General features: G+C 43.8%; 3 protein-coding genes and 1 pseudogene across 9 annotated transcripts; 1 reads left to right on the forward strand and 3 right to left on the reverse strand.

Moving 5' to 3' along the window:
- Positions 1-25,347: 25,347 nt before the first annotated feature.
- Positions 25,348-28,993, reverse strand: LOC127340518 (uncharacterized). Its single transcript, XM_051366262.2, has 3 exons — positions 28,915-28,993; positions 26,958-27,140; positions 25,348-26,006 (listed from the first exon to the last, which is right to left on the reverse strand). Exons 1-3 carry the CDS (start codon positions 28,991-28,993, stop codon positions 25,348-25,350), a joined length of 921 nt encoding a protein of 306 aa, XP_051222222.1.
- Positions 28,994-29,689: 696 nt separating this feature from the next.
- LOC127327883 (uncharacterized) lies at positions 29,690-33,039 on the forward strand. Of its 7 annotated transcripts, none has more exons than XR_007868823.2 (13): positions 29,690-29,947; positions 30,216-30,284; positions 30,388-30,657; positions 30,752-30,850; positions 30,943-31,151; positions 31,242-31,312; positions 31,398-31,524; positions 31,612-31,763; positions 31,848-32,136; positions 32,211-32,356; positions 32,436-32,504; positions 32,600-32,675; positions 32,811-33,039. XR_007868823.2 is itself a non-coding variant. In XM_071825041.1 (7 exons), the coding sequence occupies exons 1-6, from the start codon at positions 29,824-29,826 to the stop codon at positions 32,631-32,633; spliced, it is 546 nt and encodes a 181-aa protein (XP_071681142.1). In that variant the 5' UTR covers positions 29,692-29,823; the 3' UTR covers positions 32,634-32,675; positions 32,811-33,039. The 7 variants fall into 7 exon arrangements, 1 of the variants encoding a protein (XP_071681142.1); XR_007868821.2 differs by having other exon boundaries at positions 29,691-29,947; positions 30,446-30,657; positions 31,231-31,312; XR_011750804.1 differs by having other exon boundaries at positions 31,231-31,524.
- Positions 33,040-38,767: 5,728 nt separating this feature from the next.
- On the reverse strand, positions 38,768-42,083 carry LOC139835003 (uncharacterized; annotated as a pseudogene).
- Positions 42,084-47,779: 5,696 nt separating this feature from the next.
- Positions 47,780-58,256, reverse strand: LOC127327884 (DNA damage-binding protein 1). Its single transcript, XM_051354688.2, has 19 exons — positions 58,038-58,256; positions 56,960-57,008; positions 56,763-56,822; positions 56,579-56,670; positions 55,960-56,011; positions 55,565-55,627; positions 55,379-55,428; positions 54,707-54,782; positions 53,685-53,897; positions 53,473-53,579; positions 53,277-53,385; positions 52,665-52,865; positions 52,343-52,558; positions 51,593-51,703; positions 50,652-50,927; positions 50,301-50,575; positions 49,060-49,411; positions 48,624-48,908; positions 47,780-48,504 (listed from the first exon to the last, which is right to left on the reverse strand). Exons 1-19 carry the CDS (start codon positions 58,139-58,141, stop codon positions 47,923-47,925), a joined length of 3,273 nt encoding a protein of 1,090 aa, XP_051210648.1. The 5' UTR covers positions 58,142-58,256; the 3' UTR covers positions 47,780-47,922.
- Between the last annotated feature and the right edge of the window lie 13,833 nt (positions 58,257-72,089).

The following is a 72,089-nucleotide window of genomic DNA, read 5'->3' on the forward strand; positions in this document are numbered from 1 at the left end:
GTCATTGCTTGTAACTCCAAGAGGGAGTACTTATGCTCGATAGTGGGTTCATGCCTCCATTAAATCTGGGGGAGTGACAGCAACCTCTAAGGTTGTGGATGTGCTGTTGTCACTAGGGATAAAACATCAATTCTATATCTAAGGATGTATTTTTTATTACATCACGCACCATAATTAATGCAATTGTCTGTTGTTTGCAACTTAATACTGGAGGGGGTTCGGATGATAACCTGAAGGTGGACTTTTTAGGCATACATGCATGCTGGATAGCGGTCTATGTACTTTGTCGTAATGCCCAATTAAATCTCACACTACTCATCATAACATGTATGTGCATTGTTATGCTCTTTTTTTTGTCAATTGACCAACTGTAATTTGTTCACCCAATATGCTATTTCTTATGGGAGAGACACCACTAGTGAACTGTGGACCCGGTCCATTCTTTTACATCGAATACAATCTACTGCAATACTCGTTTTACTGTTTTCTGCAAACAATCATCTTTCACACTATACATCTAATCCTTTGTTACAGCAAGCCAGTGAGATTGACAACCTCACTGTTACGTTGGGGCAAAGTAATTTGGTTGTGTTGTGCAGGTTCCACGTTGGCGCCGGAATCCCTGGTGTTGCGCCGCACTACACTCCGCCGCCATCAACTTTCAACGTGCTTCTTGGCTCCTACTAGTTCGATAACCTTGGTTTCTTACTGAGGAAAAACTTGCTTCTATACGCATCACACCTTCCTCTTGGGGTTCCCAACGGACGTGTGTATACACGCTATCAAGCTCTTTTTCTGGCGCCGTTGCCGGGGAGATCAAGACACGCTGCAAGGGGAGTCTCCACCTCCAATCTCTTTACTTTGTTTTTGTCTTGCTTTACTTTTGTTTACTTCTTTGTTTGCTGCACTAAAACAAAACACAAAAAAATTAGTTGCTAGTTTTACTTTACTTACTGTCTTGTTGCAATCTCCATATTAAAAACACACAAAAAAAATTAGTTACTTGCATTTACTTTATCTAGTTTACTTTATTTACTATTGCTAAAATGAGTAATCCTGAAGTTGAAGTTCGTTCGTTTAAACAACAAGGGGGAGAATGTTTAAAAGATGCTTGGTATAGAATTAGTGATGCTCATAATAGGTGCACTAAGAAACACTCCACTATCATTCTACTCAGGAATTTTTATGTTGGCATCTCTAGCTGGAATAGGTATGTTCTTGATTGTCTCGCGGGAGGTAATTTCCTAGGCACTCCTGCTTTAGAAGCTAGTTGCATTATTGAGAGTCTATTTGGAAAACCACCCGTTAATGAAGTTAAAATTGAAATCTCTCTTGAAGATGTCATGAAAAAGATGGAGATCATAGAGCAAAATCTTCCGAGCATTGAGACTAAATTGGGAATACTATTTAATAGCACCGATAAACTTGATGAATCTCTAGGAGGAATTAATGAGAGAATTTCTGTCTTAGAAACTTGTGCTACTCATTATAATCAAACCCATAGGATTATTGAACTTGAAGAAGCTATGGGAATTTTGGGTTCCACATTTTCTTCTCTTAATTATAGGGAGAAAGCTTATGTGGGTAAGGAGCAAAAGTTCATGTATGTCTCTAAGGTGCCTAAACCAAAAAAACTATTATAGGCCTAAAATTGGCAAAGCCCTTAATACCACTATAGATAAAGAAGCATCTAATGCTTCATCTCTTGATAACACTTGATACACACTTTCTGCGCCTAGCTGAAAGGCGTTAAAGAAAAGCGCTTATGGGAGACAACCCATTATTTTACTACAGTACTTTTGTTTTATATTTGAGTCTTGGAAGTTGTTACTACTGTAGCAACCTCTCCTTATCTTAGTTTTATTACATTGGTGTGTGATACGTCTCCGACGTATCGATAATTTCTTATGTTCCATGCCACATTATTGATGATATCTACATGTTTTATGCACACTTTATGTCATATTCGTGCATTTTCTGGAACTAACCTATTAACAAGATGCCGAAGTGCCAGTTCCTGTTTTCTTCTGTTTTTGGTTTCAGAAATCCTAGTAAAGAAATATTCTCGGAATTGGACGAAATCAACGCCCAGGTTCCTATTTTGCCCGGAAGCATCCAGAACACACGAGAACCGCCAGAGAGGGGGCACTGGGCCCCCAGACCATAGGCCGGCGCGGCCCAGGCCCTGGCCGCGCCGCCCTATAGTGTCGTCGCCCCTTCGACCTTCTGACGCCGCCTCTCCGCCTATTTAAAGCCTCCGTCACGAAAACCCTATCATGTTCGACGAAACCAGAGAAAACCTTCCAGAGCCGCCGCCATCGCGAAGCCAAGATCTGGGGGACAGGAGTCTCTGTTCCGGCACGCCGCCGGGACGGGGAAGTGCCCCCGGAAGGCTTCTCCATCGACACCACCGCCATCTTCATCAACGCTGCTGTCTCCCATGAGGAGGGAGTAGTTCTCCATCGAGGCTCGGGGCTGTACCGGTAGCTATGTGGTTCATCTCTCTCCTATGTGCTTCAATACAATAATCTCATGAGCTGCCTTACATGATTGAGATTCATATGATGATGCTTGTAATCTAGATGTCATTATGCTAGTCAAGTGAATTTTACTTATGTGATCTCCGGAGACTCCTTGTCCCACGTGTGTAAAGGTGACAGTGTGTGCACCGTGTGGGTCTCTTAGGCTATATTTCACAGAATACTTATTCACTGTTATGGATGGCATAGTGAAGTGCTTATTTATATCTCTTTATGATTGCAATATGTTTTGTATCACAATTTATCTATGTGCTACTCTAGTGATGTTATTAAAGTAGTTTTATTCCTCCTGCACGGTGTAATGGTAACAGTGTGTGCATCCGTGTTAGTACTTGGCGTAGGCTATGATTTTGATCTCTTGTAGATTATGAAGTTAACTATTGCTATGATAGTATTGATGTGATCTATACCTCCTTTCTTAGCATGAAGGTGACAGTGTGCATGCTACGTTAGTACTTGGTTTAGTTGTGTTGATCTATCTTACACTCTAAGGTTATTTAAATATGAACATTGTATTGTGGAGCTTGTTAACTCCGGCATTGAGGGTTCGTGTAATCCTACGCAATGTGTTCATCATCCAACAAGAGAGTGTAGAGTATGCATTTATCTATTCTGTTATGTGATCAAAGTTGAGAGTGTCCACTAGTGAAAGTATGATCCCTAGGCCTTGTTCCTAAATACTGCTATCGCTGCTTGTTTACTGTTTTACTGCGTTACTACTGCTGCGTTACTACTGCTTGTTTACTGTCCTGGGCAAAGCACTTTTCTGGTGCCGTTGCTACTTATTCATACCACCTGTATTTCACTATCTCTTCGCCGAACTAGTGCACCTATTAGGTGTATTGGGGACACAAGAAACTTCTTGCTTTGTGGTTGCAGGGTTGCATGAGAGGGATATCTTTGACCTCTTCCTCCCTGAGTTCGATAAACCTTGGGTGATCCACTTAAGGGAAAACTTGCTGCTGTTCTACAAACCTCTGCTCTTGGAGGCCCAACACTGTCTACAGGAAAAGGAGGGGGCGTAGACATCAAGTTATTTTCTGGCGCCGTTGCCGGGGAGGAAAGGTAAAAGGTACTCACACTCCGGATCTCGGCTACTAAGCTATTTTCGCCGTTGTAAGTACTCGAAGCTATTTCCTTTAGATCCTGCAATTGCATCTTTTTGTTTCTTGTTTACACTAGTTTGGCATAATGGACAAGAATGAGCTTCTTATTCTATTTTCTGATTTAAAACATGGATTGTTTGATGCGAAAATTAAAAAACCTATGGAATCTTATTTGCATGCTGGTAGTAATATTAGTATGAACGCTTTGAACACCATTGTTGATAATAATATAGAAGTTCTAAGCTTGGGGAAGCTGGTTTTCATGATCTTTTTAGTCCCCCAAGCATTGAGGAGAAAATTTTCTTTGATGATACTTTGCCTCCCATATATGATGATTATAATGATAGTGGTCTTTTGGTGCCACCTACTATGGAGAGTAAATTTTGTTGTGATTATACTATGCCTCCAACACTTGATGAGAATAATAATGATAGCTACTTTGTTGAATTTGCTCCCACTACATCTAATAAAATTGATTATGCTTATGTGGAGAGTAATAATTTTATGCATGAGACTCATGATAAGAATGCTTTATGTGATGGTTATATTGTTGAGTTTTCTCATGACACTACTGAAAGTTATTATGAGAGAGGAAAATATGGTGGTAGAAATTTTCATGTTACTAAAACGCCTCTCTATATGCTTAAAATCTTGAAGTTGAGCTTGTATAGTTTTTCTATGCTTGTTGCATTATGCTTCTTGAACTTGTTTATTTACAAGATTACTTTTCATAGGAAGCATGTTAGACTTAAATTTGTTTTGAACTTGCCTCTTGATGCTCTCTTTTGCTTCAAATATTATTTCTTGCGAGTGCATCATTAAAACTGCTGAGCCCATCTTAATGGCTATAAAGAAAGAACTTCTTGGGAGATAACCCATGTGTTATTTTGCTACAGTACTTTGTTTTTATTTTGTGTCTTGGAAGTTGTTTACTACTGTAGCAACCTCTCCTTATCTTAGTTTTGTGTATTGTTGTGCCAAGTAAAGTCTTTGATAGTAAGGTTCATACTAGATTTGGATTACTGCGCAGAAACAGATTTCTTGCTGTCACGAATCTGGGCCTAATTATCTGTAGGTAACTCAGAAAATTATGCCAATTTACGTGAGTGATCCTCAGATATGTACGCAACTTTCATTCAATTTGGGCATTTTCATCTGAGCAAGTCTGGTGCCTCAATAAAATTCGTCTTTACGGACTGTTCTGTTTTGACAGATTCTGCCTTTTATTTCGCATTGCTTCTTTCGCTGTGTTGGGTGGATTTCTTTGTTACATTAACTTCCAGTAGCTTTGGGCAATGTCCAGAAGTCTTAAGAATGATTGTGTCACCTCTGAACATGTGAAATTTTGATTATGCACTAACCCTCTAATGAGTTTGTTTCGAGTTTGGTATGGAGGAAGTTTTCAAGGGTCAAGAGAGGAGGATGATATACTATGATCAAGAAGAGTGAAAAGTCTAAGCTTGGGGATGCCCCGGTGGTTCATCCCTGCATATTTCAAGAAGACTCAAGCATCTAAGCTTGGGGATGCCCAAGGCATCCCCTTCTTCATCGACAACATTATCAGGTTCCTCCCCTGAAACTATATTTTTATTCCATCACAGCTTATGTGCTTTTCTTGGAGTGTCGGTTTGTTTTTGTTTTTGTTTTGTTTGAATAAAATGGATCCTAGCATTCTTTGTGTGGGAGAGAGACACGCTCCGCTGTTGCATATGGACAAGTATGTCCTTAGGATTTACTCATAGTATTCATGGCGAAGTTTCTTCTTCGTTAAATTGTTATATGGTTGTAATTGGAAAATGATACATGTAGTAATTGCTAAAATGTCTTGAATAATTTGATACTTGGCAATTGTTGTGCTCATGTTTAAGCTCTTGCATCATATGCTCTTCACCCATTAATGAAGAAACACCTAGAGCTTGCTAATTTGGTTTGCATATTTGGTCTCTCTAAAGTCTAGATAATATCTAGTATTGAGTTTTGAACAACAAGGAAGACGGTGTAGAGTCTTATAATGTTTACAATATGTCTTTTATGTGAGTTTTGCTACACCGTTCATCCTTGTGTTTGTTTCAAATAACCTTGCTAGCCTAAACCTTGTATCGAGAGGGATTACTTCTCATGCATCCAAAATCGTTGAGCCAACCACTATGCCATTTGTGTCCACCATATCTACCTACTACATGGTATTTCTCCGCCATTCCAAAGTAAATTGCTTGAGTGCTACCTTTAAAATTTCCATCATTCACCTTTGCAATATATAGCTCATGGGACAAATAGCTTAAAAACTATTGTGGTATTGAATATGTACTTATGCATTTTATCTCTTATTAAGTTGCTTGTTGTGCGATAACCATGTTCCTGGGGACGCCATCAACTACTCTTTGTTGAATATCATGTGAGTTGCTATGCATGTCCGTCTTGTCTGAAGTAAGAGAGATCTACCACCTTAATGGATGGAGCATGCATATTGTTAGAGAAGAACATTGGGCCGCTAACTAAAGCCATGATTCATGGTGGAAGTTTCAGTTTTGGACATATATCCTCAATCTCATATGAGAATAATAATTGCTGCCACATGCTTATGCATTAAAGAGGAGTCCATTATCTGTTGTCCATGTTGTCCCGGTATGGATGTCTAAGTTGAGAATAATCAATAGCGAGAAATCCGATGCGAGCTTTCTCCTTAGACCTTTGTACAGGCGGCATAGAGGTACCCCTTTGTGACACTTGGTTAAAACATGTGCATTGCGATGATCCCGGTAGTCCAAGCTAATTAGGACAAGGTGCGGGAACTATTAGTATACTATGCATGAGGCTTGCAACTTGTAAGATATAATTTACATGATACATATGCTTTATTACTACCGTTGACAAAATTGTTTCTTGTTTTCAAAATCAAAGCTCTAGCACAAATATAGCAATCGATGCTTTCCTCTTTGAAGGACCATTCTTTTACTTTTATGTTGAGTCAGTTCACCTATTTCTCTCCATCCCAAGAAGCAAACACTTGTGTGAACTGTGCATTGATTTCTACATACTTGCATATTGCACTTATTATATTACTCTATGTTGACGATTATCCATGAGATATACATGTTATAAGTTGAAAGCAACCGCTGAAACTTAATCTTCCTTTGTGTTGCTTCAATACCTTTACTTTGATTTATTGCTTTATGAGTTAACTCTTATGCAAGACTTATTGATGCTTGTCTTGAAGTGCTATTCATGAAAATTCTTTGTTTTATGATTCACTTGTTTACTCATGTCATTACCATTGTTTTGATCGTTGCATTCATTACATATGTTTACAATATGATCAAGTTTATGATGGCATGTCACTCCAGAAATTATCTTTGTTTATCGTTTACCTGCTCGGGATGAGCAGGAACTAAGCTTGGGGATGCTGATACGTCTCCGATGTATCGATAATTTCTTATGTTCCATGCCACATTATTGATGATATCTACATGTTTTATGCACACTTTATGTCATATTCGTGCATTTTCTGGAACTAACCTATTAACAAGATGCCGAAGTGCCAGTTCCTGTTTTCTGCTGTTTTTGGTTTCAGAAATCCTAGTAAAGAAATATTCTCGGAATTGGACGAAATCAACGCCCAGGTTCCTATTTTGCCCGGAAGCATCCAGAACACACGAGAACCGCCAGAGAGGGGGCACTGGGCCCCCAGACCATAGGCCGGCGCGGCCCAGGCCCTGGTCGCGCCGCCCTATAGTGTCGTCGCCCCTTCGACCTTCTGACGCCGCCTCTCCGCCTATTTAAAGCCTCCGTCGCGAAAACCCTATCACGTTCGACGAAACCAGAGAAAACCTTCCAGAGCCGCCGCCATCGCGAAGCCAAGATCTGGGGGACAGGAGTCTCTGTTCCGGCACGCCGCCGGGACGGGGAAGTGCCCCCGGAAGGCTTCTCCATCGACACCACCGCCATCTTCATCAACGCTGCTGTCTCCCATGAGGAGGGAGTAGTTCTCCATCGAGGCTCGGGGCTGTACCGGTAGCTATGTGGTTCATCTCTCTCCTATGTGCTTCAATACAATAATCTCATGAGCTGCCTTACATGATTGAGATTCATATGATGATGCTTGTAATCTAGATGTCATTATGCTAGTCAAGTGAATTTTACTTATGTGATCTCCGGAGACTCCTTGTCCCACGTGTGTAAAGGTGACAGTGTGTGCACCGTGTGGGTCTCTTAGGCTATATTTCACAGAATACTTATTCACTGTTATGGATGGCATAGTGAAGTGCTTATTTATATCTCTTTATGATTGCAATATGTTTTGTATCACAATTTATCTATGTGCTACTCTAGTGATGTTATTAAAGTAGTTTTATTCCTCCTGCACGGTGTAATGGTGACAGTGTGTGCATCCGTGTTAGTACTTGGCGTAGGCTATGATTATGATCTCTTGTAGATTATGAAGTTAACTATTGCTATGATAGTATTGATGTGATCTATGCCTCCTTTCTTAGCATGAAGGTGACAGTGTGCATGCTACGTTAGTACTTGGTTTAGTTGTGTTGATCTATCTTACACTCTAAGGTTATAAATATGAACATTGAATTGTGGAGCTTGTTAACTCCGGCATTGAGGGTTCGTGTAATCCTACGCAATGTGTTCATCATCCAACAAGAGAGTGTAGAGTATGCATTTATCTATTCTGTTATGTGATCAAAGTTGAGAGTGTCCACTAGTGAAAGTATGATCCCTAGGCCTTGTTCCTAAATACTGCTATCGCTGCTTGTTTACTGTTTTACTGCGTTACTACTGCTTGTTTACTGTCCTGGGCAAAGCACTTTCTGGTGCCGTTGCTACTTATTCATACCACCTGTATTTCACTATCTCTTCGCCGAACTAGTGCACCTATTAGGTGTGTTGGGGACACAAGAGACTTCTTGCTTTGTGGTTGCAGGGTTGCATGAGAGGGATATCTTTGACCTCTTCCTCCCTGAGTTCGATAAACCTTGGGTGATCCACTTAAGGGAAAACTTGCTGCTGTTCTACAAACCTCTGCTCTTGGAGGCCCAACACTGTCTACAGGAAAAGGAGGGGGCGTAGACATCAGTGTGCCAAGTAAAGTCTCTAATCGAAAGTTGATACTATATTTGGATTACTGCGCAGTAACAGATTTCTTGCTGTCACGAATTTGAACAGTAGTCTCTGTAGGTAACTCAGAAAATTATGCCAATTTACGAGCGTGATCCTCAGATATGTACGCAACTTTCATTAATTTTGAGGTTTCTCATTTGAGCAAGTCTGGTGCCCCAGAAAAATACGTCTTTACGGACTGTTCTGTTTTGACAGATTCTGCCTTTTATTTCGCATTACCTGTTTTGCTATATTTGATGGATTTCTTTGTTCCATTAACTTTCAGTAGCTTTGTGCAATGTCCAGAAGTGTTAAGAATGATTGTGTCACCTCTTAACATGTGAAATTTTTGGTTATGCACTAACCCTCTAATGAGTTTGTTTCGAGTTTGGTGTGAAGGAAGTTTTCAAGGATCAAGAGAGGAGGATGATACAATATGATCAAGGAGAGTGAAAGCTCTAAGCTTGGGGATGCCCCGGTGATTCATCCCTGCATATTTCAAGAAGACTCAAGCGTCTAAGCTTGGGGATACCCAAGGCATCCCCTTCTTCATCGACAACATTATCAGGTTCCTCTAGTGAAACTATATTTTTATTCCATCACATCTTATGTGCTTTACTTGGAGCGTCTTTATGTTCTTGTTTTTGTTTTTTTTTGAATAAAGTTGGATCCTAGCATTCATTGTGTGGGAGAGAGACACGCTCCGCTGTTGCATATGGGCACATATGTCCTTAGGCTTTACTCATAATATTCATGGCGAAGGTTGAACTGCTTCGTTAAATTGTTATATGGTTGGAAACGGGAAATGATACATGTGGTAATTGGTACAATATCTTGAATAATGTGATACTTGGCAATTGTTGTGCTCATGTTTAAGCTCTTGCATCATATACCTTGCACCTATTAATGAAGAAATACATAGAGCTTGCTAAAATTTGGTTTGCATAATTGGTCTCTCTAAGGTCTAGATATTTTCTAGTAAAAGTCGAACAACAAGGAAGACGGTATAGAGTCTTATAATGCTTACAGTATGTCTTTTCTGTGAGTTTTGCTGTACCGGTTCATACTTGTGTTTGCTTTAAACAACCTTGCTAGCCTAAACCTTGTATCGAGAGGGAATACTTCTCATGCATCCAAAATCCTTGAGCGAAACACTATGCCACTTGTGTCCACCATACCTACCTACTACATGGTATTTCTCCGCCATTCCAAAGTAAATTGCTTGAGTGCTACCTTTAAAATTTCCATTCTTTATCTTTGCAATATATAGCTCATGGGACAAATAGCTTAAAAACTATTGTGGTATTGAATATGTACTTATGCATATTATCTCTTATAAGTTGCTTGTTGTGCGATAACCATGCTTCTGGGGACGCCATCAACTATCACTTTGTTGAATATCATGTGAGTTGCTTGATACGTCTCCGACGTATCGATAATTTCTTATGTTCCATGCCACATTATTGATGTTATCTACATGTTTTATGCACACTTTATGTCATATTCGTGCATTTTCTGGAACTAACCTATTAACAAGATGCCGAAGTGCCAGATCCTGTTTTCTGCTGTTTTTGGTTTCAGAAATCCTAGTAATGAAATATTCTCGGAATCGGACGAAATCAACGCCCAGGTTCCTATTTTTCCCGGAACCATCCAGAACACTCGAGAGCCGCCAGAGGGGAGCCCTGGGGGCCCCACACCACACCCTGGCGCGGCCAGAGGGGGGGCCGCGCCGCCCTATGGTGTGGGTCCCCCAGAAGCCCTCCTGCGCCGCCTCTTCGCCTATATAAAGCCTCCGTCGCGAAAACCCTGATGCGTTCGACGAAAACCACAGAAACCTTCCAGAGCCGCCGCCATCGCGAAGCCAAGATCTGGGGGACAGGAGTCTCTGTTCCGGCACGCTGCCGGAGCGGGGAAGTGCCCCCGGAAGGCTCCTCCATCGACACCGCTGCCATCTCCACCGCCATCTTCATCACCACTGCTGCTCCCATGAGGAGGGAGTAGTTCTCCATCGAGGCTCGGGGCTGTACCGGTAGCTATGTGGTTAATCTCTCTCCATGTACTTCAATACAATGATCTCATGAGCTGCTTTACATGATTGAGATTCATATGAGTTTTGTATCACAATTCATCTATGTGCTACTCTAGTGATGTTATTAAAGTAGTTCTATTCCTCCTGCACTTGTGTAAAGGTGACTAGTGTGTGCACCGTGTGGTTCTTGTCGTAGGCTATGATCATGATCTCTTGTAGATTGTGGAGTTAATTATCACTATGATGGTATTGATGTGATCTATTTGGTTATATTGATCTATCTTACACTATAGGTTACTTAAATATGAACGAATTGTGGAGCTTGTTAACTCCGGCATTGAGGGTTCGTGTAATCCTACGCAATGCGTTCATCATCCAACAAAAGTGTAGAGTATGCATTTATCTATTCTGTTATGTGATCAATGTTGAGAGTGTCCACTAGTGAAAGTGTAATCCCTAGGCCTTGTTCCTAAATACTGCTGAGTTACTACTGCTTGTTTACTGTTTTACTGCGTTACTACTGCTGCAATACTACCACCATCAACTACACGCCAGCAAGCTATTTTCTGGCACCGTTGCTACTGCTCCTATATATTCATACCACCTGTATTTCACTATCTCTTCGCCGAACTAGTGCACCTATTAGGTGTGTTGGGGACACAAGAGACTTCTTGCTTTGTGGTTGCAGGGTTGCATGAGAGGGATATCTTTGACCTCTTCCTCCCTGAGTTCGATAAACCTTGGGTATCCACTTAAGGGAAAACTTGCTGCTGTTCTACAAACCTCTGCTCTTGGAGGCCCAACACTATCTACAGGAAAGGAGGGGGAAAGTAGGCATCAAGCACTTTTCTGGCGCCGTTGCCGGGGAGGAAAGGTAAAAAGGCACTCATACTTCGGTTCCAGGTAAAGTACTTTTCTGGCGCCATTGTGTTTGTGCTCGAAGCTATTTCCTTTAGATCCTGCAATTGCATCTTTTTGTTTCTTGTTTACACTAGTTAGGCATAATGGAAAACAACAAAAATATGAGAGATCTTTATGAACTTTATCTTGAATTAGGACATGATGTGTTTGAAGAGAGAATTAAAAAACCCATGGAACTTTATATGCATGCTAATGGGAATGTTATTGATATGAATGCTTTGAACACTATTGTTGCTAATGCTATGGAAAATTCTAAGCTTGGGGAAGCTGGTTTTGATGAGCATGATCTTTTTAGTCCCCCGGGCATGGAGGAGAAATTTTTCTTTGATGATACTTTGCCTCCTATTTATGATGATTATAATGATAGTAGTCTTTTGTTGCCACCTACTATGGAGAGTAAATTTGATTATGATTACAATATGCCTCCTATATTTGATGATAGCTACTTTGTTGAATTTGCTCCCACTATTACTAATAAAATTGATTATGCTTATGTGGAGAGTAATAATTTTATGCATGGGACTCATGATAAGAATGCTTTATGTGATATTTATATTGTTGAGTTTGCTCATGATGCTACTGAAAGTTATTATGAGAGAGGAAAATATGGTTGTAGAAATTTTCATGTTACTAAAACACCTCTCTATGTGCTGAAATTTTTGAAACTACACTTGTTTTATCTTCCTATGCTTGTTACTTTGCTCTTCATGAACTTGTTTATTTACAAGATTCCTATGCATAGGAAGCATGTTAGACTTAAATGTGTTTTGAATTTGCCTCTTGATGCTCTCTTTTGCTTCAAATACTATTTCTTGCGAGTGCATCATTAAAACTGCTGAGCCCATCTTAATGGCTATAAAGAAAAGAACTTCTTGGGAGATAACCCATGTGTTATTTTGCTACAGTACTTTGTTTTATATTTGTGTCTTGGAAGTTGTTTACTACTGTAGCAACCTCTCCTTATCTTAGTTTTGTGTTTTGTTGTGCCAAGTAAAGCCGTTGATAGAAAAGTAAGTACTAGATTTGGATTACTGCACAGTTCCAGATTTCTTTGCTGTCACGAATCTGGGTCTACCTCCCTGTAGGTAGCTCAGAAAATTAAGCGAATTTACGTGCATGATCCTCAGATATGTACGCAACTTTCATTCAATTTGAGCATTTTCATTTGAGCAAGTCTGGTGCCATTTTAAAATTCGTCAATACGAACTGTTCTGTTTTGACAGATTCTGCCTTTTATTTCGCATTGCCTCTTTTGCTATGTTGGATGAATTTCTTTGATCCACTAATGTCCAGTAGCATTATGCAATGTCCAGAAGTGTTAAGAATGATTGTGTCACCTCTGAATATGTCAATTTATATTGTGCACTAACCCTCTAATGAGTTGTTTCGAGTTTGGTGTGGAGGAAGTTTTCAAGGATCAAGAGAGGAGTATGATGCAACATGATCAAGAAGAGTGAAAAGTTTAAGCTTGGGGATGCCCCGGTGGTTCATCCCTGCATATATCAAGAAGACTCAAGCGTCTAAGCTTGGGGATGCCCAAGGCATCCCCTTCTTCATCGAAAACATTATCAGGTTCCTCCCCTGAAACTATATTTTTATTCCGTCACATCTTATGTACTTTACTTGGAGCGTCTGTTTGTTTTTGTTTTTGCTTGTGTTTGAATAAATTGGATTACATCATGCTTGTGTGGGAGAGAGACACGCTCCGCTGTAGCATATGGACAAGTATGTCCTTGGTTTCTACTCATAGTATTCATGGCGAAGTTTCTCCTTCGTTAAATTGTTATATGGTTGGAATTGGAAAATGATACATGTAGTAATTGCTATAAATGTTTTGGGTAATGTGATACTTGGCAATTGTTGTGCTCATGATTAAGCTCTTGCATCATATGCTTTGCACCCATTAATGAAGAAATACATAGAGCATGCTAAAATTTGGTTTGCATATTTTGTTTCTCTAAGGTCTAGATAATTTCTAGTAAGATGTTTGAACAACAAGGAAGACGATGTATAGTTTTATAATGCTTGTAATATGTCTTTTATGTGAGTTTTGCTGTACTAGTTCGTGCTTGTGTTTGCTTCAAACAACCTTGCTAGCCTAAACCTTGTATCGAGAGGGATTACTTCTCATGCATCCAAATCCTGAGCCAAACAACACTATGCCATTTGTGTCCACCATACCTACCTACTACATGGTATTTTCCGCCATTCCAAAGTAAATTGCTTGAGTGCTACCTTTAAAATTTCATCATTCACCTTTGCAATATATAGCTCATGGGACAAATAGCTTAAAAACTATTGTGGTATTGAATATGTAATTATGCACTTTATCTCTTATTAAGTTGCTTGTTGTGCGATAACCATGATCACTGGGGACGCCATCAACTATTCATTGTTGAATTTCATGTGAGTTGCTATGCATGTCCGTCTTGTCTGAAGTAAGAGAGATCTACCACCCTATGGTTAAGCATGCATATTGTTAGAGAAGAACATTGGGCCGCTAACTAAAGCCATGATCCATGGTGGAAGTTTCAGTTTTGGACATATATCCTCAATCTCATATGAGAAAATTATTAATTGTTGTTACATGCTTATGCATAAAAGAGGAGTCCATTATCTGTTGTCTATGTTGTCCCGGTATGGATGTCTAAGTTGAGAATAATCAATAGCGAGAAATCCAATGCGAGCTTTCTCCTTAGACCTTTGTACAGGCGGCATAGAGGTACCCCTTTGTGACACTTGGTTAAAACATGTGCATTGTGATGATCCGGTAGTCCAAGCTAATTAGGACAAGGTGCGGGCACTATTAGTATACTATGCATGAGGCTTGCAACTTGTAAGATATAATTTACATAATGCATATGCTTTATTACTACCGTTGACAAAATTGTTTCATGTTTTCAAAATCAAAGCTCTAGCACAAATATAGCAATCGATGCTTTTCCTCTATGGAGGACCATTCTTTTACTTTCAATGTTGAGTCAGTTCACCTATTTCTCTCCACCTCAAGAAGTAAACACTTGTGTGAACTGTGCATTGATTCCTACATACTTGCTTATTGCACTTATTATGTTACTCTATGTTGACAATATCCATGAGATATACATGTTACAAGTTGAAAGCAACCGCTGAAACTTAATCTTCTTTTGTGTTGCTTCAATGCCTTTACTTTGAATTATTGCTTTATGAGTTAACTCTAATGCAAGACTTATTGATGCTTGTCTTGAAGTGCTATTCATGAAAAGTCTTTGCTTTATGATTCAGTTGTTTACTCATGTCATTACCATTGTTTTGATCGCTGCATTCACTTCATATGCTTTACAAATAGTATGATCAAGTTTATGATGGCATGTCACTCCAGAAATTATCTGTGTTATCGTTTTACCTGCTCGGGACGAGAAGAACTAAGCTTGGGGATGCTGATACGTCTCCGACGTATCGATAATTTCTTATGTTCCATGCCACATTATTGATGTTATCTACATGTTTTATGCACACTTTATGTCATATTCGTGCATTTTCTGGAACTAACCTATTAACAAGATGCCGAAGTGCCAGTTCCTGTTTTCTGCTGTTTTTGGTTTCAGAAATCCTAGTAACGAAATATTCTCGGAATCGGACGAAATCAACGCCCAGGTTCCTATTTTTCCCGGAACCATCCAGAACACTCGAGAGCCGCCAGAGGGGAGCCTGGGGGGCCCCACACCACACCTGGCGCGGCCGAGAGGGGGCCGCGCCGCCCTATGGTGTGGGCCCCCGTAAGCCCTCCTGCGCCGCCTCTTCGCCTATATAAAGCCTCCGTCGCGAAAACCCTGATGCGTTCGACGAAAACCACAGAAACCTTCCAGAGCCGCCGCCATCGCGAAGCCAAGATCTGGGGGACAGTAGTCTCTGTTCCGGCACGCTGCCGGAGCGGGGAAGTGCCCCCGGAAGGCTCCTCCATCGACACCGCTGCCATCTCCACCGCCATCTTCATCACCACTGCTGCTCCCATGAGGAGGGAGTAGTTCTCCATCGAGGCTCGGGGCTGTACCGGTAGCTATGTGGTTAATCTCTCTCCATGTACTTCAATACAATGATCTCATGAGCTGCTTTACATGATTGAGATTCATATGAGTTTTGTATCACAATTCATCTATGTGCTACTCTAGTGATGTTATTAAAGTAGTTCTATTCCTCCTGCACGTGTGTAAAGGTGACTAGTGTGTGCACCGTGTGGTTCTTGTCGTAGGCTATGATCATGATCTCTTGTAGATTGTGGAGTTAATTATCACTATGATGGTATTGATGTGATCTATTTGGTTATATTGATCTATCTTACACTATAGGTTACTTAAATATGAACGAATTGTGGAGCTTGTTAACTCCGGCATTGAGGGTTCGTGTAATCCTACGCAATGCGTTCATCATCCAACAAAAGTGTAGAGTATGCATTTATCTATTCTGTTATGTGATCAATGTTGAGAGTGTCCACTAGTGAAAGTGTAATCCCTAGGCCTTGTTCCTAAATACTGCTGAGTTACTACTGCTTGTTTCTTGTTTCTTTGCGTTACTACTGCTGCAATACTACCACCATCAACTACACGCTTGACAAGCTATTTTCTGGCACCGTTGCTACTGCTCCTATATATTCATACCACCTGTATTTCACTATCTCTTCGCCGAACTAGTGCACCTATTAGGTGTGTTGGGGACACAAGAGACTTCTTGCTTTGTGGTTGCAGGGTTGCATGAGAGGGATATCTTTGACCTCTTCCTCCCTGAGTTCGATAAACCTTGGGTATCCACTTAAGGGAAAACTTGCTGCTGTTCTACAAACCTCTGCTCTTGGAGGCCCAACACTGTCTACAGGAAAGGAGGGGGAAAGTAGGCATCATTGCTATGAATGTTCGTCTTGTCTGAAGTAAGGGCGATTTACCATGAGTTGAATGGTTTGAGTATGCATATTGTTAGAGAAGAACATTGGGCCGCTAACTAAAGCCATGATTCATGGTGGAAGTTTCAGTTTTGGACAAATATCTTCAACCTCATATGAGAACATTATTTGTTGCTAAATGCTTATGCATTAAAGAGGAGTCCATTATCTGTTGTCTATGTTGTCCCGGTATGGATGTCTAAGTTGAGAATAATCAAAGCGAGAAATCCAATGCGAGCTTTCTCCTTAGACCTTTGTACATGCGGCATAGAGGTACCTCTTTGTGACACTTGGTTAAAACATATGTATTGCGATGATAATCCAGGTAATCCGAGCTAATTAGGACAAGGTGCGGGCACTATTGGTATACTATGCATGAGGCTTGCAACTTGTAGGATATAATTTACATGATACATATGCTTTATTACTACCGTTGACAAAATTGTTTCTTGTTTTCAAAATAAAAGCTCTAGCACAAATATAGCAATCCATGCTTCCCTCTGCGAAGGGCCTTTCTTCTACTTTTATTGTTGAGTCGGTTTACCCATTTCCTTCTATCTTAGAAGCAAACACTTGTGTTAACTGTGCATTGATTCCTACATACTTGCATATTGCACTTATTATATTACTTTATGTTGACAATATCCATGAGATATACATGTTACAAGTTGAAAGCAACTGCTGAAACTTAATCTTCCTTTGTGTTGCTTCAATGTCTTTACTATGAAACTATTGCTTTATGAGTTAACTCTTATGCAAGACTTATTGATGCTTGTCTTGAAAGTACTATTCATGAAAGTCTTTGCTATATGATTCAGTTGTTTACTCATTACATTAACCATTGCTTCGGATCGCTGCATTCATTACATGTGCTTATAATAGTATTGATCAAGATTATGATAGCATGTCACTTAAGAAATTATCTTTGTTGTCGTTTACCTACTCGGGACGAGTAGGAACTAAGCTTGGGGATGCTTGATATGTCTCAAACGTATCTATAATTTCTTATGTTCCATGCTACTTTTATGATGATACTCACATGTTTTATACACATTATATGTCATTATTATGCATTTTCCGGCACTAACCTATTAACGAGATGCCGAAGAGCCAGTTGCTGTTTTCTGCTGTTTTTGGTTTCAGAAATCCTAGTAAGGAAATATTCTCGGAATTGGACGAAATCAACGCCCAGGGTCCTATTTTTCCACGAATCTTCCAGAAGACCGGGGGAGAGACAAAGTGGGGCAACGAGGCGCCGCCACACCAGGGCCGCGGCCAAGGGGGGGCCGCGTCGCCCTGTCATGTGGGGCCCCCGTGAGGTCCCCTGACCTACCCTTCTGCCTACTTAAGCCTTCGTTGATAATAGCCCCAGTACCGAGAGCCACGATACGGAAAACCTTCCAGAGACGCCGCCGCCGCCAATCCCATCTCGGGGGATTCAGGAGATCGCCTCCGGCACCCTGCCGGAGAGGGGAATCATCTCCCGGAGGACTCTACACCGCCATGGTCGCCTCCGGATTGATGTGTGAGTAGTTCACCCCTGGACTATGGGTCCATAGCGGTAGCTAGATGGTCGTCTTCTCCTCATTGTGCTATCATTGTCTGATCTTGTGAGCTGTCTAACATGATCAAGATCATCTATCTGTAAAGCTACATGTGCGTTTGTTGGGATCCGATGAATAATGAATACTATGCTATGTTGATTATCAATCTATCTATGTGTTGTTTATGATCTTGCATGCTCTCCGTTGCTAGTAGAGGCTCTGGCCAAGTCATTGCTTGTAACTCCAAGAGGGAGTACTTATGCTCGATAGTGGGTTCATGCCTCCATTAAATCTGGGGGAGTGACAGCAACCTCTAAGGTTGTGGATGTGATGTTGCCACTAGGGATAAAACATCAATTCTATATCTAAGGATGTATTTGTTGATTACATCACGCACCATACTTAATGCAATTGTCTGTTGTTTGCAACTTAATACTGGAGGGGGTTCAGATGATAACCTGAAGGTGGACTTTTTAGGCATACATGCATGCTGGATAGCGGTCTATGTACTTTGTCGTAATGCCCAATTAAATCTCACACTACTCATCATAACATGTATGTGCATTGTTATGCTCTCTTTATTTTTCAATTGCCCAACTGTAATTTTTTCACCCAATATGCTATTTTCTTATGGGAGAGACACCACTAGTGAACTGTGGACCCCGGTCCATTCTTTTACATCGAATACAATCTACTGCAATACTTGTTTTACTGTTTTCTGCAAACAATCATCTTCCACACTATACATCTAATCCTTTGTTACAGCAAGCCAGTGAGATTGACAACCTCACTGTTACGTTGGGGCAAAGTAATTTGGTTGTGTTGTGCAGGTTCCACGTTGGCGTCGGAATCCCTGGTGTTGCGCCGCACTACACTCCGCCGCCATCAACCTTCAATGTGCTTCTTGGCTCCTGCTGGTTCGATAACCTTGCTTTCTTATTGAGGGAAAACTTGCTTCTATATGCATCACACCTTCCTCTTGGGGTTCCCAACGGACGTGTGTATACACGCTATCAGCGCCCGCAGCATCGGGTTCCACATCCTGCGGGGGGCGCCTCGGCTTCTCCTTCGCGCGCCTCCTCGCGCGCTGCCCGGCGCGCAAACGTACGCGGCCACTTGCATGCCGCCCGCTTCCAAGCTCCATCGGAGCGCGCCCGCCTTGCGCGGTCCGTCTCCGACCGCACACCCAGCGAACGCGGTGCCGACTTCCAGCCGCCGATTCGGCCCCCTCCCCTACCGTATATTACAGATATACATAGCACAAATTAACCATGACTAGTTATCGCACGGGCTAGTTACATAACAGTATATTACATTCTATGTCACAAAACATGCATTTTCTATATTTTGAAAATAGCATGGTCGATTTGTAAAAGTATTCAATCTAGAATTAAAATTGTACACCTGGTAATAGTTCCACCTGCATACTGCATACGATGGAAGTAAAAAAAACTTTGATTCACATGGACAAGGGCAGAAATTAGAATAGAAATATCATTTGATTCGTTAGAGAATTAAGAACTAAAAGAGCTTCGCCAATGAATTTAGTGGAACACAAAAAATGCGAGAAAAAATGTAATCATTTATTTCCAGAAAAAAATTAATAGACGGTAAAATATATTCTATTGAGTATCCACATCTATCCCTTTCCTTTTTTATTTTAGTTTGTGTTTGAGCCCTCCTTTTATTTTTATCAAAACACAAATTGATTGTCCTTTAAACTTAGAAAATATTGATAGTTCTTTAAAATCAATTGAGCATTTGGCTAACAATATGAACAATGTACACTCACTATGAAAACAGACTGATACCTGGGCTTCCGAAGAAACAACACGAACTCACGCGAGAGAAAATCCTGGACCAACAGTGCAAGCGGAAGAGCATTTTCCTGTACCTTTTTTGTATTCCTGTACTACCGGCACACGAAAATCATCGTCAGATACGTGGACGGAAGCCACAACTGTCGCACTAAATCCGCTACGCATGTCAAGGATTGTACAAACAGTGCCTCGGTATTGCATTTTCTGCGCGACAGAAACAACTGCCAACATCTGACACACACGGATCTCAACTAGGAATTCCATGGTACAGATAATATGACCATCTGGTCCTGAGAGCCAAAACGCCGCCTCCGGGTTGAGTGAGACATAACTTCTTGATTGACTGTGACCAGGCACACCTTTAGAGTATCTTCGTCAGCAAGCATAGTGTCTTTAAAGGGTTTTTGGGGTCCGGAGGTGTTTTGGACTTACTCCAGCACTCCAATAAATCGCCATCGTATTTTGGGGACTGAGATCAGGTGCCTTGCTGAAGACAAGGCACACATGAACAGTGTTGTGCCTTGACCCCTTTTCCCTGCCGTTGGATCGAGGATCAGTGGCCGGATGAACATATACAGTGCATGCGCTACAGTACCAATCTACAGTGTGCGCGCTACAGTACTAAGCTACAGGGTCGTTCTACAGTGTTTGCACTACAGTATCTGTTTGTGTTGCTGCAGCACTGAGATCCCATTCGTCCATTTTTGATCTAATGTCCAAGATAGCAAGGCACAGCACTGTTCATGTGTGCCTTGTCTTCAGCAAGGCACCTGATCTCAGTCCGTATTTTGGAGTCCAATAAAATCATCGGTACGGTCTTACCGAATCCTACGCGCCGACGCCTTGTGCCACGTCAAATCATGCTGCGGGACCGCCCTGGTAGGGAGAGAAAGTGGTTGTCATGTTTTAAATTACCACGCAAAAAAGTTCGGTCATCGTCTTCAATGGACGCGCTGGTTCGCAACGTAGCGACACGACAGGACGTCGCCCGCCAGATCCACGCGCAGATGGATGAGCTCCCCGCATCATCAACACACATTGACGTCGTCCTCTATAAACGGCACCGGCACTGCCTTCTCCGCCCATTCCCTAGCGCGCCCTCTCCTTGGGAAACCGTAGCCGCCAACTACCTCATCCTCCAGCGCTATGGCGCACAACCACGAAGTCGGCGGCAGCGGCATCGGCGTCGGGGAGAACCACCCACAAAACTTCACCCTCGGTGAGGCGCAAGTGCTCTTCCGTACGCACCTCCTGGTGCCGCCGGAGTATAGGCTGATACACGGTTGGCACCTGTCCAACGCCGGCTACGCCGTCCTGCCGGCACCGGAGGGTGATGAGGTCCATGCCCTCATCGAAGAGAGGTGATCACAGCTTCCGGCGGCGCAACAAAACCAGCCGCTATGGGCTCCAAACAGCCCGGAGTGGCCAGCGTCTTCCAATACGAGCGAGAGGCAAAAATTACGCTCTTGTTGGTATGGGAGGGACGTCAAATGCCACGCTCGCGGCGTACGGTTATCGCCCGTGGCTTGCCGAAAATCCTCCACGACGAGTCATCTGCTTCCTGGTGGCGTAGTCCGTCGCAACGCCGGCGTATCCCGCCTCGTCCCGCCCCGATTCGTCGGCCTCCGCGCGGCGGCATCGCTCAGAGCCCTATACGCCATCGAGGCGTGGCGGCATTGTTATCCGCGATGCACCACACGGTTCTTCCTCGGTGCCAATAAAAAGGGTGGTGGTGGTGAAGAAGGAGGAGGCACACTTTTTTCAGGATGAATGGAGTACCTCGGGCGCCGCAGGGTACCGCTTGTCCCACCGGTTCTCCCGCCACCACCGCCATAGCCAAAGGAGAAATAGTGGAGCTGGAGATGCAGGCGCTGAACCGCATCATTGACGACCTAGAGGACGAGCCGGAGCAGCATTTTTTGTTACACCGGTCGACCAACAAGGACGTGCCAGCGGCGATGCAATGGTGGGCGGTGTGGTGGTTGGCGATCGACATCAACAATGCCATCGACCTCGGCGCGCTTGCACCGGAACCGATAGTAGAAATGGAGGACGTCAACGAGTTCAGCAGCGACTACGACTTCATCTCTTCTCGGACGATGATGATGGTGACGGCGCCGAGAGCCTATACTTCAGTGTGTTCGACCGCTGCCATTAGATTAGGTTTTACCTTTGTTTTTTGTTAAATTTTTCCAACTTTGTACAAATTCTAATGAAATCCACCGAGTTTTAAATTTGAGATTATTTTAGTTATCTATTGGGAGCGCCGGGTTCGGGTCGCTGGTGTATGCATCCTCTTCCCAAATTGAGTAGCAGGTGTTGACGCCCCCATAGCGTGCTACCGGCGCAACTGCCGATACCTATTTGAGGGGCTCCGGTGATGATGCTCTTATCTCCCTTCATTGGAAAAAAGTACTCCCTACATCCTCAAATAAGTGCAGCTTAGAACATGTCTTAAGTTAAACTTTATTAACTTGAACTAACTCTCTAGAAAAATGTAGCCATATTTATAACACCAAGATAATACCGTTAGATTCATATTGACTTGTGATTTAATAATATAGTAATTTGTTGTTAAATATGTTACTATTTTAGTGTAAAAAATTAATCAAATTTCAAAATATTTGACTTTTAAAAAAAGTGTACCCTTCTTCGCGGACGGAGGCTCTGGAATCCATAAAAAGTAACAAAGTGACTCATCGCTACTCCAAAATACGGCGACAAACTACTAGTCTGACCAAAGCTCGCCACTGTGTTACATAAAACATTTGCCATGAATTTCCAAAAGAATATACATAAATACGACCTCCTTTTGTTTAAAGTACGAATAACTCATAAGAACGCATCCTACAACTTGAACGTCTGCGACCACTCACTGTTGTTGTGTAGAAATGATAGATTTTCCTGACCGGCTGATGACTACTTTTTTTAAGAACACGCAAAAGAGCCACTTGCAAACAATTGGAATGGCAACACCACCCACCCAAAGCTACCTAAAATCTAGCGCGCTGTCGTTACAGAGTTGCATGTTTTAGGAGTAGTTCGCATGTGGTAACGATTTTGCCCGGTTTTTGCGGGGTTTCCATTATTTAACTGCCATGAGTGGGTGTGTCCATGTTGTTTGGGTCTTCCGTTAGGCTTGGCTCTTGGTGAATGTGGGTGGGTGGTGTTTGGGTGGCTTGGCTCTATTGGTGTAGGGTTTTGCCTAATTTTCTCCTAAAAATTAGGCATTTTCTTCTTAATTAATAGATGAGGCAAAGTTTTGCCTCCGTTTCAAAAACAAATTTCCTGAGTCGCGTATATCTAAATTTTTTAATTGATCAACATAATATAAATTGTACATTATAAAAATTATATCATTATAAAGTAGAAATCTAAAGATTCTAATAATATATATTTTATAATATATTTTATATTACATTGGTCAAATTTATAATCTAAAGATATGCACCAACCTTATAATTCCTAACAAAAGAAAGGAAAAGAGTACTCCTTAAGACAACCTATAATATAAAATATATACTATTAGAATGGTCATACAGTGTAATTTATATTTTGTGTATTTGATATTATGAATGTTAATATTTTTCTTTATATTCTTACAAATTTTGACTTTGACTAAACTTAGAACACGAATTAAATAAAAGCGGAGGGAGTACACTAAATATCGCTAGCAAGATATTTGTTCTAGCATGTATATTTTTGATACATGAATCTTGGTATGTAGAGATATAAATTTAAAACATGCAAATGCGCGTAAACTAATATATGTACTCCATAATTCAGTTCAATTATTCTTTTTTGAAGACAATGTCTTTTAACTAAATAAAAGATGCCAATAATTACGGTATAAAATTCGCAGATAGCGATGCATATCGTTCAACCGTACACTTCGTAATAACTTCTAATGAATAACATTTTAATAAATGTTACCGATATAACTATGGGTAACAATACAAATTATTTAATATATTGATCTTTTGGTTATGATTTAATAATTGTGTATAAAAATATATAAGTTTGGTATAAATAAAGTTTATTTGCCTCGCATGGCCAAACTCAAACGAATTGTGTATAAATAAAGTTTATTGACCTAAGGCTTGAGAGACTGCAGCAGTGGGGCGTCTAAGGCGTACACCTCCGTCGGGCCGTCCAAAATTAAGTGTAGCTAGGCTCCCTTGGGCCATATATGGAGGGGCATAGTAGCTGCGCCGGGCCAAATTATGCCACTGTTGGACAGGCCTAGTCTACGTCGGCCAACAACGGGCCGGTAGGGGGGTTCTCCTTGCTCGCCGGGTAGCGCATCCTTCCAGTCGCCGTTGGAACGTCAAGTTAGATTTTTCTATAAAAAATAAAGATAACAGAAATCATCAACAAATATCAGAGGATAAACCGACAAACTTTCAATTGGCAAATCTCTAATGAAATAAATCAATCTTCTTTGCTAACATTTAAAAGAAAAAATCAATTTGCAAATTTGTAAGGAAAAAGGGGGCGTTGTCCCGTCTAATATAGGAGAGCATCATAGGCATGGCCCAGGTCTACAATGGTTTGTGCAAAACCTCATAGGGACATGGCAACAAGCCATAACTAAATTCTAAGTTAATTTTGAGGGAGTCGGGAGAGCGTGGGACGAGCCTGCGGAGAGTATATAAGAGGAGTCGTTGTGCAGCAGGGATCCGCAGCTCCTCCTGTTCGGCTAAATACTCCGGTACAAACAGGTAATGCTGAGCGGAAAAAAAGATGTCACTTGCTAAATCTGGTCTAACTTTAGATGAGGCTTTAAGGAAAAAAAAATGGAGACAATCTATGAATAGTGAGTATGTTGCGAAACTCGGCACTTATTTCAGGTCTCGGACTTACTCTAAACATTATTTATGTTGTAGAGACCAAATGTAATTGATACCTTCTTTATATTAGTAATATATTCCTTTTATCAGGAAATAAGAGTAGTACGGCATCCGACTATGTTACCGTGTGTGGTGTGCCACCAGCGGTCCCACTAGCCAGTACGTTGACTCGACTAAATTGGGCCACCAGTGCATTTTACAAAAATTTCAGGACCAACCGGTGGTATTTTGCGATGCATTCAAATTTTGGTGGTTTTCGGAAACCCTGGCCGAAATGTGGTGTTTCTTTTGCAATTCACTCCGTTTTGCATGAAGCGCCTCAAGAGGAAGATTCAAAACCGTACATATTCAAGATAAATTACTACATCATTTATTATAGAATTGAAAAACAAGACGTTTCAAATGTAGGCACCACGTACCAGAGGTGATATTGCTTTTGCATTACTCCGCTGCTAAACACATGTCACACGACCATGCCCGATTATCGTACGTCGGCCCTCACGCCAGAACTAGCTAGGAAAAGATTTTCATACCCTGTTGTAGGTGTTGGGACAAGTCGATGTCCACCAACAAGGAGGAGGGATATGCCTCTTGCATGTGCATCTCCCTCGTGTCCAAGTCTAGGACAGCGAGCCGGCCTTTAGGACGCAGCAACATATCATCACCGTGATATACCCGAAACAGCACCACGCGGCTCCTCTCCCCAAAGCGCTCGAAAGCAATCCACATACAGTCCGGGGACATAGAGGGCAGCAGTGACCGTAGATTCTGCTCCACGTCGATCACCGCCTCCTTCACCCAACCATCCTCGACTTGCAGCCACGCCGATATCACGAAACGTTCGGCGGTGAGCAGCCGCAGCCTACCGTCCGTCGACGTCCCTAGGATCCTTTGGCTGCTTTTTACGCCGCTGGTGGGTGGGAGCTTCACTGAGCCCAGCCACTCTCTGCGGATGTCGTAGGTGAGGATCTTGTTGACATCCTGGAGTAGCCAGTGGACGGTGTTTCCGCCGAGGACGACGGCATCACGGCGGTCTTCGAGCTTCCCGAACGGGAGGCGGCGGTGGCCAGTAGAGGTCGCACGGTCCCAGCGGGTGCTCGACGATCTGAAGGTATGCACTGTAATACTGCATCCACCGTTGCGGTTATAGAGGTCAACCTTGGCGGCCAACACTAGGAAGGAGCAGTCGAAATTACAGGATTGCCACCGCTTAAGTAATAACGGTTCGTCATGTCCGTCCAGTTTTACTTCGTTTGACAGTTTCGTTCCTCACCCCGTATTGGGCCTGGCCGGTACTATAATGGGCCGACTCAATTGATCCGAGAGTTCAACTAAGCCGCACAATTTCATTGGTCGGAGAGCTCGAGTCCAACTTAGTCGCACAACTCCACAAAGCAACCCGACAAAAAAAAAATGGACGTTGCTACATAGTGCCCTAGCACCGGTTAGTCTTATAGAGTGCCCCACCTAATAATAGAAATAAACTAGTCTAACATTCCCCACCTTCTAAAAATAGAAAGTCTACTCCCATACGTTTCTTCTTTCCGCCTGGAATGTCCGCTCCAAGTGAAACACGAGATGTGCAAAATCAGCGACTTCTCATTTCGTGCCTCCGTTCCAAGTTCACGACGAGAGAAAAAAATACAAGATCGATCCTGCAAAATAAATACTTCTATTGCGCTTCGAGACTTCAAGTTCACAAAAGTTATATGGTTGCAAATCAGTGGATGTAGAAAAAAGAAACAAAATACATCTAACACTGCCATCATTCGGGATGTAAAAAAAACCTGGGGTGAACCTATTATTCTTACATCCAAAATAGGGACGAATCAGATCTTGGATGTATAAAAGGAAGAAAAAATACATCCACCACTGGCATCATTTGGGATGTAAAAAAATCGAAAAATAGATACAGCTTCAAAGAAAAAAAATACAACCAGAACAATGGGGATCATGCTTTTATTACATCCTTGGATGTTTTTAGATGTAGAACTAAGGAGCCTGGGAGGAGCGGAAATTAACGGGAAGGGGAGTGGTGGCAGGGACCAGCGACGCGCTGGACCATGGGAGAGAGGGCCCAGCGGCTCGCTCTTCCCGACGGCGCCAGGTGAGAAGGGGATCACCGGCGCGCCCGACGGCGAGGCGAAGGCTCCCTTCACGACGGGCGACGGCGCTGGCGGAGGTGGCAACCGGCGGCGACGCGCCCGAGGAGGTGGTGGCTGGCGGCGGCGCGCTCGCGGGGGTGGCGACCGGCGGCGACGCGATTGCGGAGGTGGTAATCGGCGGCGGCGCGCTCGTGAAGAACTCTATGTACGAAAGAAGAAAAAAGCTCTCGTGGAAGAGATAAGCTCGCTCCGCTCGCTCGTGGTGTGGTGGGCCCCAACGCGCTGTCTTCCCTCACGTGGATCGGCAAGAGTAAAAGGGGGCACCACCGTGCCCTGGCACCTAAGGGCATACCCAATGCACTGCCCTAGAGGTGCTGCCTCATACCTTTAGCTAGGTTCGGATGGTCCAAAGTAGGTTCGGATGAGGAGGCAGCCTCCTCTTTAGGAAGTGGGATCTTAAGCCTTAAAAGCATGCTTTTTGGAGAGAGAAAGAGATACATAGTGTCATATTTGTGGGATCAATTCTCTCTTTTTTCTGACTAAAGTTGTAGCTTCCATTGGAGAGATAAAATTCACCATGTTGCTTCTGATAACTTTTTTACATAGAGAAGCTAGTTGTGTATGCCACCATTGCTCATGCCCTAATAGAATTTAGGAAAAAAAATACCAGATATTCAACGTATTCCTGTCGTCCCTTCTTTGCATCCGACGAACCAACGACAAAAGAACTGGGTATCACACGTGCGCACGACACCTCACCCCAGCCAGAGCCAAGAGAGGTCACAGGTTCGCCGAGTCCAGATAGAAAAGAAAACAAAGAGTCCTGGTTTTTAGCTGTTTTGCCTGCTGTAATATGCATCTTCTTCTCCATAAATAGACCCAGCTAACACCACATCGCCATGATCTAGATCCACGCGCTGGAGCCGAGCGATTCATGTAAGGGCATCATCGGCCACGCGCTCTTCATCGGCGACGCCTGCTATGAGTCCTTTCCTGCCGCGCTCCGGATCGCTGACCTAGGACTGCATGATCTGGTCTGCTTGGTCGACGACAGATAAATGTTACAAAACTATGTATCATTTTTCAAAATGTTACACACACGAAAACATGTTACATTCGAAAAAAAATTGTACCATTGACGGAAATTTTTGTACCGCTGACAAAAAAATGTTGGAGACAAATATTACATACACTGAAAAAAATTAATACACGCGAACTGTTTTTGTATCATGATCGGACGCGCGAGAATCACCTACTTAACTTGATCGGACGGCTTAGAAGGTGGCTCATGAATCCCCTTTTTACAGCCGGTTGTAGGCTAGCGTTGGCCTTGATCCTTTCTTGGATAAGAAAATACTTCAGATTTTCCTTCAAAAAAAATTACTTCAGGTTCATTGGTAATATTAGAGAGTTCATAAATTGTTTAGCAAGCTTTTAGTCCCTGGCGTTATGCATGTAACAAATTATGTGATTTGTGTATGGTTTCCAAAGTTTTCTTTGAAATACTAGAAAAAAATAATTCATTATATTATTTCTACCCGTTAGAAAGTACCAACTTGTTTGCAGTCTAAACATTTTTTTCCCGGTGCAACGCACGGGCATGTTTTCTAGTTTATACCTAATGATAAAGGAAATAAGCAGTCCGTTTCTTCTTGCCTCCAAAGTTCTGGAAAATTACTCACCAATGCTATCCTTAAGTGAAAATAACGTTTCGAGTCGAGAAAAAAAAATCCGCAGTTCAGTTTCAAGGCTGCTCTTCCTTCCTGTTCCGGATCTGCGGTCTGCCAAACAGTGTAGAACGGTACTGTCTCCACATAGCTTGGCGAAAATGGCACCATGGTCATTGTATGAATTTGATGTTGTTTAGGTTGGTTACTTAATTTGATCACAAAATTGGCGTTTGTTGTACCACACCAAGCTGTCTGGTGGATACACGTCAAAAAAAAATCTTCCTGGTGGATATCCGTTAGCATACCCTTTGAAGCAAAACGCAGTACCAGAAAACGAATGTACGATCGGTAGCCTACATCCCCTATGCAGTTGTGCTGTATCATCGCTCGCTCAGCGGTCAACAATTTGTGCAAAAGTTGCAAGTGACAATCTACACATGTGGGAACCCTATGCATTTTTGCTCTCTGACCGAAGTAAATTGCCACGGTGTTTGCCAGTCACATGGTGAATATATGAAAATTATGTTCATATAAGTGAAGGCAAGGACAATAATTTGTAAAATAATTTGCTCTGATAAAATTAAATTGCGGTGTTTGCCGGCAACATGGTGAAGATAAGAAAACTAAGTTTATATAATTTAATGCAAGGACAACAATTTGCAAAATAAATTTGCTGAAAAGCTAGATCCACTCTTTTATCATTTTAGTGTAGCCTAAATACAAAATATTTCACATTGTTTTTATTTTGGCATAGTTGGTGCATGTCTAATCTATAATCTATAATACCTAAATAGAGGCAACCCACTAAGTGAATTCTCTGAACATGCAAGCTGTCCACGTCACATAATCTCACGTTTTCCGTCCGTTTCAGTACACGTCAGGTCCGTTACAGCCACATCAGTTTGTTAGCTTCGTCTCCTACGGAGAACACGAAAACGCACACCCTGACCATTCACGTACACCCCATTCACGTACAGCCCACAAGCAGCCCAGTCCTTGTGTTACAAAACTGAAAGCAGCCCATTTCCATAAGCCCACAAGCAGCCCTGTACTTCATCTTATCCAATTGTTTGTCTTATCGACGGTACCTTCAGCGTCCGCATCAATTCCCCATCTAACACATCCATTGAATATTTCAGTTTCCTCTTCCCAATCAACCCCCTGATGGCACACATGCTTCATCTTCCCACGATCTCCGTTCGAATCGGAAACGGATGGACGAATGCGACGAGTTCCCGCACATCTTCCCTTTTAAATTTGTGCTCCACCCTCCCCCGTCTTCTCTATCATCACTCCCCACTGCAGACGGGGTTCTTCCAAAGAGCTCACATGCTGCTGGTGAGTAGCACCCTCCCGATCTCTCTATATTGCTGTTTCCTAAACTTTAGATCAACCATGTATTTCATCTGGGTTTCATCCCACGAGTACTGCTGGTAAACTGCATAGGCACATACAGGGTTCATCCAAATACTTTCATGTTACATACGCACCTAAAGAACATGTGACTTCTTCATCCCTTATTTCCTAATTTAGTTTTTTTTTCGTGCAAAGGCCTCCAGGTTTCACATCACTTAACTGTACTGTATTTCTACTTTTTAACGTGCAGGACGTCTTCCCCTCCGATCAGTGTGTTTTACCCCTTCGTCACTGCATACACATGCTCGCCGAAAGATAGGTACGTTATTCACAGATTTTACAATTTACAATTTGTGTTTCCTTAAACGAAATTCTTACATTTTAACGGTTGCCTGCTTACATTTGGGTGCATGATTTCATAGTGGTTCATTTAAGATGAGTAGCACCCTTCACCCCTCTAGATCATCTCGTGTCTGTTAGATTTGCCAACATGGATACAACAGAAAGTTCTTCCCGCATTATGGGTTCGAACTCTGCCCCCCTAGGCCACGAACGTCAAGCAGGAATGTCGCGTGGCCGTGGACGCCGACGCCGTCGGTCATCACCTAATCCTACTCCCCTACCAAACCCATATGTTGCTGACGAGAACCGTCGTAGGCGTATTCATCTAATGCATCAAAACAGAAACAAAGGTTTGTTTGGCATATTCTATTCCTTCAACTATGTAATTTTTAGGTACCATTTCTCTTGATTCATTTAACCATATCATACTTTTTATCGATAAAGCAACAACGTCCGTGGAGGAACATTCATCGTGCCAGCCGTTAAATGAAGAATCATCTGCATCAACATCACACACTCAAAATCCGATCTTTAAACATCGCCGTAAGCTCATACTTTGTTTAATGTCCGTGCCTAAAGAGTGCGTGTGCAATTAACATTTAAAGAAAATCATCCCTACCCGGCTAATCTTTCAGGGACAATCTTTGAACCCTTAAACCTTGGAGGCCCCAAACATTCATGCAAACACTGCGGCGCTCTGTTTTGGTACGAAGAGCGTCTACGCAGAGATAGAAATACACCAAATCCAATCTATAATTTGTGTTGTAAAGGAGGAAAGGTGTTCCTGCAGCCATCTGATCCTCCTCCTCAGCCCCTCATGGATTAACGCAAAAAAAGTTTACAGGTGACTGACCAGCCAATATTTCTTAACGCAAAAATTAACTTGATTTTTTAAACATCATAATAATCGCGCGTTATTACAGGAGCGGTACAGGTATCGTCAAGTTCTGCAACTCAGATTTATCTTAACCTCGATATACCTGAAGTCCAAAAGTATAGCAGCAGGTTCTCTCTCCCCCCACTGTTTACCTACAAATTTTCTATTCCACAAGACAACATATACTAATATTCGGTACTGATTTTTCACAAGTTATAAATGGAAATATCCAACTCTCCAGAAGCACGCCCCTCAAGTGAAAAAGTTATCTCCTCTTGAAGCAGCAGGAAAATTATACACCATTCATCCAATAACTTCTCAGCCAACTACATCATTTCAGGTCAATACTTTCTGATAATACTAAAAATTTTCCAACTCAACACTTTTGAGCATTTGATTAATGCTACAACCATTTATGTTTCGTTAGGGAGGAGCAACCTTCTGTACAATTGCCAAAGTCACATCAATAATACCATCAGTCAAGTGGTATTATAAAGCATGCAAGCATTGTGGCAAAGGCTACAACATGATGTCAGATAGTGCAACATGCACCTGCCAATTTCCAGTTCCGCTCCCAATGTACCATTTTATCTCCCTAAAAGCTAATCCTTTGAAAATTACAATTCTATTATACGTGCAAACAAATATTGTTTCATGCTTTAGGTACAAGCTTCCCCTTACGCTAACAGATAGCTCAGGAAGTTTGGATGCAATTGCTTTCTTCAAAGTGGCCAAAGACTTAGTTGAGCGTCTCGCCGAACAAGCTTGCATGAATATGAAGATAGATGCTGAAGAACATGTGGTTACCCTTGATAATTCCATTGGTAAATAAAGGTTATTCTATATAGGAATGAATGCTGAGATGGCTGGCAAGTACCCTATAAGTTATGTCCTCAAGAAAAGTTTTCCTCTGGCAAATACAGATTTCGTGCCTATGCTTACTGCTCCAGAGGTTTGCAACATATTCATATTAGTAATCAACTACAAATATCCTTATTACTAACTTGACATGTCAAACTTTTCCAGTCAGCACCTCATAACAATCAGTTGTCCCTTCAAACTTCATCTTCCACTATTCCAAGCCCAGGCGCGCAGAAACCAGATGCTTCCTATGTCAATACACCTCCAACTGATACAGAAACATCTGCCCACACAAAAGAAGATGAAAACAAGTACTTCTTCACAAACAAACCTGCTTATTGAAATCATGTTTTCAAATGTACTTTTTGATCAGTAGTCTACTTTAATTAGATCAATAGCAAAAAGATGCATTGATTTTACCGAAGATGATGGAGACAAATCAAAGAGGCAGAAGCAAGAGTATGTATCATTTCAACCAAACTTTGTTACATATTCTCACCAGTTACATGCTTTCTCTATCAAATATTTATAATTCTACATCTTCTCTTGAGAAGCAATGCAGACAATAACACTGTGGCAAACAACTAGGAGGAGCAACAGTCAAGCCAATCTGCATAAGGCATATCATAGGTACTGCTTAGAAACAGTATAGAACTTTATATATTTCAAACAAATTTAATATTTTATTCCAAGATAAGTGGTTTGCCAATGGTTCCTTACTTGCATCAAATATGATTCTTACCATTCTACTTACAATTCATGCAGAACATATACGAGTATGCGACCAGCAAATGAAGAAGCTTTTCATCCTACGACAACATAATATTTCCGGGACTGATAATAGCCAATACCGGTAGTGATCAACTTATGTCCTGCCTGAGAAACATCCACATACGAAACAACTGTTGCAAACTATATCTATGTCCTCGACTGCATCCACATGTACCTGCATGGATATTATTAATAAACCCAGCTTTCACCGCTTTGAAGTTTCCACTGATCAATTCTGTGTATATTGACCTCGCCTACATTTTTTCTTATGATTTCATATGTCTTGCCACCAGACCACCATATCTTTGCGCTGCTTAAGTGTCCTCCTTATTTACCCATTGTTATTGTACAAAAAAATAAATCACACACGCATAAACAAATTAAATCTTTAGCACTATTTGCCTGTTTCTATAAACTTTCAGCATTACCACCATTTGTGAGTTCCCGCACATTCATTACACAGTTAATTATGAATAACAACTGTCCTACGTTTTGTTATTCTTGATTACTCTAGAAGCACCTATATAACAGCACCCCAACCACGGTACCCCTACATATTAATCATATTTTCCTCCAGACTTTAGTCTATTGGCAACGCATGGACAATCTGAGAGAAGCCAACAGGTAAGGTCACTACATCAAATTTTCTTAGTCTTCTTGGCTTTGCACTTACCTTATTTAACACCAAACACAATATCCTGCAGGATTATAGCTGATGCAACAACAAAAAATCTACCGCCCTCATTTCATCATTCATCGAGACAAACTCACAAGAAGTACATGGAAGCTATTGAAAAATTGAAGAACACTGAAAAATAACCAACATGTATAACTTTCAAAAGCACCACAAGACTTCCCGAGGATCACCGATTTAAGGCTGCCGATTACATCATTGAGTACATGAAGCAAGGAACCCCGCATGTCCAGATTGTCATCAACGAATAAGGCACCCACCCCAACAAGTACAAATAAACTTTACCGCGTATCATCAAGTCCAAATAAACTTTACCGCTTATCATACTATTTATATTCAATGCATACTTCGTTAACATAAAATTGTAAAATATCAAATAAAATAAGTAACAACTATTTCCATTTTTACATCTCATATCTCATATGGAAGCATTTGTTTTGTTGCTACATTTATACCCGGAATTCTAAGGTTAGTTTTAAAACCAAATATTTTCCAAATATATTTCAAACATGTCCCGCAGCAACGCGCGGGGAATCATCTACTTATACTAATAACAAAGGAAATAAGTGTTTCATCGTCCATTTCTTCTTGCCCCCAAAGTTCTGGAAAATTGCCCACTAATACTACCCCTAACACTACTGACGACTCGGAGGCGGTGTTGTCCTTGGCGCCGAGCCTGGAAACTTGATGTAGTTCTTGTCCCATAGAATGACTCCACCCACTACTTCTCCGAGTGTCCTCTCCTCTTCAGGTCTAGGGATGTCAAGCTCCATATCATGAAACCCCGTTACGATTTCATCCACCACGACTTTAGCATAGCCAGCTTCAATCTCACGGCCATGCCAGCGTGCGTCAGGTGGACAAGGTAAAGCTTCTCCGACCGCCACCTTCATGGATATGTTCTTCATTCTCTAATGGAGCTCACAAGATATTGACTCCTTGATTCCATCCACGGGGTAGCCGGGACCGCCCTCTATCATCCGTCGTGCATCGTCAGCCGGGGCCTCCGAGTCAGCCACGCTGCTTTTCCGCTGAGATGGGCCGGCGGTAATATCGAGTGCAGGATCTTGCGGGAGCACTACTCCTCTAAGTTCGTCAATTTGCTGCTACTGCTCGTTAACTCTGGCAAGCAACTGGTTGAACTTGTCATTTTCCTCCTCCTGCTGTCGCTTCTTTGCTCTCGCTCGGCTTCTGTAAGTATCTTGGTCTTTGGGAAACCCAAGCCACCACGGGTAAGAAGGGCCAAAGCCTCGTGTTCGTCCTCCGTGCTCGTCATTCCCGAGGGCCAGTGTCAGCAAGTCTTTCTCTCTATCGGGACAGAACTTTCTCTTCCCCTCTTTAATTTCTTTCACTATTTTTTTCCAATTTTCCCTGGGTATCCTAAGACCGTCATTGCAAACAAGGTCCCCTGTTTGTTCGTCGTATGAACCACCATGCGCAAGGAACCAATTTCTTGCTCTCAATTCCCAATCATCGCGGATCCATTCTGGTTTGATCCCTTTAGCAAGCATATCTTGCTCTTGTTTATCTCACTTTGTCATGGCAGTCTCGTAGCCCCCTGGTCCCAATTTGTGGTGATATATCTTATTCTCGGCATTTTTCTTGTTCTTTTCTAACAAGTTCTTGGCATCTTCTGACTCCTTGTACTCCTTAAATGCCTTCCAGTGATTCGCCTGCTTCGCTAGATGGCCTTCGAATATTGGCACTTCATTTTTCTTCAGATACTGTTTCCATAATGTTTTCTTCCACACCTGGAACAGTTCGGCCATCTTCTTAAGAGTCCACTGCTTGACTTTCGCCCTCAATTTTGCAGCGGCGGCTGGATCCTCGCATTCTGCCAGGTTGAAGTGTGCCATGAGGTCATTCCAAAGACCCTCTTTGTACCTTTCGGTGACATACTCACTATCGTCCACCCTCGAACGCTGATCGGGACGTGATCCCTAACCAGAACTCCACATTGTTTCTTAAATACGGCGGCAGCCTTCTTGGGTAACATGGGTTCGCCCGTATGGGATATGACCTCAAATGTGTAATGCGTTCGTGCATCCAACTTTTTGGTCGGGCCTCGTTTCGTAACTTTGCTCGATGTGGAGGCCTAAGAGAAGAAACATTCGTCAATTTATATGTATACAACTCAATATATACGGCTCCTTCCAATATTTCCACATATTACTAGTGATCGCTGAACTTCATATATATACCTCGCCGGCTTCTCCATCATCGGAGCTATCGCCTTCTCCATCATCGGAGCCGTCGGCTTCATCCTCACGTCGGTCGACCTCCATTCCATCCCCGGAGGGGTTCAGATACGACGACGGAGATTCAGCTGGTTCAACATCAGGGGCGTCGTGGATTATATCCTCAATAATTTCTTCCTGTGCTAGGTCCCTGCTATGTGGATCCATAGTTTCTGCAAAATGCACACAATGTTATTTTAAAATGCACGCTATATCATTTTCAAAATAATCATATTTATATTTGCAAAATAATCCTATTTCTATTTGCAAAATAATCCTATCACATTCTATTTTGCAAAATAATCCTATTTCTATTTGCAAAATAATCCTATCACATTCTATTTGCAAAATGCACGCTATATCATTTTCAAAATAATCATATTCCTAAAACTAATTAATCTTAGCATCTTATATCCAAAATTATTATGTCCAAAATTTTAATACACAACAACAACAATATCTTATATCTGAAATGTAATAATCTTAGCATTCTCCTTATTTGTTGCCGATGTTTTCTATTTTCTATTTCTATATATTTCTAATCCATCTCTAAATATTTCATATATAAAATTGCATATAAAACTAGCATATATAAAATTCACTAACATATATTCCTATTCTATATAATTTTTTCTATAAATATTTCTATTCCTCTACAACTATTTCACTAAATATAAAATTCACTAACTATATATAACTAACATATAAATTCACTAACTAACTAACATATAAAATTCACTAACTATAAAATTCACTAACTAACTATAACATTCACTAACTAACTATATATAACTAACATATAAATTCACTAACTAACTAACATATAAAATTCACTAACTAACTATATATAACTAACATAAAAAATTCACTAACTATATATATAACTAACATATAAAAAACAAAAAATAAAAAAGCCTCACTGGCGGCGGGTCGAGGTGGCGGCGGCCCGAGGCGAGGTGGCGCGGGCGGCGGAGAGGCGAGGCCGTGCGTGGTGCGGCGGAGGCGACGGCCGGCGAGGGCGGCGGAGGCGAGGTGGCGCGGGCGGCGGAGGCGACGGGCGAGGCGAGGCCGTGCGGCGGAGGCGATGGCCGGCGAGGCGACGGCGGCGCGTGCGGCGAGGGCGGCGCGCGCGGCGGTGCGACGGCGAGGAGGTCGGCGGGCGGCGCGGTGCGACGGCGAGGACGTCTGCGGTCGGGCAGCCTGACGGCGTCGATCTCTGCTCCTCGCGCGTGAAATGGCTAAGTCCCCAGTCGGTGGAACCGTCCGGGGAAGACGCCAGCTTTTATACCCCCCCCCTTTTGTCCCGGCTCGTGGCACGGTGCGGGACTAAAGGGGGGTCTTTAGTCGCGGTTGGAGCTACGGGCCGGGACTAAAAGGGGTGGGGGCAGTTTCAGGCCGTCCCGCGTGCTGCCACCCGTTTTGTCCCGGCTGGTGGTTTGGGCCGGGAATAAAGGCCCAAAATTTGCGCGTGGAGGTCTTGTTTTGCTTTTTTTGTGGAATCTAGCACAATTTCAAATATTTGAACATTTGAATGAAACAGTATTTGCATACTTTTGAATCTTACTAAACTTTCAACATGAAAAGTGTTTGAATTTGAATATGTAATCCACATCCATTTTCTGTTTTGTAAAACAATTATTCTAACTTGTCAAACTATTAACAAATTTGCCATTTTTTATTAAAAAATAGATTAACTTATATTTTTTTTGCATATTTTTGAATCTCACTAAACTTTCAACATGAAAAGTGCTTGAATTTGAATAAGTAATCCAAATTCATTTTCTGTTTTATAAAATAATTATTCTAACTTCTCAAACTATTAATACTACCTCTCCCTTATGAATCAACGACGGCGAGAAAGATGGCTTCATCGTGGCTGACGCCGATGATGATGAGGAGGAGGAAGAAGAGGAAGCCAGAGCTGGCCATCTAACCTTTAGTCCCAGCTGGTGGGTGCAACCGGGACTAAGTTGGTTTTAGAAGCCATCTACCAAAACTGTCGGCGGAATAAAGACGTGCGGGTAACCTTTAGTCCCTGGTGGTGGGTGCAACCGGGACTAAAGGTGGTTTTTTGTGTCATCTAACAAAACTGTCGGTGGGATAAGGACGTGTGGGTAACCTTTAGTCCCGGCTGGTGGGTGCAACCGGGACTAAAGCTGTCGGCAGAATAAGGACGCGTGGGTGGACGCACTGCTCGACGAGATAAGGCATGTAGCGCATGACGCCCTGTCGGAGGAACAAGACAAAGGAGGAAGTGGCGCCGTGCCTATAAAAGGAGCGTCGATAATCGCCATGGCAAGCAGCTCAACAAGCCAACCTAGAAAGTAGGGAGCTTCGTCCCCATGGCCGGAGGAAAGGGTTAGGAAATCTCCCGTGGTGGAACTTCTCGAAGATGTCGTTGGTGCACACGCCCTAGGACATCTTCGGAAGTTCCGCCTCGGAAAAAAATTTCCGCAAGCCCGTGAAAGCCTCCATCTCCTCTAACAGTGTTGGGGAAAGGGTTGGGAAATCTCCCGTGGCGGAGCTTCTTGAAGATGTCGTTGGTGCACACGCCCTAGGACATCTTCGGAAGTTCCACCTCAGAAAAATTTCCCCGCAAGCCCGTGAAAGCCTCGATCTCCTCTAACAGTGTTGGGGAAAGGGTTGGGAAATCTCCCGTGGTGGAGCTTCTCGAAGATGTCGTTGGTGCACACGCCCTAGGACATCTTCGGAAGTTCCGCCTCAAATTTTTTTTCCCGCAAGCCAGTGAAAGCCTCGATCTGCTCTAACAGTGTTGGGGAATCTCCCTATGGTACGTCACAACCTCTATTTAACTAGTAAAAACAAGCCAACCATCTCCACTGTTAATATCTTACATACAATTACATTGTTACACAAAAATAAATGGGAAATTGATTGTCATATTGAGATACACATGTGTGCCATGAACCTTCTTCGTGTATGCCCTTCTTATGATCGCTTCGGCCGTAACCATGGAGCATCTTCATCATTTAACTTGATGCTTGGGTCAACATCCCTATCTATTGTTTCTTTTTTCTTCTAGATCGTAGCCATGGAGAATCTTCATCATTCAACAGGATGCTTGGGTCAGTTTTCACTGTGAAGGGCGGAATTTCATAAAACTTATTATAATCTACTGACATGTCTATCTTGTCATCTACTTCCACGATGTTTCTTTTTCCTGAAAGAACTATGTGACGCTTTGGCTCATCGGACGATGTATTCTTTGGCTGATTTCTTTTTCTCGTTTTGGTAGACATGTCCTTCACATAGAAAATCTGAGCCACATCGTTGGCTAGGACGAATGGTTCGTCCATGTACGCAAGATTGTTGAGATCCACTGTTGTCATGCCGTACTTTTGGTCTACATGTACCCCGCCTCCTGCCAGCTTGACCCATTTGCACCGAAACAAAGGGATCTTAAAAGTAGGTCCATAGTCAAGTTCCCATATCTCCTCTATGTACCCATAATAAGTGTCCTTCTGCCCATTGTCATCTGTTGCATCAAAGCGGGCACCACTGTTTTGGTTGATGCTCTTTTTATCTTGGCCGACCGTGTAAAATGTATTCTCATTTATCTCGTACCCTTGGAAAGTACATATAGTCGAAGATGGTGACCTGGCCAACCAGTACAGCTGATCTCCAACGGTGGTGTTATTCATGAGATGTGTCTGCAACCAACTGCCGAAAGTCTTCTCGTGTTCCCCTTTAATCCAGGAGTCAGCCTTCCCCGGGTTTTCGGAGCGTAGAATATTCTTGTGTCTCTCGATATACGGAGACACCACGATGGAATTGTGTAGAACTGTGTAGTGTGCTTGAGTGAAAGAATATCCGTCCATACAGACCGTTGATTTCCTTCCTAGTGTGCCTTTTCCAGTCAGCCTCCCCTCATACCGAGATTCAGGAACACCAATCGGTTTAAGGTTAGGAAGAAAGTCTACACAAAACTCAATGAGCTCCTCTGTTCCATAGCCCTTGGAGATGCTTCCTTCTGACCTAGCACGGTTACGAACATATTTCTTTAAGACTCCCATGAACCTCTCGAAGAGGAACATATTGTGTAGAAACACAGGACCGAGAATTCTAATCTCTTCGACTAGGTGAACTAGGAGGTGCGTCATAATATTGAAGAAGGATGGCGGGAACAACAACTCGAAGCTGACCAGACATTGGACCACATCAATCTGTAACCCTGATAGACTTTCTCAATTGATTACCTTCTGAGAAATTGCATTGAGTAATGCATATACCTTCACAATGGCCAGTCGAACATTTTCCGGTAGAAATTCCCCTCAATGCAACCGGAAGCAATTGCATCATAAGCACGTGGCAGTCATGAGACTTTAGGTTTTGTAATTTTTTCTCTTTCATATTTACTATTCCCTTTATATTCGACGAGAAGCCAGTCGGGACCATGATACTGAAAAGGACTTCAAAAAATATTTCCTTCTCTTCCTTGGTAAGAGCGTAGCTGGCAGGCCCTTGACACTGCCCTGGATGCATGCCGTCTCGTCCTTTATGACGTTCCTGGTCCTCCCGTGCTTCCGATGTATCTTTTGACTTCTCATACAAGCCTAGGAAGCCTAGAATATTCACGCAAAGATTCTTCATCAGGTGCATCACGTCGATTGCGGAGCGGATCTCATGGACTTCCCAATAGGGTAGCTCCCAAAATATAGATTTATTCTTCCACATGGGTGCGCGCTTATCATCGCCTTTAGGAATAGGTTGGCTGCTAGGACCCTTTCCAAAGATTACTTTTAAATCCTTGACCATATCAAATACTTCAGCACCAGTACGGGTGACAGGCTTCGACCGGGTTTCTGCCTTGCCATTGAAATGCTTGCCTTTTTTCTTTAAGGGATGCTTGGGCGGAAGAAAACGACGATTGTACGGGTACACATTCTTCCTACATTTGTCCAGATATATACTTTCTGTCTGATCCAAACAGTGTGTGCATGCATTGTATCCCTTCTTTGACTGTCCTGAAATGTTACTAAGAGCAGGCCAATCATTGATGGTTACGAAAAGCAATGCTCGTAGGTCAAATTCCTCTTGTTTGTACTCATCCCACACACGTACACCTGGTTTGGCCCACAGCTGTAAAAGTTCATCAACTAATGGCCTTAGGTACACATCAATGTCGTTGCCGGGTTGCTTCGAACCTTGGATGAGCACTGTCATCATAATGAACTTCCGCTTCATGCACAACCAAGGAGGAAGGTTGTAGATACATAGAGTCACGGGCCAGGTATTGTGACTGCAGCTCTGCTCCCCAAAAGGATTCATGTCATCTGTACTTAGACCAAACCATAAGTTTCTTGCGTCACCTGCAAAGTCCGGGAACTCTCTCTCGATTTTTCTCCAGTGCCGACCATCAGTGGGGTGCCTCAACCTGTCGTCTTTCATACGGTCTTCCATGTGCCATCGCAACAACTTGGCATGCTCTTTGTTTCTGAACAGACGTTTCAACTGTGGTATTATAGGATCATACCACATCACCTTGGCAGGAACCCTCTTCCTGGGTGGCTCGCCCTCAATATCACCAGGGTCATCTTTTCTGATCTTATACCGCAATGCAGTGCATACCGGGCATTTATCCATATTCTCGTACTTCTCACCGCGGTAGAGGATGCAGTCATTAGGGCATGCATGTATCTTTTGCATGTCTAATCCTAGAGGGCAGACAAGCTTCTTTACTTCGTACGTGCTAGCGGGCAATTCGTTCTTTCTTGGAAGCATCTTCTTCAGTATTACCAGCAACTTTTCAAATGACGAGTCAGTCACACCGGTCTCTGCCTTCTACTTCAGCAATTCCAATGTGCTACCCAGCTTCTTCTGGCCATCTTCACAAGTTGGGTACAACAATTTGTTGTGGTCCTGTAACATCTGCTCGAACTGCAACCTCTCCTTTTCTGTATCGCAGCCTCGCCGTACATCAGAAATGACCCGACCAAGATCATCAGCGGGCTCATCTGGTACCCGTTCTTCACCCTGACCTTCTTCTTCCTTGTCTTCCATTGCGGTATCAGCGTACTCAGGGAACATAGATCGGTAGTTGTCATCATCGTTCTCTTCTTCATCGCCGTCTTCCATCATAACCCCTCTTTCTCCATGCTTGGTCCAAACATTATAGCCAGACATGAAACCGGACCGAAGCAGGTGGCTCTGAATGACTCTTGACGAAGTGTGATCCTTCTCATTCCGACATTCAACACATGGACAAAACATAAAGCCACCACCATGCTTGTTCGCCTCGGCCGCATCGCGAAAAGAATGCACGCCTTCTCTGTAAGCGGCTGTGCGTCGGTCACCGTACATCCATGGATGGCTCATCTGCATCATACAACTGTATATCAAACGCAATCACGATCCTAAAATTAGTACCGCACGGTCTAAATGAGAAAATAGTTGCTAACCTTTTAGAACAAATGGAAATTAAGAGGAGGAAGCTTAAGTCTGGCTCGGGCACCTCATATCATGTTTGTCTTCTGTGAAATCAAGTGGCATCGCTCTAACACACATTTCAACAAACACATCTAGTGCATACGAATAAAAAAAAGACTAGCACAAACCCACACTAGCTCCTCCCACTAGGAAAAAAACAAGAGAGAGGAGAGAGGGGAGCTGCCATATATATAGGGCCAGCCCATTTGTCTCGGTTTGCCCCTTTAGTCCCGGTTTGAGACATAAAAGGTTCCTAACAAATCAGGACCAAAGGGTACCGTACGCGTGGGCGGATTCGAGGCGACGTGGCCAGGCATTTAGCCTGACGAAAGGCCTGCTTTCTACTAGCATAAGTGAAAATAACGGTTCTGAGTCGAGAAAAAAAAATCCGCAGTTCGATTGCAAGGCTGCTCTTCCTTCCTAATCCGGGTCAGCGGTCTACCGAACGGTGTACAACGGTACTGCCTCCACATATATCCCTCCCTGTGAGTCCCATCGCTCGGAAAAATGGCAGCATTGAAATGGTCATTCTATGAATTCGATGTTGTTTAGCTTGGTTACTTAGTTCGATCATAAAATTGCCGTTTGTTGTACTTGTACCACACCAAGCTGTCTGGTGGATACACGTCAAAAAAAAAACTTAATGGTGGATATCCGTTAGCATGCCCTTTGAAGCAAAACGCAGTACCAGAGTACGAATGTACGATCAGTCGCTCCATCACCTATGCTGGTGTGCTATCAGTGGCTCGTTTTCTGTTCTAGAAAGAAGAAAAACATCACCAGCTCCAGCATTGTCGTCATGTTCATGCTCTGCTCAGCGGTAACATTTTGTGCTAAAGTTGCAAGTGATAATCTAGACATGTGGGATAGGGTCAATGCTAACCCTACTCTGCATTTTTGCGCTCGTGACCGAAGTAAATTGCGGTGTACGACATGGTGAAGATAAGAAAATTAAGTCTACTAGGACATTTGCCCGTGCGTTGCTACGGCCTGATTTGGATTTAATATTACCTACTTTTTGGTAGAAATCTTAGCTCATTTATTATTAGGTATAGATAGGAAAACCTCCCGGTAGAATCTTCTTTGCATTATAATGTAGCATAACCTAGAAGAACGGAGACCAGGCGTCGCCACCTCATTTCCTTTCTCGCCGGCATCCTGCCGCTGTGGCCGTGCTCCTCACATATGGAAGCTGCATTTCCCCTGTAACACTTTCAGCCTTGCCGCCACGCCCAACCATTTAGGGGATTTCCTCCATTGGATAGTTCTTCTCCAGTGGCCGGAGCACCATGGGAGAGTGGACGGGGCACATGGACCTTGAAGGTTGCTCCGGCAGTGTGGTGGTGTTGCGCTCCAAAGGTGTGGCTGCCGCCACCCGTCGCCCATCGACTTCCCTCGCAGCTACTCATTACCCTTTGTCTTTTCCCCTGCCTGACTTGGTTTCTCTTTTCCCTACAAGCGATTCATGACTGCTGCCTTATCCGGGCAGGGTGAACCAAAATATCAGAATGTTTATTTCCACTTGTCGGTGGCAGGTGGGTATTTTCCGTCCAAATTCAGGGGAAATTTCAGAAAATGGCAAAAACCTTAGTACTTTCTAAAGTGTCTCTGTGTTGCTATGGGTTATCAAATATTGCATACTTTTAAGAATATAGACCATAATCTTATGTACCTTGTAAAAATCGTAAATGAAAATTTTCTTGCAAGAAATATGACAAATGAAAATGACATGTGCATGGAGTAACACTTGTAGGAGAGCACGTCTCTTCCATCACGATCACATTTTTTTTTGAAGACTTGTCAATATTCCATATCTCCAAGTTATGAGCATTAATGTTAACATGGAAAAAAATAAAACAATCGGACATCTCATTAGAATGGTGCGGTTTCAGATATATCATCAGCACTTGTGTACCATCCGAGCCCAAAATAAAGGCTTTTGAGTGTGAGAGAGCAGACCAGCGATCGGCAAGGCCGAAAAAAAGAGTGGCCCAGCCGGCACCGCACCGGCTCAACCTTGGTCGTTTCTCCCTCACCCCGCACAGCACGACACACCAAGATCTCCGCCGCCGCCTTCAGGAACCCGAGCGAAGTCAGTCTCGGCGCGCACGCTCGCGCAGCCGTCTTGTTACCCAACCCAGGCCGTCGTCGGTCGCCGTCCGCCGACTCGTGGCCGATCTCGCCTCTTCCCTCCCATCCTCTCCCTCCGTCGTCGGCAACACCCTTCTTGATACTGTCTTTCTGATTCAGTTTACTCGAGGCAACACCCTTCCTTCAATTTCATGCAGGGACAGCATATTTTCATCAGACCAATCGATGATGCGACTTCTTATTGATTCACGTTGCTGATGTTCCAGGAATTTGAGTGTATATAAACTGGTTCGACTGGTCCTAAGAGATCGATGTGGGACTATTAAAGCTGGAATATAGAAGCTATGTTTTTAAGGATGTATCGAGAGGCCCATGAGAAAGGCAGTATGGCAGGCCCAGGACGTGTGGGGTAGAACAACACAAGCACTCACTTATATTTATCAGGTCGATCCCATTGAGTACCAGAAAATTCCCGGATACCTGGGCCTGGCATTACAACAAGAACGGAATCCTATCGGTTAAGTCTGTCTATCGCCTCTTAGTCCACACAAAAAAGAGGAGAGAGGCATGGCTAGAGGCCCGATCGGAAGGATCAGATACTGGACTGGAAGGGAAACTGTGGCAGCGGATTTGGCGGGTGCAGGTGCCGCCAAAGCTGCGCATTTTCATATGGCGGCTGGCTCACCAATCTCTTCCTACGGGAGATGTCCGTCACCACCGTCAGATGGCAGACACCAAGGCTTGCTCGATATGTGGCGAGCAGGACTCTTGGAGGCACTCCCTTCTGAACTGCACGATTGCTCGCTGCGTGTGGGCACTAGCGAATGAAGGAATGGTAGAGCATATGAGCAGGTCGGAGGAGCCGGCAGCGAAACAATGGCTGTTCCTTATGCTAGAAACTCTATCCCAGGAGGAGTTTGTCACAATGGCGGTGACACTGTGGGCTATTTGGTACGCAAGACGAAAGATAATTTTCGACGGCGAGTTCCAGAGTCCGCTATCAACACATGCTTTCGTCGAGAGTTACTTGCGGGACATTTCGCTATCAAGCACCAGATTGGTGCAGCAAAAGGGCGTTGGAGTCAGACCGACCAACCCCACGTGGACTCCTCCAGGCCATGGCTTTGCGAAGATAAATGTCGATGCTGCTGTCTCCAAAACAGAGAAGCGTGGAGCTCTTGGAGCGGTGTGCAGGAGCGATGATGGTACGTTCATCGGAGCATCAGCAATGGCAGTGAATGGTATCTCTGATCCCGCGACGTTGGAAGCAATGGCATGCAGAGAAGCCCTGGCATTAGCTGCGGACCTTCAGCTACAACATTGTATAGTGGCATCAGACTGCCTGCAAGTCATCAACAACTTGAAAGATGATTACGTGGGAAGCTATAGCATGATCACGGATGAGATCAAGGCCTGGGCGAAGGACTTTCCCAGGATTATCTTTAGACATGAAAAGAGGGCTTCAAATCAGGAAGCTCACCGAGTGGCTCGTAGTTTTGTTTCAGTTGATTCAGGTAGGCAGGTTTGGCTCCTGGAGCCCCCTGCTGAATTTTGTATGCCTTTAAACATTAATCAATAAAGGCCACTGATTCTCTCAAAAAAAAAAAAAACTTATATTTATCCACCTAAACGAATCGTTTCTGCACATAACAGGTGGCATTGCTTATAATTTGGACTAAAAATATTGGGAAAATATAAGTTGGACGAAAAAAAGGGATAAACCTTAATTCCATTATTAGTAGGTAATCATAATATAATATAGGAAAAATGCTCGTACGTTGCATTGGGAGAGAAAACACCAACTTTTAGACGAATATTCGAAACAATCTGATAACGCTATCGTTTGCATCTTTGTCGTCTGCCCCAAGAGGGCGAATGCAACTGCTTTTCACTTTTATGGCACAATTGTTAATAATGTGAAAAGTTTGTTAACTAAGCCTTGCCGAAATGGCCAACATTTGATATATCCGAAAAATCGTACAGGAAGCACAAACCAAAAAAGCAAAGTCTAACCAAAAAATGACCGAATTTTTGCTCAATTTTTTATTAAAGTAGAACCAAATTTACTGAAATGTCACATTTAAAATTGTAGCATGTTGGTATAGCGGAACCAGTGCATCTAAAAGGAATATATACCCCGTAGCTGAATTCTATCTGAAGTGCCATATAAAAAACATATATTATCGTATCTACCAAAATTATCTCCATACCCACAATGATATGGTAGCTACTCACGCGACGCATCTCCAGCATAGTTAAGAGGCAAAAATCCTGTTTTTAACAGCGGCGGCATACACAAGTACACAACTTTATCCACTTCTGCCCTGAACTACATGTCTACATCACGTATTTCCCTTGGCAGCTCCCTCTTACTCACTTGTTCCTTCGTTTACCGGAAATTGAGGTCGAGACGGGAAAATCTTGGACCGGATGCGTTCGTGCAGATGGTCCTGGCGCTGGCCACCGCACGGGAGATGATTTAGTTGTCTGTCAGTGTTTGATTTCCATTCCCATCCCCTCCAATCGAGCATGCCCCTTTGCGTCATCTGCAGAAGGCACCAGGCGTGGCCTCGAGGAGCTGTGCGTACGGCGAGCTCATCTTCCAACCCAGCTAGATGCCCTCCCCTTCTTCCATGGAACGGGCACGGCGGGTAGATTGTCCAGCTCCACTGCCATGGTGAGTTCCCTCCCCTTCCTTCCACGCACACGACACCATGCCCCCTTCAAATCCCCATCCTCCCTCACATCGAGGATCTCGCCGGAGTCGTTTTTCCCGCGCCTTCCCGAGTAGGACGAGCTTCAGCTCGCGGGCGACGCCCTGCGCTCTCCTAGAGACGCGCCTTGCGCTTCCCTGCTGAATCGACCGTGGAGGCTCCCACGGCGGGGAAGCAGAGGAGGACGAAGGTGGGAGATCCTCTCGGGCCTCGAGCTCTCGGTGGCGCAGCAGAGGCGGGCTGGGCGAATGTCAGAGGAGAGCTCCGGCCAATCTGCCCCATTGTTTCACGCGACGGTGGGGCTCGGGGAGAATCGACCGTGGAGGCTCCCACGGAGACGGAGAGGAAGCAGAGGAGTACGGATTTGAGAAAATAATAAGAACGAAACGGTACGTTGGCAATCTCCAGTAGTATGGGATTTGGTGGGAGGGCAAAACGATCCAAATAAAAGCGTTGACGAAACTTTTTGGCAGAAACCTTAGCTCCTTTATTATTAGGTATAGATAGTATAATTTAAGGCAAGGTCAACAATTTGAAAATAAATTTTCCGAAAAGTTAGATCCACAATTTTACCATTTTAGTGTGGCCTAAATACAAATATTTCACATTGTTTTTATTTTGGCATAGTTGGTGGATGCTTTCATTGACTGCATCTACGATCTCTTTCATAACTTTTTGAAACTTTGAAGTCAAGTTTTGAGGGTTTTTTTAATAAAGTGCTACCCTTAGCCCGAGCTCTAAAAGGCTGCACTCCAAGAAAAGGACTCGTAAACAACGCCATTGAACCACCAACTTCAACATCAGCAGAGGGAAAAAATACACTTAAAGCAGGGAAAAAATGTTACTAAGAACTCCACAGGATTATTCTTGAACTGCCAAAAAGTACAACAGTAAAAACAAAGATGTACATGGCATGACGTTATCTAGTGCAGTCTCGTCAGCTCCTCCACCCTCTTCGACAGCTCCTCCACGGGGACCGCCATCACCTTGGCCACCTCCTCCATCTTGCCCCTATTGAGGTCGAGAAAAGACTCAATCAGATCGCCGTCCACGAAGTTGCGGGCCTCTGAGGTCTTCTTTTCATTGTGGAATGACCGCCACTGCTCGTGGCTGAGGCTGCCAACGCCCTTTATGAACTTCACCAGGGTGGCCTGGAGCTTCTCGAGGAACACGTAGTGGTCATGGGGCAGGGACGCGATGATGCCAATGACCCCGTTTATTGTGCCGAAGATGACAGTTGGGATCTGGCCCATCTCTGAGTCTGGAAGGCGCATAACAAGCGAGCCGTGACGGAACCTGTTCACAAACTCCCCAAGGTGGTACTCCCCGACAACCTCGAGCCTGCCCCTCTCTTCATCCGTGGCTGCATCACTGTTCTTGCGGACAGTGAAAAGGTTATAGCTATTCTCCGCGCCAACATAGATATCATCATCGATCATCTCCACCGCAGTCATCCAGTTTGCGTTGTAATCCCTAGCAAGCTCTTCGATTGCACTCTCCTCATGCTGTTCAAAAGAAATAAGGAAATTAGTCATTCTTTACATGATGAAGAGACTGCTACAGACTGGAACACTAGTGTCATCTGATTAGATGTCAAGCATATAAGTAAACAGCAAATGCTTACCTTGTACACAAGCAAGGATATTGATTTCATCAGGTCACCGACCACAATAAAATCGCCACGGGTTTGGGTATACAAGGCCAGTATGTGTCCATGATGGCCACACTCGGACTGCAGCTCATGCGAACCATCATCCCGTGTCATCCACTTATATAATTGGATCTTCTGGTTGATAGCCGCCAACAATTTCCCATTGAATGCATTTAGAGAGTAGACAGCTCCTTTTGTTTCTTTCTCTACGATTAATTGCAATCTTCCATCTTCAACTGCGAAAACGAGGATCCGGCCCTGCACCAAGAAGCATACGTATGTAAGTACTATGTGCAGGAAAAATCAATTATAATCGCTGAAACATGAGCCAAAAGAGGTAGTAAAACCGATCAGGCACTAAAAGGAAAAACAAACCATTAAGGAAACACCAAGCTATTCTCATTATTACCTTTGTTGGTTCGCTCTCCTCAGGTAAAACATACGCTGTTCCCACACAGTAATAGAAGTTATTATCGTCTGAGAATGAGCAGCTAATCATGGAGCAACCGCACTCATACGGATCAAGAGGATGTGTAGACAGGAACTCAAAAGTTTGATGATCCAACAGACGAATAAAATGTGCCTCGCTTTGCTCCATACTGTCATGGTTGTACTTGAAACTGCAGAACGCTAGTGTTCTGGACTGTTCCTGGTGGCAGATACGCCGTGCTTGTTCATTCAAGGGGATCGTCCTGATATGAAGCTTCTGGATATCGTCGATAGTTCCAATCGAAAGTTCACCTTCTTTAGCGATTGCAAGGCTATCATATACACCAAAAAAAGTAAATTAGAAGAACATAGAAAAGACAATAGTGGCGAAACTCAAAATTGATCCCAGGTGCATATGCACCCGGTATGTACAAAATATATTTCAAAAAGTTAAAAAAATTACGAAAAAATTTTGCATGTAAAGGAACATGTTCTATGTGTGCATGTAATGTATCACATAAAACCGACAATTTTTATGCCTTGTGTAAAAAAGACAAAAAATGTCTCGAGAAATAGACTATTTTAGCACCACAAATTTGTCTTTTTTACACAGGGCATAAAACATGTCGGTTTTTGTTGAAACAACTTTGTGAGCATGTAACATGTCAACATATACACGAGATATTTTTTTGACATTATAAAATAAATTCAAAATGCATTTTAAATAAAGGGTGCAGATGCACCCGGGTGCAGAAACACCCTTCCCACAATAGTGTGGCTTCCAAATAAATGCTGCCAAGAAACATGAAGACAATATGAGAAGCCCATAGGAAGAGTAGAACAGCACGAGCAAAGATTATGTTTCAATTAGCATATTAGAAGACACTATCAGGTCAGCAATAATCTGTTCTATTTTGATGGTGTTATATGTAGAAAAATAGCGAACTGAATGTTAATGATAGTATTGGTATATATGCATTGAGTACAAAAGGAGGTTACTTGACAATATATGAGAAGACGAGGTAATGATTAGCACTATTGGGTTCAGTACATGTAAATGCCAGGTTCCTTCCTACATGTAAACAAAGGCTCATACAGGTAGACCACACATATAAACTACTGAACTAGATAAACAAGTGTGTGTGTGTGTGTGTGTGTGTGTGTGTGTGTGTGTGTGTGTGTGAGAGAGAGAGAGAGAGAGAGAGAGAGAGAGAGAGAGACCTGTCAGGAAAAGCAGCTGTATTGAAAGGAGACATATGATTGACTTCTTTCAAATTGACATTGCTATACAGCAGCTTCTTATTGCTGCTATAGATAACAGTCGGTCTATCAGATGAAGCAAACACATGGGTTGTTCCCTTTGATGAGAATGTACGAAGGCTGATTGGTTGGGTACCAAGAGAGACCTTCTTTCTATCAGTTAGTTCACCTGTACTTGCATTTAACAGAAAACTAAACAGGTGACCATCTCCAAGAGCACAGAGCAAATATGAAACCTGAAAGGTAAAGCAGAAAGCATAAGCCACTTATATTAGCTATCTTTGCATGATAAGTGTGAGGTCAGCAACATACCCCTTCCAAGGTGCATAGCAAAACAGACCGAGGAACTATTTCTCCGCCTAAACTTTCCTTCCTGATTAATTCAAGGTCTGGAAGTGAATATATGCTAACACTTATATCAGTCCACAACCCAATAGCAGCCAGAGAACTATACTGTGGGTTCTCGCCGACTGGGTTCAAATCAACACAAGAAATCTCATGTTCTAGCTGTGCATGTTTCACTTCAACCAGCTTAGCATCCCTAATCTCTAGGTAAACAAGATGGCCACCACCGGTTGCCAACAGGACCTGCAAGAAAGATGATGTGTATTTGAAGTTAGAATGGAAGGTAAGTATCAAGGTGAATTCAAATTCATGGTATTTCGGATTTTCAAGAACAGAGTATGCTGGTATGCATCTAAGAGTCTGACTTATGACCTAGTGCTTCTCAAGTTCAGACTTCAGACACAGGTGGCTGAAATTAACACACCAGGATTACTTTGTAGGTAAAGAGCTAATAAACATGTCACACTGCGTAAATCTACAAAATGGTTGATTACAAGGATTCAAAGTTTCGGAGTCAAGAAACAAAGTTAACAATACAAAATTAGGGTATGGCGATATACAGAATTTCAAGGACAATATGGAGACAAATTGGAAGGCAAACACACAATGAACAGTCATTGAAAGTGGGAAGTCATATGAACAGTAAGACATGTGACAATTTCCGTCTATTCTATTTCTTATGATTCTACTCTGAGCCTCTTCTGTGTGTATTTGGCCAATGTGTATGTGCTGACTATGCATTGTATTGATGAGGATTTAAAACATGAATACAGCAAAGTTGTATTATCTCACACAAATGTTTTCTAGGCTGGTTATAGTTGGGAATAGCTCAATTCCTACTAGAAGTTTAGAAACAGGATAATATTTGCCCAAAGGGTAAGAAGGGCGGGTCCCATGAAGATACCCACCTGACTGGCATTAGCTGATGCAACATTGACTGAAAATCCTTCTGGTGCATTCCATTGATCCACTAGCTCCCGTGAAGTGCAACTGACTAACCGAACAGAATTAGCAGTAACCTGCAAATTAAAATTACCTGATAAGATTATCCACAAAAAAAATACCTGATAAGACATTGATCTTAAAGCAGTACTCATGGAGCATAGTCTTGTAACCATTTAAGATGCTGAAAAGAAAACTGAAACGTATAACTTGCTACAGACTGGCTCAAGAGTATGTCCGTTTGTTGCCCATATTAGCAATGCCAAAAAAAATGAAAACCAATGTTTTCTTTTCTCTTGCTTGGTTTGTTGCCAAAATTTTGGCTGCCCACGAGAACTCACCCATCCCTCTCACAGATGCCTACCAAATGATTGGCAACATGCAGGTGCATGAATCTTTGACAAAACAAAAAAATAGGAGGCCAATTCTTGCCCATGTTTGGTACAGATGCATTGTGCACCAACAAAACACACTTTAAATACCATTAGAATACAACAACATCAAAGCCTTTTTCTCAAGCTAGTTGAGGTAGGCTAGATATTAAATACCATTAGAATCATCCACAATAATATCATTCTTTACACAGGATTCATCCATGTCCATCTAGTGTTTCGTTCAGCTTCCCTAACCCATAAACCTACTTTCACTGGGATACTCCAGTTACGGTATATGAAGCAAGGAAAACAAAAAAAAAATATGATTCATCTGAAATGTACCTGTATAAGCAGATCATTGATGGCATTCTGGCAAAACAAAGTCTGGATTTGTGCATCAAAACCTTCTATCTCCGTTTCTTCTAATTCATCTTCCATGTTCATAGCCAAGAATCGTGTCTCGCTTATAAAGCTCACCACCAGGTACATGTCGTACGGATCATTGAAGGAAGATTTCAATGACCATAATCCCTTGATGCCTTGCAGCTCTACTGAAGCCTAATTGAAGAGAGAAGATGTACAACTCAACTTCCTACAGTATAAAGTTTGCGAAGTTTGACTAGTAATTTCCTAGTAAGAAAATGATTATGTTTTAAATCAATACCTGCTCATTAATCCCTATACCATTACGAACCACCCGAATTGAACCATCTTTAAATGCTCCTGAACAAGTGACAACCTGACCTTGGCCCTGCCTATCAAGGTCAACCACGCAGAAGTCCACAATGGGTCCAAGATTCACATATCGTTCAAGGACTTCAACAAACGAACCAGTTGCATCAGGTTGGAGATTCAACTTTACGAGCTGTCAAGACCAATGAATATTTCAGTGAAAATCATAACAGAAAGGATGAATGAAAGTTTTCTACTTTCCACTAAGTGCACACAGTTCATTGGGCATGCATGCATGCTTTTGTGTGGGTGCAGTGCCTAGTTTGTTGTTGCTGGTTTTCCTTTCTTTTTTCAGTTGTTGCTGATTTTCCTTCTTTTCCTTTTTGGTGGGTGGGGCTGAGAGTAGCTTGACTTCAACGCATTTTAACATAAGAACAAGTAGAAGGAACCAATGGAGATGCAGGATTGTTTGTCTGAATGGACTGTCAAAGAGTAACATGTAACTGAATTGCTACATGGCACCAAAACTGATGTAAGTTGTCCTATCTAGCATGAAATAGGAAGCAAAAGTGGTAGCCTGTAACATAATCTGCTACTGACCCACCTGTGAATCACCAAATCGAGAACCAACATAGACAACGCCATTATCAAGATATGATATTGACGATGCAACCGACGTCTCTCCCAAGTGCTCAATTTTCAAACCAGTTACCCTAGAACGTAATCGATACATGAGAACACAAAATATGTAAGCAGTAGATCACGATTCCTTTAGTTCCAGAATGGTATACAAGAAATACCTTTCTCGTTCTTGGGTAAGCACAAGTAAATGCAAAGTGCCTGTATTATCACCAAGTAAATAGCGGGAACCATCTGGGTCAACCCGTCCATAAGCTCTTATGATGGACTGAGCAAAAAATGGAAGATAAATGGCAGATAATTACAGCATGTCAAAATACAGACCATGTAATTGGCACAACAAGAATACAGCAAATGTAAGCAGAAGTATTACTTGTTTGATGGGTATAGCTTTGAATGTAGAATTGGCATTGCAGTAAACTATCGTCTCCTCGCCAATAATTATAACACCACCAAGTGGAGCCGGTACAGGTATTAAAAGACCAGCTCCATTGTCTAAATTATTCTGTGACCAAGGACCCTCAACAAAGTCTTTGTCCTTCAGTGCAACTTCATATGTCTTAGCATGCCTTGCATCTTTGTTATCCTGACACATAGCATGGAAAGTGCAAATCATCAAGATCTGTTACTATTTCACTAATGGCCAAGTTATTCATAACAGAATAAGAAACCTAAGGGAAAGAGGTCGGGCAGGGTAGCCATAAGGAGAGAATGCATGCAGTCAGTGTTCAAAAGATCAAAAAAATATTATTTTGGTACATCAACAGCACAGCTTGATGCTAATAGTAAAAAATCAATGTAAATGTATTACAGAGATGACTCAAGATTTCACACTAAGTACCAGAACCAAGAAGAGATGTTAGACTTAGTGTTATTTATATTGCTGCACAAAGAGAACTAAGTAATTATTCCAGCAGTATTGTACTGTGCTGCCATGTCGAAAGTAGAATCACAAGAGCAATATCGTAGTACAGATGATATAGCAAAAAAACACTGTGAATCACAACAACATCCAAGCCTTTTTTCCCAAGCAAAAACACACTACGAGTGTTAAATAAAAATTAAATAGTTGGACAATAGAGCCACAAATCTCGAGAATGATTCCTATGAGCATCCATGAGTAATTAATTATACACTACCTATAAGTTAAGCATTACAAGTTGTGAACAGACTACACATATAAAGTAAACAAGAAAACACCAAGGATTACAGGTGTAAGCAAACATGTATTATTTGCTCAAGTCAAGAATAATGGCGAACACATGTAAATACAGGAAGCTCATATTCATCATTAAACTAGTGATTTGCGACTGCTGTAGTTCAATACTTTGTACCGCTGGATTTCAATTTTGTGATGGTATAAACATTGTAGAAAAGATTGAAGCTTGAGCAAACCTGGTAGAGGACAACTATCGTAGGTCTGAGACAGCCATACAGGAACTTGATGTCCAATACTTGAAGCTCTTCTAGTCTGAGATAAGAAAAGGAAGGCATCTAAGTTAATCAGGTCAGAATTTTTAATAGAGACTATCCTTCATGAAACATTAACTCCGTCATGAACTTCCAACGGCAACTTATATAAGCCTATATCATCATTCATATGACACTAACTATAGGACAGAAGTAGACACAGAAATAACTGTACAATTTCCAAGCCGCCATGAGAAATAGCAGCTTTGTCTTGACCAACAAGCATGTGAAGCAGAACTAATAAAATAACCTTAATCATTTTATACATTTTATACATTGATGATAGCAGGTCAAGCAACATAAATATAAAAATAATAAAATAACCTCAATCATTTGTACATTCTCTACATTGATAAAGTTCAAGCAATATAAATATAAAGTTCAGAAATGGAAACAAAGTGCATTACAGTTGCCTCTGACTCTAAAAAAATTAAGATCCTTGTAAGAATTCCTCCCATCGAGCAACCCAGCAAAAGCATGCAATCATGCTCCAATAGTTCTAGTTACAGAATACAGTGCCACCTAAATTTCTAGAGTGTCACTAAATGAACCTTTCGATCAGCGAAAGCATTTTGTTAGTCACTGCCATACTGGTACCTGATATTGAAAGCTTCCTTCAGTTGTCCTTTGTTGTCAAATGGTATAACCTGACAAAGAAAGATTCAATTCAAGGAAAGAAATCAGAACAATATACAAAAATCTCTGGGGTGCAAAAGTACAGCTTGGGACCAAGGATAAATGCTTAAGGTCCATAAGAAGAGAAGTAACAGACAATGGGCTTACCTTAAATAATCCATCGTACAGGTGAAGGCCAATAATCCTACAGTCAGGGTCGACGATCCCAATCTGCATTATAAATCAAAGATCATCTGGTAGTATCATTGCTCTAGCTTTAAACATAATAGATAACTCTCTCTTCAGTACATGTGTCACGATACAAAATGAATATGGGAAAGGTGAAGTTTAAATGAGGAAGAACTTATTATCATTTTCCTTGTTCAAAAAAACCGCTGATTAACCCACCTGCTCGGAGGGTCACCAAGCAACCGATTACCCGGCTGATTCACTTATTAACCCTCTACTTGCCAACCGACCGAGCATTTACCAGTCAACAATTTCCTCAACATTCGTCAGTTTGCAACCAAGAAAGGGAGTTTGAAAATGGAAAAGTGTGGTACCTGTCCGTTGTCCGTAGGGCGGCCAATGCGGTCAGAAACATCTCCCATGGATCTACATAATACAAAATAAATTATAATTCCATCCAAAACACGGTACTGATTAAGGGAGAAGGGTATCATAGAGACATAGAGCGACTATGTGTTTTTGCTCTACCAACAAACTACCTGCTACCACACACGCAAACGCACACATCTCTATATCTCATGATGCCAGAGCTGCTGTCGGTGGGTCTGACCGTGGCTATCTACCTTTCTCTCCACCACTGTTCTAACAGGCCGCCGCCTAACCCAACTAGGTGCAGCTAAACCGTATTCTCGAGTTGCTTGTCTAACCACCTTGAAGGCAACTAGGCGCCACCCTGCCCACCTAGCTGCTAACAATTTTTAGAACACTGTTGTCTATAGACAATAGTTCCCCGTGGCAACTTCCCCAGCCTGCCTGGATGGAAAGGTGTCACCTTGGTAACAATGGGACCCGCGAGACACAAGATCAATGACAGTGAACAGGACACGTTTGACTATCCAATTCCATAGGAGGTCTAAAACCAACATTATTCCACAGACACATGCCAATTCAATGTGCTTGTCCTGTAAGGTTAAGAGCATAAAGAGTTGATACCTGGTTAGAAGCTCCGATTTTTCTGCATCCCACTGCAGAATACAGAACTTGTATCTCTCAGTGGCGATGAAAAGGAAGTCCTGGGCCTCATTCTGAAGGGGGGAAACAGGTAGGAAATCACTATGACAGGAATACCGCGCTTAGAGAGAAACACGACATATTAAGCAACAGAACATGAACTCACGCCAGGTCGGAAGAGCTCGATGGTCGCGATCCTTCCATATATCGGTACATCTAGCATAGGCTGCGAGAAAAAGGAAAAAAAAAAAGGATTACAGCCTCACGGTAGCAGGCCCACCATGCAAACATAGCAGGCAGCGGATACAATACAATACAGAACCAGCACACATGCACCCTCCTGGGTGGCACGGATCAACTGACCTGAAGGCCCTGAGGCGTGAGCAGATGGATCTCGATGCGGGTGCATTTCCTGAAAGTTGGGCGAGCACGTGCATGTTAGCAAAATAAAAAGTTTTGGCAGGTAACCACCAACATACACAGAAGACTGGAGTCCAATCGAACACTAGTAAGGTCAGGTACAACGCGAGGGCTAAATAGCCAGACGCGCTAGGAAAGATATCCCGGCTGTTTTGGCAGTTCCCACGATATTCCCGGCCATTAATTCGACGTCCCCGCAAAGGTTGGAGCCGGGCGCTCGAGAAACGCATGCAAAATAGTGGTCTCTCTAGCGCCAGAAGCTAGTGCAGGTTGGGATTTCTAGCTTTTAAGTGTCTGCTCGGGCGCTTTGCAGTGTACATGCCCTAAAAGGCAAATCTTTTAAACGCATATTCCATGATGAACTCAACGTCAAGCATACGCTGCATGTGGACAAGTATATCAATCCTTTTTTGTCAGGCTGCGCGTTCTAGCTCGACAGGATAGGCCTAGAGAACACGCACGCAGGAGCCATGCCTACTGCACACTAGGCTAGGCTAGCTAGAGCGAGAGAACCGGATCCTCCCCGACAAAATAGGGGTCTCCTCTAGCGGCAGACGCTAGTTTGCAATGCGCATGCCCTAAAAGGTAAATCTTTGAAATTCCACGATGAACCCAACGTCAAGTGCGCAGTGCATCTGCACAAGTATGCCAATCCCTTTCTTTCAGGCTGTGCATCCTGCCTCGGGGCGGCGCCATTTCGTCCTAGCTCGACAGTATAGACCTGGAGAAGACGGAGGAGCCCTACGCTAGACTAGACTGGGTAGAGTCAGATCCTCCCGGACAACCAGGCAGGGAAACCATCCGCCGGAGAGAAACCCCGGGGCGGGGGGCGTGCCGGGGAAGTAAACCCTAGGAAGGCCACCGCGGGCCCTCCGCGGAAGGGAGGAACCCTACAGGGCAGGGCACGGCAGGGCCGGGGAGCGGCAGCGCGCGGAAACCGAGATGCGCGGCGCGGCGGGGGAGCTAAACCTCTTGAATTGGGGATTTTTGGGGAGAAGAGGTGGGGGGGAGGAGCGCGTACGCGACGATGAGGTTGAGCTGGTTGGGGCCGGTGAAGTGGCCGACGCAGGAGTGGCTGACGCTGGTGGGCTTGTGCGCCGTGACGACGTAGTTCCAGGCGCTCATCTCCGCCGCGCGCCGGCGCCGCCGCCGCCGGAGGAGGAGGAGGGTTCTGGGAGGGGAGCGGTGGAGGTGGAGGTGGCAGAGCGGTCGTTTTCTGCTGTGTAGGACTGGACACGTTGGTAGTAGAGAGGCCGGACTGGCCTGTTTGGCGTGGTTTTGTATTGGCTTCTCATACGGGCCGGGCCGGGCTGGGCTGCACGGCAGCAATGCCTGCCAGCTCGATGAACCGTAAGGGCATCTCCAGCGGCGCGACGCAAACGGACGTTGACCGACCGTTTTCGTCCGCCTTGACCGAAAATGCGTCTGGCACCCTCTCCAGCGGCGCAACGCAAAGTGACCGAGCCGTCGGCAGGTTTGCGTCTCTGCGGACGCGCAAAGTGTCCGCTCGCGTCTTCACCGGGCCCGCCTCGCAGCGAGTCTGCATCGAGGGCATCGCTTCGGCGGTCAGCGCTTACCATAACGAGGAGGTGAAGGACGACAGCGACGACTACGTCGCGGCCGTCTTCCACGAATGGCAGCAGGCCGTGGCGGAGGGCCGCAATTTCGAGTTCCCGGAGAACATGACGGACGACGAGATGGCGAAGCTCGGCGTCCTCGTCTCCGAGAACGACGCACCTGTGCAGCCGCCGCTGCCCCGCTACGCCACCGGCGTCATGCCACCGGGCATGTCGGAGAATGAAGCCCTTCGACAGGCACTACAGGACTCGGCGGCGCGACAGCCGCAGCCCTAGGCGCCTCCTCCACCGTCGCCACAGCCGTATCCCTGGGCGCCTCCACCGCCGCCACAGCCGCATCCCTGGGCGCCTCCACCGCCGCCACAACCGCAGCCCTAGGCGCCTCCACCTCCAGCACCGCCGGCGCGCCCGGCGTACGCTCCCCCGGATGGCAACTGGCTGTGGGCGATACCGGAGCTCATCGTGCTCGACAGCGACGAGGAGCAGGAGTAGGCGTTATTAGGGTTTTTTTCATGTTTTAACTATGTAAATTATGTTTCATGTTTAAAAAAATGATTCGGCCAAAAAATGCGTCGTGCCACTGGAGCCACCCCGACGCAAACGGACGCGCGGTCGATTTCGACCATTTCAGCCAACGCAAACGGACGCGCGCGGACGCTAAAATGCGTCGCGCCGCTGGAGATGCCCTAAAAGATGCAAATTTTAGTGCTGCCGCTTCTGGCCCGAAACCAAGCCGCAAGCCCGGGTGCGGCAGAAATCAACGGCATGGGGGCTGGCCACGGCGACAAAGTAGAAGCGCAAGGCAGCCACCAGCCGCGGCCCTCCTCCGCCTCATGGGACCTCTAACTCCCCGACGGCGACGGTTCCCTCCTCTACGGCGGTGGATGCCAGCTACATAAAGGTAAGCAATGTGTGCTTCCTCGGATATAGGGTGCGCGATTTTTTCATTAAGTCGGCCGTGTGTTTCACGCGTGCAGTACGCGTGGTGCGGCGGCATCGTTCCTCAACATGCTAGAGGTGAGTGCCTAGATATAGACACTTCTTCACTACTCGCCTTTGACGATGTGTACGAACCAGAGGAGGGAGAGGAGGTAGAAGAGGTGGAGGAGGAGGTGTTCGATGACGCCGTTGCTGCCGGTGTCAAAGCCAAAACATCAAAAGGCTTCGCAAATTACACGGAGAAGGAGGACATAGCAGTCCTCGATGTGTGGGAGAGTATTTCTCTCGGTGCGTTGCCGACGATGATCAATCTGGGAAGAAGTATTAGTAGCGAATTGAGGACAAGTTTCACCGGTTGAGGCCGAAGACAATTGAAGGAGCAAGCCACACGATGCGATCTCGTCAAGGCTGGTACGACACAATCAAGAAATGTTGCTCTCGCTAGACTGCGTGCTTGGAACAAGTGAAGAACAATCCTCCATGTGGTGCAACAGTTGATGACTATGTGAGTTTTTTCTTTGTGAGGCATGGTTTTCCTTCAATCCAAAGAATAATTGAGTCAATTTTAACTCTTTATCTATTTTGTAATGTTTCTATGTAGGACCGTATTGCACAACAAAGATACAAAGATATGAAAGCTAGCAAGAATAGGCTCTTTACATTGCATCATTGTTAGAAAAAACTATAGAATAGTGAAAAGTGGAAGTTGAGGGACCAAAAGGCTCCTCCTCCACACAATGGGGATCCAATAGATTTGGATGATGATAGTGATGATGCACTGGAAGGAGGGAGAAACAAAGTAAGGCCCGATGAAAGAAGGCAAGTCAATCTAGAGGTCAAGAGAAGGGCGAACAAGAGAGGCTAACCTCCAAGATTGAGGAGATGATGAACGTAAATCAAGGAATTGTTGGGGATTCGTAGCAGAAACAAAAAGTTCTAACTAACGTAACCCGGTTTCCCAAATCTATCTAGGGGTAATGAAGTAATGGAGTTGATATCGGTGACGTACCCTCGTAGACCAATAGCGGTTAACGTTCCGCTAGAACATGGTTGATGTAGTTGTACTTCATCGCCGACTTCGGGGTCGTGTAGAAATTGAAAGTTCAGAGATGGTAAACCTAGAGGGGGGTGAATAGGTTTCTACAATTTTTAATTCTTTCTTTGCAATATTAGGCTTAGCGGAATATAAAGGTGAGCCTAATGCAAACTAGGTGAGGCACCCTATATGATGGTACAAGTAACTCAAGCACGAAGGCTCTCTCAGGCAGTTATATGACAAGTAAAGAGTTCGGTTAGGGATAACCGATAGCACGTGGAGACGAGGGTTTGTTTCCGTGTTCCCTTCCTTTGCAAGAAGGTACGTCACGTTTGGAGGGGTGGAGGTCCCACGAAGGATTCCCCAACGCCATGAAGGCTCACCCAATTCTCCGGAGCCTATCCCACGAAGGAATAGCTCACTCACTTGTGGTAGACTTTGAGGCAGCCTCCAAACCTTCACAATCTTGTCAGGAGCAAATCCACAGCCCGGATGCTTCCGAACCTCTTTTGGGTTTCCAAGGAACCCTAGAGAGCAAGTATCTCGATGAATACAAGGGGGAACAAGATTTGACTCGATGGAACTATAGATCAGGGCCTCCTCTATCTTTTCCCCGGAGGGATTCGAGTTTGGGTGGAGGAGGAGGGAGATCTGAGGCTTTTGGTGTTTCTATCAATGGAGTATGAGAGAGAGAGAGAGAGAGCTCAACAACAGTTTGTAATGTAGTGCCTAAGTGTTCTGAGGTAGGTGAAGGGGTATTTATATGGTCACTTGAAATCCAGCCGTTGCAACTTGTCCAGCTCAGCAAATCTTCGAGGAGCCCGGTCAACCGGGCCTGGGGCCGGGCCATCCGGCGCAGGGGCCGGTCAGACGGGGCCACAGACCGGACCGTCCGGTCCAAACCGGACCTGGTGCCGGGCCGTGACCGGGGCGGATTGGTGACATACAGAACATGGCCCCGGTTTTCACCGGAGCAGGAGCCGGTCCGTGCCGGGGCATCCGGTCCACAGGCCGGTCCGACCGGGCGTGGGGCCGGACCAGTCCGGTCCAAACCGGACCTCAGGCCGGGTAGCGCCGGGCGAAGCTGAAAACCTTACTGGATAGTGCCCGGTGTGCACCGGTCCAGGGGCCGGTCGGCACCGGGCTGGCCGGTGCCGCGGCCGGTCCAACCGGACCTGCAGTCGGCCGAGGCAAATCAGCCCGTCTTCATTTTTTGTCGAAGTGGGGGGTCTCCCTTTACCTTCTTGTTCCATTGATACACCATTATGCCTATTTGGCTAATACCTGGGAATAATCTCATAGACATGTATTAGTCCAATTACTCTAGCAACGGTGTCATTGATACCAAAATAATGGATAAGGGTAAAATACCCTTACAATCTCCCCCTTTTTGGTATACGATGACAAACCGAGCTAGAGTCACATATAAATATTATGATAAGCTTAAACCTTGATTCCATATAAGATATTAAAACAACTCCCCCATAATGTGTGCACTTTGAGAGTTTGCGTTTGAATGCAAAGTGCACCATTTGTTATACATGAGAAGCTCCCCCAATATCTTTAGGAAACAAGCATGGTATGGACAGGTATATATCAAGATATAAGCATAAAGCATAATCTGTTGGAGATATGCCCAAGAGGCAATAATAAAATGGTTATTATATATCTTTATGTTTATGATAAATGTTTACATACCATGCTATAATTGTATTAACCGAAACATTGATACATGTGTGTTATGTGAACAACAAGGAGTCCCTAGTAAGCCTCTTGTATAACTAGCTTGTTGATTAATAGATGATCATCGTTTCATGATCATGAACATTGGATGTTATTAATAACAAGGTTATGTCATTGATGAATGATGTAATGGACACACCCAATTAAGTGTAGCATAAGATCACGTCATTAAGTTCATTTGCTATAAGCTTTCGATACATAGTTACCTAGTCCTTTCGACCATGAGATCATATAAATCACTTATGCCGGAAGGGTACTTTGATTACATCAAACGCCACTGCGTAAATGGGTGGTTATAAAGGTGGGATTAGGTATTCGGAAAGTATGAGTTGAGGCATATGGATCAACAGTGGGATTTGTCCATCCCGATGACAGATAGATATACTCTGGGCCCTCTCGGTGGAATGTCGTCTAATTAGCTTGCAAGCATATGAATGGTTCATAAGAGACCACATACCACGGTACGAGTAAAGAGTACTTGTCGGAGACGAGGTTGAACAAGGTATGGAGATACCGATGATCAAACCTCGGACAAGTAAAATATCGCGTGACAAAGGGAATCGGTATCGTATGTAAATGGTTCAATCGATCACTAAGTCATCGTTGAATATGTGGGAGCCATTATGGATCTCCAGATCCCGCTATTGGTTATTGGTCGGAGAGAGGTCTCAACCATGTCTGCATAGTTCGCGAACCGTAGGGTGACACACTTAAGGTTTGATGTCGTTTAAGTAGATATGGAATATGGAATGGAGTTCGAATGTTTGTTCGGAGTCTCGGATGGGATCCAGGACATCACGAGGAGGTCCGGAATGGTCCGGAGAATAAGATTCATATATAGGAAGTCATTTTCTAGGTTTGAAAATGATCCGGTATTTTTTCTGGAAGGTTCTAGAAGGTTCTAGAAGGGTCCAGAAGAAATCACCATGGAAGGTGGAGTCCCACCCACAATGGCCGGCCAGCCTAAGGGAGGAGGAGTCCCAGGTAGACTCCTCCAAGGGTGGTCGGCCAGCCCCACCAAAGGAAGGGGGGAGTCCCACTCCCCCTAGGTTTGGCAATATGGAAGGTTTTGTGTTGGGGTCTTATTCGGAGACTTTTGACCTAACCCTTGGGGATCCACCTATATAATGAGGGAGAGAGGGAGGGGGGCAGCACTTCATTGGCCGCACCACCCCTGCCCCCCTTGAGGCCGGCGCCCCAAGCTCCCCCTCTCCCAAACCCTAGCCGCCCCCTCTTCCACCGACAACTCCAGCAGCGCTTAGGCGAAGCCCTGCCGGAGATCTCCACCACCACCGCCACCACGCCATCGTGCTGTCGGGATTCCGAGGAGGATCTACTACTTCCGTTGCCCGCTGGAACGGGGAGGAGGACGTCGTCATCAACACCGTACGTGTGACCGAGTACGGAGGTGCTGCCCGATTGTGGCACCGTCAAGTTCTTCTACGCGCTTTTGCAAGCGGTCAAGATCTTCTACGCGCTTTTGCAAGCGGCAAGTGATCGACTACATCCACCACGAGATCTAATCTCGTTAGGCTTTGGAATTCTTCGAGGGTTAGTCTCATGATCTTCTCGTTGCTACCGTCTACTAGATTAGATCTTGGCTTGTGTTTTCGTTCTTGCGGTAGGAAAATTTTTATTTTCTATGCTACGAATCCCATCAGTGGTATCAGAGCCGTGTCTATGCATATATTGGTTGCACGAGTAGAACACAATGTTTTTGTGGGCGTTGATGTTTTTGTTGTCTTTAGTTGGTGTACTTTGCATCTTGCGGCATGGTGGGATGAAGCGGCCCGGGCTAACTTTACATGACCGCGTTCATGAGACTTGCTCCACGCTCGACATGCAACTTGTATTGCATAAGTGGCTTTGCGGGTGTCTGTCTCTCTCACCATAGTGAAGATTCAATTTACTCTTTCTATTGACAATATATGTTGTTCACTATATGTGAATAAAAAAACAACCTATTGGATATTAACTCAGAAGTAATAGATGTTTTCAAAAGATGACTTGGTGTCAAGTCATATCCTAGGATATGCCAAGTCATACCCAAGATAAGTTTAGCCTGAACCCAAGATATAAGACTCCCTACAAGAGTTTCTTTTAAGGGTGGTGGCCCACTCCAACATATCGCAAACCCTGTCTTTCCTTCTAGCCTTTCTCGAATCTTGGGGACGAGATTCCTTTTAAGGGTGGTAGTCTGTCACATTCCGAAATTTTCTAAATTTTGGAATGTAAAAATAAAAAAATAAATCTAATGCTTGATTGTTTGAACTTGATTGAAAATTTCACAAGGAATTAAAACTTGTTGAGTTTTATTTAAAAACCCTTCCCAAAATAAGTTTTCACAAAGATTTGCTTTCAAAGTATTTCCAAACCAAGCCTATTTCTATTTCATGGTTTTGAAATCATATAAGAATTTATTTAAGACAAATGCCCAAACCTTATTTTGGAATCAATGCCCAAGTAGCCATATATAGCGTTATATGCATAATAACATCTGTGTAATTAGGTTTTGACCAAAAGAAGTTTTATAGTCATTTGATTTGTTTTTTTTACTTCAGTATCAAAATCCATGTTTGAAATAAAACTCGCCAAAGTTTTAGTTTCAGAAAATATTTTAATTTCTTGGTTTCATAGAATCCAAATTATGTTTCTAGTTTCCTAAATAGCCTATTAGGCCAAATGTATAAAACATATACTCTAATATTTTTGTTGGACTGGAACAGTGCTCTAATACGTCTAGATATAGAACTGTGATTTTTATGATTTTTTCTTAATTTATTTGAGTCAGCTTGAAGGCTTAAAACTTAAACTAGAAACAAAAGAGAAAAGAGAAAAGGAATAAAGAAAACAAAAAGGGGAACCGGCCAGGCCAGCTCCCGCTCGCGTGCATGCGCGCAGCCACGGCTCAGCCACGCAGCAGCACCAGCGTGCGCTCCGCGTTTTATTTTTTTCCCCTCACAGCTAGGCCCCGTGCTATCGTCTCCAACCTCCAGCCAGGAAACCATCGCGAGTACGTCTTCGATCTGAACAAGATATCCGCGATTTCCTCTCCTTTTGGTTCCGATTTCTCGTCTATTTTCACGGAATAAGCTCCTATAAATTCTCCCGCACCTCCTCTTGCTCAGTTTCTGCACTTTTGGAAACCCTAGCTGCCATGCTCGCGATTTCGGATCTCGTCACTGTCGACCGCCATTGGAGCTCGATTTTGAGGTCTCGAGGAACCCCCGACTCTTTCCCTTCTTTCAAATATGTACGCCCTGCTTCGCCTCATCGTCACCATTTTCCCCTTTGAGCAGCGCACTGGAGCCATTATCCAAGTCCGCCGAAGTTTCGTCGGAGAGGGAGACGATCCGCAGCTCCCCGCCCCTGGTTCGAGGGAGAAATAGACATCGCCTCCGACAGAGGAGTTCCAGACTGCCGCCAAGAATGCCCTCGAAGTTAACGTGAAGGACATCATCTCATCATACACATCTCCTCCTTCGAAGACTGCCGCAGCGCCGCACAAGTCGAACCATCGAGGCGTCGTTCCCGGCAACCTCACGCAATCGCGGTTCGTTCTCGCGACACCCACTGGTAATGACTTCGTGCCGTATGAAACATGCAGTTCATATATCCATCCCTGTCCGTTAGATTTTAATCTAAACGTCCATGATAGTCCAATTAAACTCAACTGGTTCAACCGTAGTCTGACTGATCGAGTGCAGATTGTGCCAGCTACTTCACGCGCAGAAAGTTTAAAATTCTATATCTCTAGATCTAGAACTCCGTTTTAGATGATTTCTCTAACATTAAGTTCGTAATTAAATTATCTACAAATATTTCTCATATTGACATGACCAAGACGGCGATGCCACAGCCAACCTTCGTCATGTTTGGCCATTAGACATGTGGGGAGAGAGGGGCTCTCTTTCGAGAGGTCAACCACGTAAAGGTTGTTCTCCACATATCCAACGAGGACCAATTTGAGATTATCACTCCTAAAGACTTTCACACAATAATTAGTAAAATATGAATTATAGCTGGCATCTGCAAGGTGATATATAAAAAGCAAATTATAGCCAAGGGATTCAACAAGCATGACCGTCTCAAGGCACAAGTCCTTAGAGATTGCCACCTTGCCATACCCAAATACCTTTCCCTTTGAATTGTCACCAGAGGTGATGCTTGACTTTTTATTAACATCTTCAATGAATTGGTCAAGCACACATTTTCCTCCGGTCATATGATTAATGCATTCACTATCAAACACCCATTTTGGACCACCAGAGGAATACCCCTACAAGATCAAGTAGAGGCCCCATCGATTAATGGGTTCGTTTGTAATGACAACAAGATCTTTTGGTACCCAAATTGAGTACCCTCTATAAGCATAGCCATTACGAGGGCCAACATATTTAGCATAAACATCACCATAATAATCAACAAATAAATCATAGTGATTGTTAGGTCCCGTGCGGTCACCACTAGTGGTTTTGCCCTTTGAGGCTTTGCCAACATTAGTGACCTTCTTATTCTTCTCTTGAGCGGGTTTCTCCTTCTTGTAGTTGTTCTTCTTGTAGGACTTACGAACATACCCAAGTCTATACTTTTGATTGTTTGACCTTTGCTTACTCAAGAGGTCATCCAATCCCATCTTATTCTTGGCGGTGGTGAACTTGGCTAGTTCCTTTGTCAACCTAGCATTTTCCTTAAGAATAGTTGCTTGTTCACAAGCCGAGTCAGTTGGATGATAGTTGAGACCATATTTCGTCACCAAGGATTCAAGATATGTATTGGTCTCAACATAGAAAGATAGTTCCTCTTGCAAACGAACATGTTCCTCAACAAGTTTGGCATGCTCACAAGTAAATGAGGTGGAGGAGCTAGCAACATTTTCAGCAATAATGGGATCATTCATTGATCCAAGAGCCTTCTTGTAGGTTTCTTGGAGTAGGTCATGGTTCTCTCCAAGTTTCTTGAGCTCATCCTTAACAAGCTTGTTAGCTTTTTCAAGGTGGTCAAGATCCCTAGTGAGAGAAGCATGAGCAACTTCAAGCTCCTTCTTTGAAGCATCGAGCTCTTGGGCCAATAATTGAGCCCTTTCAATAGTTTCTAGATCCTTAACTTTATCCAATTCAAAAGTTTCAATTTGTTGCTTAAGGCCTTGAGATATGCACCTTTCGTTTTTTCAGCTCTTGTCTTAGGAGATTGATTCTCCGTTTTTCATCATTCAAATGATATTCTAATTCCTCAATGGACTCGTCCCTTTCTTTGAGGGAGTCCATCAAGTAATCAAACTTGACAAGAGCATCACCGCGAAGAGTGCATCTAACTTTGTAAAGTTCCTTAAGCATAGCTACCTCATCTTGATTTTCAGTTTCATCATCAAGAACACTAGATAGAGAAGGTGGGGATTCCATTACCTTTGTTTCCCTTGCCATTAGACAAGAGCCGACGGTTGTAGAGGAGGGAGAGTCATCGGAGTCATCATCATGAGTTGTTCTTGCCATGAAGGAAGAACCAATATCATTCGGAGTTGAGGACTCCGTGGAGTAATCCTTGGAGTAGTCATATGTGAAAAGTGACCCGGGTTTGGAGAAAGCCAAACCAGCCACTCTGGCCTCCTTCTCCTCATCTTCTTCCTCTTCATCGGAAATGTACTCAGCCCCAACAAAGGCTCTTCCCTTGTTCTTCTTGTATCGTTCATTGATTGGGTTCGGCTTCAATCTTGGCTTGACCCCTTTGACAAACTTCGGCTTGTCTACCCTTTTTTCATAAGGGCACTCATTTGCAAAATGACTATCTTCATCACAGTTGTAGCACGTTCTCTTCTTCTTCTCATTGAAGGATATTGGAAACTTCTTCTTGTACTTCTTGGCAAAGAAGGCAAAATCTGTCGCGATGTCACTAGTTGAAGTCATCTCTTCATCTTCTTCGATCTCATAGGCTTCTTCTCTTTCTTGGTCAGCTCTATCCTTCAAGGCAAGGTTGTGTGAGGATCCTTCAACACGGTTCATTGCCATGAGCTTTTCTCCTGTCTTGGCCATGTTGTCATTGGCTGCCACATAGGAGACTAGATCATCTGCATTCAGATCAGCTTGCTTGGTGAGGATTTGCAAGTTGAGTGCAAGGTTGGTGTCCTTTTGTTTGACAGCAATCATAGCAATGACCTTGGACTTTATGAATTCTTCATTCATTTCAAAGCCATCATTGTATTTTTCACATCCAAGGCCCTTGACCTTTACTCTAAGAGCACCAAGCCTTCCATAGACATCGGCCAAGGATTCTCCTTCTCTAATCATGAACAAAGGTGCCTCTGTCTTTGCTGACTCATAGAGAGCTCCTTGGAACAGATTGGTTCCCTCTTGAAGTACTACAATCCGATCCCAAAGCTCTTTAGCGGATGGGCTATATACTGCCGGCCCGGACCAGATACAACCGGATGGGCTATATACTGCCGGCGCACTCAGGGCCTGGTGCGCCGGCAGTAACCTGGCACTTATTTCTGCCACCAACCAGCACTCACACCCCACACTACTCCACTCCTTCCACACAACCCGAGCCTTCTCCCAACCCAGCTAGTTTTTGCCCCTTTCTACCCCAAATTTGGCCAATTTGACCAAAGAAAATAATATTTTTTGAGCAAATCTTCCCTTCCAACATGCATCTCCCACATCCCTATGTAGATCTAGATCTATCTATCCCGCATTGACCGATCTAGATCTAGATCTAGATCTAGAAAGTCGGAATCCATACGTCGTGGTCGCGGCGTGACGTCTCGATCTCGTCGACTAACATATCAACCAAATAGGTGATTAATGAACAAATTGAGGAATGAAATCGTCGTATATTGGAAATTTGAAGCAAAAAGCTCGTGTGTGGCATATATGTTGTGTTTGTGCTTGTGTGTTGGCGTTGAAAATGAGTTGCCAATGTTGGGCCGAAATGTTAATTCGTTAAGTTTCCGTTTCGGCACATTTCTGACGCTCCTATGTCCTACCATGTAGGAAGGTCATGCCGAAATTTTCCGTGAAAACTACCGACGGATGCATATGGTTTTTCCTAATCAATTATATATCTTGCCGTGGAGGCGATAATGGTTATCAAGATGAGGGAAAGCGTCGTGATGAGATATCTGAAACACGCGATCGCCGACATGTATGAAAATAACCTCACGGAGGTATTGTGTCCGTGTCGAAAATGCAAACTAGGGAAATGGTTTGACCCCTATTCAGGCAAATTGCAGGGGCACCTGCTCACTAATGGTTTCATGCATGGACACACTCAATGGATGAGTGATGATGACGCGGAGGTCAATGGGGCGACGACAGCAGGTGGTAATGGCCGGCAAGAAGGAGGGCATCATGATATTGATGACGATGAAGAGTTTGTCGCACAGGACGATGCAGATCAGTATCATGATGAACAAAATGTCGAAGACGCGGACAATAACCTTGACGACGACGAAGAGGTGCCGCTAGCTTCAGTCGTGCGGGACCCTCATCTTCAAGATCTGCTTCTCGAAAAGACGAAAGGCGCCAAGCGGAAATCAAAGCTTGAGCAACTGGAGACAGACTCGAATACTCCGTTGTACGACTCAGGTCGCGGGCTGGAGGAGTCTCGCTTGAGAGTAGCGCTCGATGTGCTGCAGATGAAGGCGAAACACGGATGGACGGACACAAGCCTCGACGACATTCTGGAATACTTGAAAGATCTCCTTCCTGCCGGGAACACGTGTCCTGGTAGTCTAGCCGAGGCCAAGAGAATCACGTGCCCTCTCGACTTACCCCACGAAAAATATCACGCCTGCATCAACGACTGTATCATTTATCGCAAGGAGCACGTGGACAAGACCAAATGTCCGTTGTGTGACGCTAAACGGTACAAGAAAGGGAAGAAGAAAGCTCCTCGGAAAGTTGTGTGGTACTTCCCGCTCGCCCCCCCCCCCCCCGGCTGCAACAGTTCTACGCGGACCGCAAGGAAGCAAAGCTCATGCGCTGGCACGTTGAAAGAAAGGAGGCAGTGCTGAATGATGTAGAGCGGATTGAACACCCAGTGCTAACACACCCTTCGGATGCAAGCCAGTGGAAAGCATTAGACAATGAATTCGGAAGTTTCGGGGCAGATCCCAGAAACATCAGGTTGGGTGCGAGCACGGACGGATTCAATCCGTTCGGAAACTGCAGCAAAGACACATAGCACATGGCCCGTGTTTGTATGGATCTACAACCTCCCGCCCTGGCTGTGCATGAAGAGGAAGTACATACAGATGAGTATGCTAATTCAAGGGCCGACACAGCCAGGAAACGATATCAACATGTATCTCGAACTATTAAAGGAGGAGTTTGAAACGTTGTGGGCGGAGGAAGGGGTAGATACATGGGACGCCGTCGAGGAAGAACATTTCCCTTTGAGAGCCGCGTTGATCACGACGGTGCAGGACTACCTCGGATACAGTTATATTTCGTGCCAGGTGTGCCATGGACACAAGGCATGTGTCAGGTGCATGGAAGAGACGGTGTTTTTGCAGCTTGGTAAGGATCCCGACTCTTCGAAAACCGTTTACATGGGGCATCAAAGGTGGCTAGACAAGACTGACCCGTGGAGAAAGCGTGGAGATCTGTTCGATGGTACAGATGAACCCCGAGGACCTCCACGTAAGAGGAGCGGCGAAGAGATCGATACATTACTGAAAGGTTGGAAGGAGTGCCCTGCGCTGGGAAAGATTCGTCAAAAGCCCGGAGAGAAGAAAAAAAAGGCAACGACGCTGCTCATTGGTGTATGGAAAAGGAGGTCCGTGTTTTGGGACTTGTCGTACTGGAAAATTCTCGATACACCTCACTGCCTTGATGTCATGCATATCACAAAGAACGTGTGCGAGAGCTTGCTTGGCACTCTTCTCAACATGCCGGACCGGACCAAAGATGGGCCGAAAGCAAGACACGACCTGAAAGTTTTGGGCATCAGGGAAGAGCTTCAGATCCCGCCGACCCAAGACGGATAGTCGGAGGAGGAGACGGACGGCGGTCAGAAGCGCAAAAGGATTAAGCAGCCAGACTATTACTGCCCCCCTCCTGCTTCACTTTTAGTCCGGCTGAGGTCGATCAATTTTTCAATTGCCTTCTAGGAGTCAGAGTGCCCTTCGGTTACTCCAGGCTAATAAGCAGATACATGGACCCCAAGAAACGAAACTTCAGCGGCATGAAGTCTCATGACTGTCACGTGATGATGACGCAGATTCTTCCGGTTGCAATCCGAGGTATAATGGATGACCATGTCCGTGCAACGCTGACTGGGCTCTGTAACTTCTTCGACGTCATAACTCGGAAGTCGATAAGCGTGAAGAAACTCACAAGGCTCCAGGAAGAGATCGTGGTGATCCTATGTGAGCTTGAGATGTACTTCCCGCCTGCATTCTTTGACGTGATGGTCCATCTGTTGGTCCATATCATGGATGATATCACCAATCTAGGGCCGGCATTCCTACACAACATGATGCCGTTTGAAAGAATGAATGGGGTCATTAAAGGATACGTTCATAACAGGTCGCATCCGGATGGAAGCATCGTCCAGGGCTGGCTCACCGAAGAGTGCATCTCTTTTTGCACGAATTATCTAGACATCGAGGACCCTGTTGGTTTGCCTCAAAACAAGCACCTCCGCAGGTTCGAGGGAGTAGGCCACAAAAATGGAAGGAAGGAACTGCAAGTGCACATGTCTGGTCGGACTTCCGACTTTGACAGGGCCAACTTAGTAGCGCTACAACACATTGACTTGATCGATCCTTGGTTGAAAG

Source organism: Lolium perenne, chromosome 1, assembly GCF_019359855.2.
Source record: "Lolium perenne isolate Kyuss_39 chromosome 1, Kyuss_2.0, whole genome shotgun sequence".
Taxonomy (NCBI): Eukaryota; Viridiplantae; Streptophyta; class Magnoliopsida; order Poales; family Poaceae; genus Lolium; species Lolium perenne.

Bases quoted from the DNA above. Each gene is read 5' to 3' on its own strand.
- LOC127327883 (XM_071825041.1), top strand. From the start codon at position 29,824: ATGGACGAATGCGACGAGTTCCCGCACATCTTCCCTTTTAAATTTGTG. The intron at 30,285-32,032 runs GTACGTTATTCA...TATTCTATATAG, and splicing joins ACATGCTCGCCGAAAGATAG to GAATGAATGCTGAGATGGCT. The intron at 32,505-32,599 runs GTATGTATCATT...TCTCTTGAGAAG, and splicing joins TCAAAGAGGCAGAAGCAAGA to CAATGCAGACAATAACACTG.
- LOC127340518 (XM_051366262.2), bottom strand. From the start codon at position 28,993: ATGATACAGCACAACTGCATAGGGGATGTAGGCTACCGATCGTACATT. The intron at 27,141-28,914 runs GTATGCTAACGG...TTTCGTACATAG, and splicing joins ACTGCGTTTTGCTTCAAAGG to AGTTCTTCACGAGCGCGCCG. The intron at 26,007-26,957 runs GTGATCCCCTTC...GCTCCTTCCTAG, and splicing joins CCTCGCCGTCGGGCGCGCCG to TGTTGGCCGCCAAGGTTGAC.
- LOC127327884 (XM_051354688.2), bottom strand. From the start codon at position 58,141: ATGAGCGCCTGGAACTACGTCGTCACGGCGCACAAGCCCACCAGCGTC. The intron at 57,009-58,037 runs GTACGCGCTCCT...CCCAACTTTCAG, and splicing joins CAGCTCAACCTCATCGTCGC to GAAATGCACCCGCATCGAGA. The intron at 52,559-52,664 runs GTATTGATTTAA...CTCTTCAATTAG, and splicing joins GTATAGGGATTAATGAGCAG to GCTTCAGTAGAGCTGCAAGG.